Source organism: Octopus sinensis, linkage group LG3 (genome assembly GCF_006345805.1).
Source record: "Octopus sinensis linkage group LG3, ASM634580v1, whole genome shotgun sequence".
NCBI classification, from domain to species: domain Eukaryota; kingdom Metazoa; phylum Mollusca; class Cephalopoda; order Octopoda; family Octopodidae; genus Octopus; species Octopus sinensis.
Window position 1 is genome coordinate 141,298,914 of NC_042999.1, and position 72,089 is coordinate 141,371,002.

The window sequence follows — 72,089 nt, forward strand, 5'->3', positions numbered from 1 at the left end:
GGATACATTGTCCAATGTATACTAAGATGGAGGAATGTGATTTGAGGGTGATTTGTTCGCTATTTCGAACAGGTCGACGGACCGCATTGAGACATCCCCGTTGGCTCGTTAAGTAAGCAATCGTTCGCTAACAGTGTTTAGGTTGTTGTTTAGTGCCAGGTCTGCTCTCTTTAAGTTTGTTGAAAGAGAGCAAACTTATTGTCAAAAACTCTCTATTAATGACCAACTCATCCCAGTGTATATTACCCAGTGTACCAACCTGAAAAATAGGAGAGGGTGTGATATTAGGGAACTTGGCTGTTATTTCTAAAAGCCAAGAGACCACATGAAAACACTTTGAAAGGCGATTAATTTTACTATAGAAAGGGTCGACCCCACTCCTTTTGGGGGATAGTAGATTCAAGGCTACATGTCCCTTTTGAATATGAAAAATAAGTGGAATTAATAGTTAATTTTTACATAGAAAAACCGATGAAAGAAGAATGATGTTTTACCGAAAGACAAATGTCTGGTAGGGTCTGAAATCGTGAGCTACGTGTCACGTTCGATCATATTGTGTTGATAGCCGATGGTGCTGTCTTTGATTAAATAGGTACAAAATATGGGAGAATGGAATGTGATGTTTATAACTTTCAAAAGTGTCCTCTCGGAGCTTCTTTCTGCTCTATGGCATTTTGTAACTGCTAATATTTTCATTACATAATCGAATATCATGTCATTTGGGTGATTTAATTTAAGCTTCTGTACTGTTAAACTGTCCCTCTATTGCTGGTAACTTTTCCAGAATCAGTATTACTTTCTAACAGCCAAATAAAGGAATCACATGAAACGAGGTGTTTCTTCACTAAACATTTTGTGAATATTGTTAAGCTGCTCATAATCTGGTTACCTGATATGTTTTTGGTACTAAATCTTCTTCGAATCAAATCCTGTTTAATATTCAATAAAGGGATCATACATTTCTAGCCTTAATTCTTTAGTACACCATACTAAGTTTGGACATTATCATTTAAAGAGATATTGTTATAAGAAAACTGTTGATCTTAGCTTAACAATTCTTCACTTCTCTGGGATACATAAACTACCACCAATAATAACCCGAGATAAAATGATTAAAAATTAAATCCATCAGTTACAACGACAAGGGTTTCAGTTGATCTGATCAACAGAAAAGCCTGTTTGTGAAATTAACATACTGGGCACTCCCAAGACATGTGTACTCTTAACATAGTTCTCAGGGAGATTCAACATGACACAGAATGTGACAAGGCTGCTCTTTGAAATGCAGGTACTACCAATTTTGGCTAGATGAGTGAACAGTAGCAATATGCTCAGGGACATACCACACTGCTAAGAATAGAACTTGGGACCTTATGATTGCAAACCAAATACCTTAACCACTAACCCATGCACCTTCACACCAAATGACTAAAATTAGGTTATATGTGGCACATTGAGCATGTAGGTCACCACTGAACAATTGATTGAAATGTCTTTTTCCCTGGACTTGCTGGATCATCATCATTTAACATTTGCTTTCCATGCTGGCATGGGTTGGATGGTTTGATAGGAGCTGGTCAGATGGAGAGTGCCCCAAGCTCCATGTCTGTTTTGGGATGGTTTCTATGGTTGGATGCCCTTCCTGACACACCAGCCACTTTACAGAGTGTACTGGGTGCTTTTATGCAGCACCTGCACAAGTGCTTTTACGTGGTACCAACATCCATGAGCTCACAAGATTAGGAATGCTCAGCTGAAAAGGGATGCAGGGGACATACCTGTATGCAAAGACAATCATGTATTTACTTAATTTGACATGTCTTCTCAAGCACAGCAAACTGCCAGGAGTGAGGAGAAAGCTTGATACCATAAATGACTCTTGAAGTTGTTATAATTTCTTATTGAGAAATCCTAATTTATCATCATTTCATCTCCTTTTTCCATGCTGGAAGGGTTGATGGGATTCAGTGGTTTGGAGGACCACATCATGTTCCACTGTCTCAGTTTAGGTATGGTTTCAAGCATTGGGCCTCGTGGAGGCAATGATAAATGACCAAGACCTTTGGTAATATGTTGTACTTGAGAAGAAGACTCATCAAGCCAAGTGAAATCAAAGTTGTGGCAGATATTGGTGTCATACAAATTGATGTCCATGCCAGTGGCACATAAATGCACCCATTACACTCTTGGAGTGGTTGGCGTTAGGTGCAGCCCTCAGCTTACCAACCCTGGTCAAACTGTCCAACCCATACCAACATGGGCAATGGGTGCTAAATGATGAGGATGACGATGATATATATATATATATCTTGTTTCAGTCATTAGACTGTGGCCATACTGGGGCTACATCTTGGAAAATTATTTTTGTCAAATGAATCAACTCCAGTACTTCAGCTTTTTAAAGCCTGATACTTATTCTATCAGTCTCTTTTACCAAACTGCTAAGTTACAGGGATGTACACACCAGAGATATACACAAAGACACACACACACACACACGCACACACATATATATGACGGGCTTCTTTCAGTTTCCATCTAACAAATCCATTCACAAGGCTTTGGTTGGTCCAAGGTTGTAGTAGAAGACACTCACCTAAGGTGTCATGCAGTGGGACTAATGTGGAACCATATGGCTGGGAAGCAAGCTTCTTACCACACATATATATATTTTTATAGACGAATGCCCTTCCAGTTACTAACCTTCACCTGTTTTTCAAGTAACGGATCTCTTATATGTCTGTAAATGTGTGTGTGTGTTTGAGAGCAGCAGTAGGTAGCATATATATATAGCACGGAAAACGGACATTAAACGATGATGATGATACATATATATATATATATATATATATATATATACAGAGAAAGATGGGGAGAGAGAAAGAGAGAAAGGGTCATAGCTTAACTAATTAGGAAAAGAGCTAGCCTTGATGAGATGCAGTTTGGTTTTGTGCCAAGAGGAAGCATTACTGATGCTATCTTACTAGTGAGGCTACAGCAGGAGAAATATTTAGGAAAAAATAAACCTCTGTACTTGGCTTTTGTCAACATGTAGAAAGGCTTTGATTGGGCTCTCCACTTAATTATCTGGTGGGCAATATGGCAGCTAGGGATAAATGGGTGGTATAGTGGCTAGCAATCTATCAAAATCTTTTATTTAATAAGCAAAGTGAACAATTGAAATGTAATCGATAGGTAGGACTATGTACTTTAGTATTTATTTGACATTCTCTTCGCAGTTTTTAATTCAGAAACTCTTTTTGGCATTGAACTGAAGAGCTTTGTGATTGTCTCTTGTGAAATTTCTACCCACTTTTCACGCAACAATCAACAATTCATCTTTAGATTTATGTTTCTGTCAAGTTTTTCGTATAGCTCTATCTAGTATGCTCCAAAGATTTTCAATTGGGTTCATGTCAGGAGATTGGCTCATCCAAGGAAGCTTTTTGATCCCATTTTCAGTCAGCCATTGTTGATTCCTTTTCGCTGTGTGGCATGGACCCCATTTTCCATAAAGAAAAACTCATTTTTCATTATGTTATCATGTGAATACATTGGAAGTAGTCCTTACTTAAGTATTTTGATGTATTTTACAGAGTTTATGGTTCCAACACATTCAATCAGCTCAGAATGACCATTGCTGGTGACAGCTCCCCATACCATTACAGAGATACCACCATGTTTCACAGTTGGTTGGAGTCATTTCAAATCAAATTCTTGATTGAGAACCTCCAGACCCAAATATCGTCCACTGTCTGAAAATAATGCAAATCTAGATTCATCTAAGAAAATCACTCTATCCCAAAATGAACTGGATTTTTCTGACATCTCCTTAGCCCATTTCTTTCTTTTCATGATTTTAATTGATTGAAGGAGAGGCTTTCTTTTAGCTGCTCGTCCATAACACCCAAGCTAATGCAGATATGTAACACACGTTCTTGGACTAACTTCTAGCTGTTTTGCAATGTCAGAAGCCTTTGAACAGGGTTCATTTTCCACAATTTTCTTCAAACAACGAAGCTTCCTTTCTGAGGGCCCAGGTCGGCTGAGACGAGAATCTGTTGATTCTTTTCCTTGGCTTTTGAATTGATATATAATCAATTCTATATACAATAGAATTCTATTAACTATAATTCTATTAACAATAGCAAGAGGAATTTGAAGATTTTCGGCAATTTTTCACTGGCTAAGACCAGCCTCAGATTGCCCAACAATATGACTGCTTTGAAAATCTGACAGTTCTGCTGAATTTTTTGTGCATGGCATGGTTAATCTTCGCAAATGTTTAATATAATGGCACCTGGAATGAAAAAGAATAATTACATTGTAAATTCTATACTGCTGAAAAAACATATTAAGACGCTTAGATCAGAAATTTTGAAAATTAAAGGTGGCTATTTACTACCTGCATGTCTGTGTGTGTGTGTATGTATGTATATGTGTGTGTGTATATATATATATATATATAATGACAGATGTTAGGAAGAGCATCCAGCCATAGAAATCATGTCAAAACAAAAAATGGAGTATAATGCAGTTCTTGGACTTTCCTTGGATCCATTGGATCCTGTCAAACTGATTAATCCATACCTGCATGGAACATGGACTTTAAATAATGATGATTATATATATTTATATATGTGTGTGTGTATGTATGTATATAGTGTCCAAACAGTAGATGAGGAAGTCTGCTGAAGATCACAGTGTCCAAATATCAGGTTATCAATGTGAAATGATCAATGTTTTATGAAACTCACTGTGAGTGCATCTTTAGCACTTTTCTGTGCCTTTAATAAACAAAAACAAAAGTGTCAAACCACGTTTCTGCTTTCCCACCACCACCACCACCCCACATACATGATCCCTCAGAAATAGTTGATTCATTTGTATTGATAGAAGTATGGTAGTAAAATCAGCTTATTTCAACAGAAATATAGTAAGGAAAGAGAGGCTGGTGTAGCACTTAAGATCCACCAAGGATAGGGAAGAAACATTATCACCATCAGATGGACAGCAAAACTCTACCGCTTTTAAAGGGGCAGCAGTACCACCAATAGTAAAGTATCACCAACAAAGAGGCAAGCCCACCACCAAGGTAGTAACACCTGTCAATAAGTAGGCTCAGTGAGAATATTTGTTAGACAAAGGATCAATAATTAGTTGAATGTATAAATATTGAATTTTTTTGGTGGGGGGGGGGGATTCTACTGTTGTGGAAACTAGTATATCATAAGAGAGATAGAAGTGACATTTTAGAACTAGTATAGTTATTGTTTAGAGCAATATAGCGTTATGTTTAGCTTATAGTTTTGTTTAGTATAATATAGTGTAACATTGTTTGGTGTAATATGTTGTAGTGTTTAGTGTAATATACAGAAGAGTTGGATTGTTGAAAAGGATCTGACTAGCTTGAGGTCTGTGTTGGCCCCCAATATTTGCTTTGGAAAGGTTTCTTCAGCTGGATGCCCTCCTTAACACCATCCACTTTACAACACAAATGTGCATATACAGATATAAACAGGCCAATGTCATTTCCATAATGTCATAAACTGGTGACAGTCTCAGCCAGCTAACAGGCAAAACTAGATAATACATACATTACATCAAAAAGGGATACGTTGACAATTTAAATGCATGTGATGAAAGTATGTACACAATAATATACTTAACCTTAAGGTTGAGATATGATGAAAGAGTTGTTACATACAAGTTATATGCATGTGTGTGTGTATAGATTTATGTATGTGAGTGTTTGTATGTTGATGGATGGATGGATGGATGGATGGATAGATGGAAAAAGAGAAAAAGAAAGAGATATTTGTATATGTATGTGTGCATGTGATATATGCATGCTTTTCAACTTGTAAATGTTATAATAACTCAAATAATAGCACACAGGGATGCAGCTACAATGACAGATTATTAAAGTGGTGAGATGAATAGGAATGATAACTAAAAAAAAAATCCATGTGAATATACAGCTATGATGGCAGATTAAAATATTATGGATCAAACACAAAGTGGTAGAAGCTGAGTTGGAATATATATGCAAACAGATGCTTACATCCACACATAATTACATGCATATGTATGCACAAGCATTCCTATATACAAAGTAACATATAAACACTCACATGTTTTTCCTCACATCTTCATTTCAAAACATTAAAGCACTACCTGGATTTTATACATAGAAAAATATAGAGCAATATTAATTATAACATAGTAGTCTGTGAACTAACCTGAAAAATTGAAACAAATTATTAAGTAACTCTTTTGTTTATACTTTATTTCCAGCAAACGAACTGTGAACTAAAATATGTATTTAAACAAAGCATCTTGGCAAAGATACTTGACCCAAAAAATTCTTATGGAAAAATGTTTACAGCAAAAATATTTACCTCAGAAATTATTATGGCAACAGTATTTACTACAAAAATATATATGACAAATATTTCTATAGCTAAAATGTTTACTGAAAGATATTTCTGCCACAAAAGTTAACCAGTTTTGATTGGTTAACTTTTGATTTAAAAAAAAACAAAAAGATTTAGATGCTAGTTTATGTGAACTGATACAATCTGGCTCTGGTGCAGCCTTGTCTGTACTACAATAATATGATGATGGATTATTTCTAGGATGGAAATTATTCCATTGTGAGAGGACTGGTTTATTGGTAATACTGTCATAATAAGGAAAAAGTATGTACATAATAATACACTTAACCTTAAGGTTGAGATATGATAACTGAAGACAGGATTGTAGAGCGGAACCTATGACATCATCTTTTTTATAGTAATGCAAACAACCCCTTTTAGAGAGGTTATAGCTTGGTGGGTGGTCATGGCTCATGCACTACTGTAATTATTTTCAAAGGGGGGGGGCGATTGTCCGTCTTCAGGATAAAGAAGGTAGAAATTGGATTGGACACACACACACACACACACACACACACACACACATATACATACACACCTCTTTTAAAACAATACTGAAACCAATAACATGGAAAGTTATGAGTATGTATTGTGTTCTACAGGATATTGGAAGGACAGAATACAATGGGTAGTGGATCGATAGGATGTAAACAGAAAGGCAAAATAAAGTAATCACCTATTGGGATTTAAACGTACATTTGATAAACAGCACCTGCTTCTGTGAGTTCAAGTTCCATCTGATACTTGCCATTTTTTCTTTTACTTTTACTATGCTCACTATCTCATTTCTATGTTTACATCCAATATATTTAAGGGTATTTTTTTAAATAATAACATTGGTACAAAGTCACAGGTTTTTAGGAGATTAAATGACCAGTACAATTTCAAAGAGCAAAAAGACAGTGAAAGTCAAAGTCAACTTAGGTAAAATTTGAACTCAAAATGTAGAAACAGGAAACTGAATTCTGTCAGACATTTAATCTGTCACTTTATCATTTCCTGTGTTTTTCACTTCAGAAGTATGGGTGCAGGTATTTATTGTAGTAGTGTTAAGATGTTTACTTCACATTTTATGGTTTGGGATATAATCCATTATGAGGTGCCTTGGGCAAGTGTCTTCTAACATAACTTCAGGATGACCAAAGTCTTGAGTGAAATTACTCGATAGGAACTGTGTGGAAGATCATTAGAGGAATCATCTCTGATCTAATTCTTTGCCCAGTTAAACATCACCAAATGGCCCTTGGGTACTTTTAATGGTATTCTCTCTGCTGTATCATTTGATCACGATATTCAGTTTGGAGATAAGTTCCTCTATTTCTTTTATCACTTTAGGAAACTCTGACAAAATTAATGTAAATAATATAAAGAAAAATCAAATTTCTACAAATTTAGCACTATAATCATAGCTTAATAATAATAATAATAATAATAAAATAATAATGATGATGACGATGACGACGACGATAATAGTAATAATAATAATAATAATCCTTTCTACTGGAGGCACAAAGCCTCAAATTTGTGGGGAAGGGACTAGTCGATTACATTGACCCCAGTGTTTCACTGGTACTTAATTTATCAACCCTGAAAGGATGAAAGGCAAAGTCAACCTTGGTGGAATTTGAACTCAGAACATAGTGAAAAGCAAATTACTGCTAAACATTTTGTCCAGTTCACTAACGATTCTGCCAGCTCATCACCTTAATAATAATTATAATAATAATAATAATAATAATGATGATGATAATGATTCCAAATTTTGGCACAAGGCCATCAAGTCAGAGGATGGGGTAAGTTGATTACATCAACCCCAGTGCTTAATTGGTACTTATTTTATCAACCCTGAAACAATGAAAGGCAAAATTGACCTTGGCAGAATTTGAACTCAGAATGTAAGGACAGATGAAATGCTGCTAAGCATTTTGCCCAGGGTGCTAATGATTCTGCCAGCTCGCCGCCTTCAATAATAATAATGAGAAGAAGAAGAAGAAGAAGAAGAAGAATACTTGAAAGATTTGCTGAAAACTTGTGGATACCTAAGATTACAGATTGTAACATGCTATCCACATAATTCATACCTGAGTCAAATAATAATGATAATAGTTATAATAATATTGATGTTGATGATTTCAAATTTTAGCACAAGGGTAGGAGTTTTGAGGAGAAGGGCAAGTCAATTACATCAACCCTAGTGCTCAGCTGGTACTTTTTTCACTGACTACAAAAGGATGAAAGGCAAAGTTGACCCTATGTAAAGAAGTAGAAGAAATGCTACTACGCATCTTGCCCAGTATGCTAATGTTTCTATAAGCTCACCACTTTACTGAATAATAATTATATTAGCCAGACTGGTGTCACCATCATTGTTGATTTCACTACATTTCAGCTGTTGTACGCTCCAGCCCTCTTCTGTTGTCTTGTAGGTTATTTGCATAATTCAACTGAAGCAAAAAAAAAAATCATGAAACGCAGAGAGCAGAATGAGAACACTGTATGCCTGCAAATCAAATAGAGGTTAGGTTCAAAATTCCAATGCAATGACAAATTTGGCATAGGACACCTAAGATGGCTGGAGCATACAACAGCTGAAACATAGTGAAAGTAACAATCAAACAGTTCAGCTAATATAAATAGTATCATATAATATAAATTCCTCATCACAGCAATATAGAATTGTATTATTATTATTATTATTATTATTATTATACATTCTGAGTTCAAATTCCGTTGAGGTCAACTTTACCTTTTGGGGGTTGATAAAATAAGTACCCATTGAACATCTCCTCTCCCAAAATTGCTGCCCTTGTGGAAAAATTTGAAACCATTGTTATTATTATTATTATTATTATTAGATGAGCAAAATGCTTAGCAGTATTTCATCCGTCTTTATGTTCTGAGTTCAAATTCCTCTGAGGTCAACTTTGCCTTTCATCCTTTCAGGGTTGATAAAATAAGTACCAGTCAAACCCTGGGGTCAAGTCAAAACCCTTCACTAAACTTATTGGCCTTGTGCCGAAATTTGAAATCATCATCATCATTATAATTATTATTGTTTTATTTCTCAGAGAGCTTAGTCTTGTTTGCTTTGGTAGATTCTGTGAGAGCAGACAACAGCCTATTGTCAGAGGTCTCACAGAGTCTCTTTCCACACATTACAAGCTTTGATAATTGGTTGTTAATTATCATGGAAGACATTCAACATCCATGTACCAATCTCAAAATCATAGCTGTCCCTATTATTATTGTTAATAATATTATTTAAGGCAGTGAGCTGGCAGAATCATTAGCATGCCAGGCAGAATGTTTAGCAGCATTTTATTTGTCCTTGTGTTCTGAATTCAAATTTTGCCAAAGTTGACTTTGCCTTTCATCCTTTCAGGGTCTATGAAATAAGTACCAGTTGAGTACAGGGATCGATGTAATTGACTAGCCCCCTCACTCAAATTTCAGGCCTTGTGTCTATAGTAGAAAGATTATCATTATTATTCTGTAATCTTATTTTTATCATGTGCTTTCACTGTACTACCGAGTGCAGCTCTATGTACCTTCGGTATGTGCTGTGGTTTGTTTTGGTGTTGTTATTTTCATTGTATTGAAATTGCTTTACACAGGATGTGTGCAGTGCATAGAAGTGCTATTTTCTGTATGTTATATATATATATTTGTATGTCCTGGTGCTTTGGTTATGTATTTGTCTGTATGTTTTTTAAATCATACCTTATGCAACTATTATTATAGGAATTGTTTCTGTTTCTATGCTCCACATTTGGATTATCTCTTTTTCCAGATCTTTCTATTTTGTGAGTTTCTCTGTTTCTTTCAGAAATAGATTGTCATCTATTGGGATTGATACATCAATTAGAAGGCTTTTTTTTTCTTGATGATCTCTAACGACTAACCATGATCTCACTATCTGTGTATATTGGCGTATCTCAGAGTATGGTTGCTTTGTTGTTTTCTGAGACCTTTTCTGGGATATGCCTATCCCCTCTTTTTTCTGCTGTCATTCCATAGTGTTGGCGTAGTTTCCAGTGTATATAGGTCCTAACTCTGTCATGTCTGTGGATATATTCCTTCTTAGCCAAGATTGGACAGCCAGAGATAATGTGATTTATTGTTTCTCTCCTATTTCCACATATTCTGAAGTCACATATTGTATTTTCCTTTATTATGTGTTGCTGGTGGTTTCTGGTGAGGAGGCTTTGATCTCATGCTGAAATTAAATTCCTTCAGTCTCTGCTTCGAGTCCTGAGCTCAACCATTGTTATCATTTTACTTTGTCTATTTCTTTTTTGTTTAGCCTATTTCAGTGTTTACCATGCAAAGCTTTTCTTGCCATCATTTTATCATGGTATTTTGTTGTTCCAGTTTCAGTTTGGATTTCAGTTGCTTTACAGTTTGTTTTTGTTTGCTCTTTTTCTTCATTGTTATCAGGTACTATGATCTTTTTCTTGTATTTTTTAGCTTCCTTAAAAACAAAAAACAGTTTTTAGTGTCACTCATGTTCAGTGACTTTAGTACCAGTTTCCCTTGGTTTCAAGTTAGATATTTCTGTAATCCTATGGTGGTTATTTTATAGTAATTTTCTAGATGTATAAGACCTCTACCACCTTCCATTCATTGTACATATAACCTTTTGTCATATTTTGGCTGATGTATTCTAAATTCTGTCATTAGTTTTCTTGCTTTCCTGTCTAGTTTAGTTCGTTCATTATGTATCTGATTAAAAATATTGTAACTAATTTATAACTGGTATAGCTAGAGTATTGATACTTATTATCTTGTTTTTCACATTAAACTCTGTTTTAAGTATTAATCTAACTCATTTATAGTATTCCTTATCTTCTCTTTCATTTGTGTGTGTTGTACTGTATCCAATTCGTTGATTCCTAAGTACTTGTGTCTGGGCTTGGTCTAATTTTCATATTTCATTTTCTTTATCTAGTATAATATAGTTACTCTTGATGAGTTTTCATCATTTGCAACATACAGTTTTAGATCATCCATATACAAGAGATGATTGATTATCTTACCGTAGCATCCACATCCAGTTCTGTCTAGCATAACAGTTAAAAGCATCAGTGCCAGGTAGAAAAGGAATGGAGAGAGCAAGTCTCTTTGAAATATTCCTCTTCTAATGAGGATGGCTTTAGTCTTTATGATTCTCTCTTTTGTCTGGAGCTCCAGCACTGTTTGCCGTTTATTCATGGCATATTTTATATATTCTATTATTGTTGTTGCTACCCTGTTCATGGCTGGTATTTCAAGGATCAATGTGTGGGGATTACTGTCAAACTCCCTTGAATAATCGATCCAAGTCATGCTTAGACCCTTTTTTTTTCTTTTGGCTGCCTTCAGTTATGGATTTATTGATCAATAACTGATCTTTACAGTCATATGAGCTTTTGCAGCATCCCTTCTATCCTTCTAGAAACAAGTTGTTTTCTTCTAGATGTCTGCCCATTCCCTGCAATATTATTGCTGTTAAGGCTTTGTAAGTTGTAGGGAGACATGTTATAAGTTTGTAGATTTGGGAATTAGTATGGTTTTTCCTTCTGTGAGCCATTCAGATGTTGTCTCTGGCTCTGCTAGCATCTCATTGAATTTCTCACTCAATATCTTAAGTATCCCTGTTAAATATTTTGGCTAGAAATTGAGAATCTTGTTATACCCAGGTGCCTTTCAGTTGTTTAGTTTTGGCAATGCTGGGGTGACCTCATCTATTGTTATAGGTGTTTGTTGTTATATTAGATCTTTTCTGAGGTTGTTCCATATTCTTTCCAAAGTTCTCCAACTTCTGCTGTTGGTGCTGCTGTATTTTATTTTTACCAAGTTCTTGGTAAAATTGTTTTGGATTAGAGCTGAACTGCTTATTTTGTTTAAATAATTATTGGTGTTTGTCATACCAATGGATTCTTTGCACTTTGGCAAGGACATCTTGCTTTAGCTATTCTTTTACCTCAGGTATACCTTGCTTTGTTATTTTGTATTTCTGTAGTATTTTTCTTTCTTATTGTTTAGTAGTGTTGTTTGCCCACTAGTTTCAACAAGGATTGACTAATTCTTTCTTTTATTTTCTATTTTTTTCTGAATATTATTTTTCCATAATGTTTGTTTAGGTTGTGATACTCCTGTTTGGATGGATTTGCAGGAGTATCCAATTTCTTTTGTGGCCACAGAGGCTGCTGCATATATTATTTCATTTATTCTGGTCATATTGACATTTGTTTCTTTTGCAATTAGTTCTGTGACAGCCAGATTTATGTTTTTTATTAATGTTGCTATCTTATTATCAGCTTTAACAAACAGTCAGTGGTCCATACTGAGTTCTGTAACTTTTAATTCCTTGATTATACTCATTATTATTATTATTATTATTATTATTATTATTTGAAAAATAATATTTGTGGCAGAAGCAGTAATTATACTGAATGGCAATCTTATGTTCTACCAAATGTGAGTATATTATTACAACACTGAATACTGCAGTATTCACCTTGAGAAATCCTTTCATATAGACATATGGTTCTAAGAGCACAGACATATGTCATAGCTGATGAGAACCATCTGATATGGAGGCTGGAACTGTCAGATCACATGATTTCAGCATACTGCATTTTCTTAGTGGCAGGCATCCAGCCCCACAAACCAGCCAAATCTCGTTGCCAAAGATATATAGAATAACAATAACTTTCCAGTCACTGATGCTGAAATAGCCAGCAGGCTTATTAAAAATGAAATATTAAGAATAGAAGCAATATTAATACTAAATAGCAATCTTCATATCCTACTAAATGTGGATGTGTTATTAGAATGCTAAATACAAGCCTGCTGTGACTCAAAAGTCACTGTTATTTTATTTATCATTGGCAGTGTTATTTGGCTGGTGTATAGGACCAGACTCCTGCTACTGAGAATGCACAGTACCCTGAAATCATGCGATCAGGCAGTTCTGACATCCATACCAGACAATTCTTGTATACTGTGATAAATATATGCTCTTAGCACTGTAAATCTATATGAGAAAATCTCACAAGGAAAATACTGCAGTATTCAGCATTCTAATAACACATCCATATTTAGTAGAATAATTAGTTAATTTATTATTGCATTATAACAAAGAGCTAAGCTCTTGTATGCTGCTTGCTACAATACATTTATCCTAAAATGTAGTTTCTCTGTATCTAGTCAAAAAAGAAACTGTTTTTATCACCATCATCGACAATGTCAGAGACAGCAGTGGAAGCATCAGTGATGGCTGCAAACATCATCCACTTTCCTTACTGGTATTGGTTGAATGGGTCAACACAGTCGCCACAAATTTTTATTTGGCATTATTGCACTCCTAAGCTCAGTTCTCTGAATGTGCTTCACCTGAACATTCCATATTGATAGGGTTTCTAAGGTCGAATGAATATAAAGGAAAGTTTTTTTTTTAACAGTCATAGTTTAAAAATTGATTTAAAAACTCAGATATACATGTTTACATGTGTGTATGTGTGTTGGGTTTTATTAGAGAATAGCTCTAATTCTAGCAACTATCACTTAATGCAAAGTCATTGCAAAACTGGTTTTTCACCATTATCACAACTCTGTCTAATTTCAAATATGAAACAAATTCTTGCTTTTATTTCTTCTTTTTCTTTTTTCTTTCATATACTTCAATTAACGCAACATTTCATTAACCAAGTGCCTCACCAAAATAATTAGTCTTTTCTTTATTTCATGACTAAAGTAAATATGTTTTGTGTGTGTGTGTTTATATTTCCAATTCACTTTATGCCAATGCAAACTCTCTACTGCTGAACCAATTCTAGTGAAAATGTTTACCTTGGGTAAAAGTATCTGACATTAATAAAATAGAGAAATAAGTGAGTATCATGGCAAGTTCTAATTTCAGCAGTATCTTTCAGTATAAATGTTTCTGAATGTCACTTCTTCTCAAGAGACATGTTTTATAAAGCAAGGTGTGTTATTTATGTATATGTAACATACCTAGCCTTCTTGTGAATGTCATTTTTAATTAAAACCCAAACTGGCAAGCTAATGAGAACACCTTATATATATATATACACAATAGTATTACAATTGTAAGCCTTCTTAGACTCTCCATAGATCCTAAATTATAAACATCCTCTTACAGATTAGTTTCAAGTCTTAGTTTTAGTAGATTTGCATCACTGAAAGTCTGTTCTTTTCTAATGAGATTCACCACTTATTGCAGAATTTCGTTTAGATAAGTGAAATTTATGTACTTCATACTTTCAGTTAATAAAACATTTCATCAGTTTATATAGTTTTCCCTCACTAATTACAAACCTTATTGATGACTGGACTAGTTCGTTTTGCACTAATAGGTATCTAGACTGTCTTTAAATCAGAGACATAACAGCACAGTATCACAAAGGGGACTGAAGTGTAGACCCTTCAGTTGTCAAACCAATGCCTTAATGAGTCAGCTAGTTGGTGATTATGGTGATTTCTATAACTCATAAGGCCATGTGAACATCCTGAATCCATTGTCTTCATGTAGAATATCTTAGGAAAGTTACCTTAGCAGAGTGTCTTTCTTCAAGCTATACTCATAGAAGTTGCACTCAGTACTGAAAGTAACAAATAACTTGCAATTTTATTCTTGCTTCTTCCAGCTGTGCTCATTAACTAGATGGTTGAGTGACAGTCATTAGTGTTGGACAAAATAATTTGTAAGGCTTGTTCCAGCACTTTGAGCTCTGATTCCAAATGCCAGTGCAGGGAAATATTCCTCATATCTTTTTGAGGCCAATAAATAAAATACCAAGTATTAGGGTCTGTTTTTCTTTCTCTCTCTCCCTCTTCCTCTCACACACATACTTTCTTCCTTGAAAATATTACATGTGTTTAGAGCCAGAAAGGGTTGCACTCTACTAGGTTTAAAGTTAAAACACAATGAATGTCACATCAGCACCTTTACATCTCTATCAGGCACTAAGAACCCTACCCACCCACTTTAAAGTGATCCCAAGTGTAGATACAGTTCACTTATTATCAGTATCTATAGTAGATATAACATTCCAGAGTTAGAAATCTTCAACATGAGCATTGCACAGCATTTGTTATGTGCTAAAAATCATTCAGTCTCCAATTAATACCCCAATATTCTACTAATTCGAAGTGTGGCAAGAGATAAAAATGAGCCACAAAACACATTGAAACACTTCTGAAGAATTTTATCATTTTGTTGTGTAGCAAGAGCAAGAAATGCTTGCTAAACCCCATCTCTCTTCAAACCATACTTACAGGTAGATTTCAAGTCATCCCCTTAATCAAAAAAATTCTCATTATTATTACAGTGTTACAGTTACTGCTTGCATCAATGTTGCACCTAATTAATACAGTGGAATCTCAGTTTACAAATTCAATTCATTCCTGAAGGCTGTTCATCTCTTGAAATGTTTGTAAACCAAAACTATTCTTCTGATTGGAAATTCAAGCAAGAATGTACACTGAGCAAAAGCTAGACAGCAACTGATGCTCTCCTGCTGATACTCCCAGCTTGCACCCCAACCGTTGTTGCCAGCTGGCATGTTCATTACTTGAGACTGTTCGTCACCTGAGACATTTTATGTTCGAAAAATTGTTCATAAACCAATTTGTTCATGATGAGAGATGTTCATAAACCAAAGTTCCACTGTATTTTGTGGACTGGGGTATTTAAGAGTTAAATGTCTTGACCGTTGACATTGTGCTGTATCAGTAATAGATTATGCATCTCTCACCTTTTACCTAGTACCTAGCAGTTCAACACCCAATCAAATCAACCATCTTTACCGACCAGTTAGTTGGATATGTCCATTATGATAATAATGTAAAGCTTAGTTTCAATCACAAAATGAGTTCAGGCTTCATAAGAAGTTTATCAATAATTTTTCATGTTGGGATCACATAAAAACTTCATATAGTAGTGCTTGGAGGAGAACTAGCCTGCTACAGAGTCAGGGAGTGTAAGGGGAGGACTATCTATACATAACTATTTATGTATATGCAGAGAGAGAGGGGGGGATAGAGTGAGAGAGGCTGACAGATACACAGATAGAAAGAAAATACATGGAGGAGGCTATAAGTGTAAATATGTGTTTATATATGCATTTACACATGTGTATGTATACAGACACACTCATACACTCTCTCTTTCTCCCTCTCTCTCTCTCACACACACACAAATACATATATGGGGAATGTATGGTTGAGAGATAGATTAATATACTCAGTCCTACAAAAGTTTAGCTATTTATCCTGAAAAAGAATTTATGACAATAACCATAGCATTAAAAAACTAACAGTCCCATAAAAACCTAAACCTACATTTATTACTTAGGTTCAAATACACGTTAGAACTTGTATGTAAAATATTCAAATAAGATTAAAAATCAATGTCAATGTGAAGTCATTATAACATTTTTTTACTATATCAGCAGAATTGCTGTTGTTAAAATAATCTGGAATGCGAAACTATTGTTGTTAAACCCAGTGCAAGAATTCTGGTTTCTTTAGCTTCCTTCCACCTTACTCACAGAAAAAGACAGATGTCTGAGACATGGGGCATAACTCTTGAATGCCTTAGTTTGCCGAGTTGCCAACAAGTTTTATTTCATTCATAGAACTGGCGTGTTACCAGTTGGAATAACAAATAACAATAAAATAACGGCTTCATCATCACCATATCTATTTCCTTCCATGATGGTATTAAGATAAACTATACCTTAATACCATCCTCCATTTTTTTTCTTTCGTGAGTCGTGATTAAACCGTCTCAAACTTTACTTTACATGTCTTGATTTTTCTCGGCCTTCGGTATCTTACACCGTCAATATTCAAAAGCATGTTTAACTAAATGAACGTTGCATATTTACATGCCAGCAAAGATGTCTTCCATACAGATATTGTCTATTATTTTTAAGGTCATGTCATATTGACGAATTCTTTGTTCTCTATCTTTTATGTAAGTCAACGTAAATTCATCTATGATTATAACAGTTCCGATTTTTTAGATTGAACAAATTTTTAGGAAACATCTTCTGGAATGAAATCATTGTACTTGATTGGATTTATTTTCTTAAGGACAAAAGGCCAAGTAAACTACAACAAAATTTGAACTTATACAAGTAAATTAGCAAATGGCCATATGACAGTTTTTATTGCATATTAACCAATAATAAATATACAAAATGACTAGTGGAAGATAATTCAGGTTCCACTACTTCAGGGTTTTGTTCCATTCAGCTATGAAAGCAGTGACCTTCCCATTTACTGCAGCATCAAGGATGTGGGAAGCAAGAGTCTGTCTGAGACCTCCCAGATGGGGCACACTCTCACATATCTATCATACCCAACTGTCAGCTATTCAAATTTCTCTCACCATCACTTGCTCGTCACCCCTTCCCCATTTCTAAACATCTCTCTTCACTCTTATGGAACATCCTCCCTCTATCCCTTTTGTACTACTTTTACTCACCCCACTACTGCTATCTCCAATACTACCTATTTCTCTCTCACTGTCTATCTTTCTAGCTCTAGTTCTTTGTCCCACTGGGGTAGCTAAATATCTCCTCTATAGTAAGACACATATTTCTCCCTCAATTATACGTTACCCTTTCACCTGACACAAAGCCACTTCCCATGGTTCCACTCCAACTGAGGGGTCTTTGGCTCTCAAGTTACTTGGCAACCTTGCTGCTGCTAGTGCCACATACAAAGCATAGTACACTCTGTAAAGTGACTGGCATTAAAAAGGACATCCAGCTATAGAAACCATGCCAAAGCATCTCCAGTTCCTGTCAAACTATCCAATCCATTCTGACATGGAAGACAGACATTAAATGATGATCTCTTTGCAGGGAAAGTAAACAAAGATAAACCACAAACATCAGCATAAAAGACAATCTGAACTTGTTTTTTTTATTTTTTACTTACTGAAGATTTATTTCAAAGGTTTACTGCAGAATGCTAATGGCTTCAAATTTTGGCACAAGGCCAGCAATTTCGGAGGAGGGGGAAAGTTGATTACATCAACCCGAGTTTAACTGGTACTTATTTTAGCAAACTCAAAAGAATGCAAGGCAAAGTTGATGTGAGTAGAGCTTAAAGTATTGAGATATTAAGCATATAGCTATAAGTTCAAATCTAACAACAGCCACTGTGTTGTCTTTCTGAGCAAGGTACACAACTTGTTTGTGTCTAGTTTGAGCAGTTGGCTGTAGGAAAGACATCCAGTTATATAAATAATTGTTCTAATAAAAAAAAAATCCTCTCACTCATTTAAACAGGAAAATGGATGTAAATCATTAAAGGTCTAAAAACTTATTTCAAGTTAATTTGAACTAGGAACTTAATGACGGACGAAATACCACTGAGCATTTTACTTGACATGCTAATAATTCTGCCAGTTCACCACCTTAATAATAATAATAATAATCCTTTCTATTATAGGTACAAGGTCTGAAATTTGGGGGGAGGGGGCTAAGTTGATTATATTAACCCTGGTATTCAACTGGTACTTAATTTATCAACCTCAAAAGAATTGAAAGGCAGAGTCGAACTTTACAGAATTTGAACTCAGAACATAAAGATGGTTCAAATGCTGCAAAGCATTTTGCTTGGTATGGTAACAATTCTGCCAGCTCATCAGCTTAACAATAATAATCCTTTCTACTATAGTAGTATTAAAGTATACTACTATAGTAGAAAGGATTATTATTAGCATGTTGGGCGAAATTCTTAGTGGTATTTTGTCTGTCTACATGTTCTGGGTTCAAATTCCACCAAGGTCAACTTTGCCTTTCATCCTCTCGGGGTTGATAAAATAAGTACCAGTCAAGTACTAGGTCGATGTAATTGACTATCCACTTCCCCAAAATTTCAGGCCCAGGATGCTAATGATTCTGCCAGCTCACCACCTTAACAACAATAAATAATAATAAGGGTTTCAAATTTATTGCTTCCAGATTTTGGCACAAGGTCAGTAATTTCAGAGAAGTTGATTACATTGGTTTTACAATTCAATTGATACTTATTCTATTGACCCTGGAATGATGAAAGCCAGAGTCAACCATGGCAGAATTTGAACTCAGAATGTAAAGCCAGATGAAATGCTACTAAGCATTTCGATAGGCATGCTAATTATTCTGCCAGCACACCACCTTAATAATAACAACATCAACAACAGCAATAACAACAATACTTTCTAGGTAAAAAAAACCCACAGATCTTTATTTTATCAACACAATACCTCAGATCTTAATTTGTCAGATCGTAATTCCTCAGAGATTTATAAGAAGCAAATGTTTGGTAAATTGTGATGCTCATGGCTTTCCTAAAGGCATTAGGGGTTGCAGAGGCATGAAAATAGTTTCTGCTGGGAATCAAAATCAAGTGATAAAATTAGTTCACTAAACTGTATCTGGCACCTATCATAATAACAATAATATATTTTACATAATTGAATTGGTAAGGAACAGGAAAATAGGAAGCTATGATGCTGCAAGAAAATTAGCTATAAAAGTTAATGTGGTTCAGTTGGAAGTATGAAATGAGGCAGTTGAATCCACTGTGGATTCATTACCATAGCACCATGGCATTTACCACAATAATGTTTAAAACATAAAGCCTCAAATTTATAGGAAGAAGGAATGAGTTTATGTGGCAATAATGCTTCAGTCAGGAATGAAAATATTAATTGAAAAAACAACTTGCCATCACAACAATAGCACTCATCACAATAATAATAATCTCTAAGGTTGGCAAAAGGCCAGGAATTTGTAGAAATGAAGTGTAATCAACAGATTCAAACTTAGACATTACTGTTTTTTTTTTTTCATTTTATCAATCCCAGTGAGATGAACAGTAAAGTTGATCTTCATGGGATTTGAATTCAAAAACATAAAAGGACTTAATTAATGCCAATCAATGTACTTAATCTGGCATTCCAGTATTTCAGGTGAATTAGTCCTTTTATGATTAAAATAATAATTAGGAAATGGTGAAGTTTCCACATGGAAATCTTCTGAGATTCATCCTCCAATTATTTTTGATCCAGATTTTTTTTTTTTTTAATTCTCATATTGTTCAAATTGGGCTTACAACTATTTTTTTTTTATATAGCTTATTTAGATTTTCATATATATTTTAAATTTTATTTTTAAAATACTGTTCCAGCATGACCGCAGCCACATGGCTGGAATGTATAAAAGAATATATGTTTTTTGAGATTTAAAGCTCAATTATAGATTCAGTAAGAGCTTGATATGTGAATAATTTTCCAAGACTGAGAATCTGTTTTGATTAATTTTAAAAGATTTCAACTGCAAGGAAATAGCACATAATTTGGTGCACATCTCTTTATAAACACATACAAATCTGTGCATGTGTAAATGTGTGTATGTATAAATGTTAGTGTATGTCTGTAACATGTAGCTAATACCGAAGTGGTGAGAGAGAAGAAACTGGTGGGGAAAAAAAGAGAAAGAAAGAAAGAGACAGAATATTCTAGAAAAAAGTTAATATAACAGTACAATTTGTGAATAATAATAGTATAATTTAACAGCTTAGTGAGAGAAAGAGATGGAGGAGAGAAGAGGGATTAAGACTATATTGGGAAAGAAACTCAATGATAGATGGGATAAAGAATAATATGTTAGAGGCAGGCAATGAGTAAGCCCAGTCACAACAGGGGCTATACATTAGTCTAGCCACAGCAAGGGCCTTAAGTGAGTTTGATAAAGACAAAAGAACCATTTAAGAAATTGGAAGAAATGAGAAAAATTCCAACACCAGCAGCATTAGCAACAATAAGAGTGTTTGTTTGTTTTATACTTTTTAACTGATAACTTTGAGTTCTCTGCCAATATTTATGAATGCAGACACAGCACGATCAATATCTTCCTCAGAATGAGCACCTGAGATTTGAACCCTGATCCGAGCTTTACCTGAAAAATAAACAAATGCAAAATGAAGCTAAATTGGTGAAAATATAAGAATCAAGAAGAGAGGGAGTAACAAAGAGAGGCATGGTAGTCATTAGGCTTGATAATGATTGAGATTATTTTGAAGTTATTTAAATATTTTTTCGTTATCTGTTTTGTACCTTCATAAAAATCAGGACTTTCTTTTCTTATACAGTAGCAGTAAAATAGCCCAGTAATGAGATTGGATTATTAATGCAGATTAGATAGTCAAATTCTCTGCAGTTATTTGTGATGTCTTAAAGTATGCTTTCCACTTCTATATTGCTTCAATTACCATGTTGTACAATAAATACATATTGCACAACTGGTATCTTAGTTAGGAGAGGGCATGTCTGTTATTTGCTCAACAGTATCAAAACTGAAATTGAACAAAATCTTATACTGAATCTTAAAGTGGCAAAGTTATTTTTTTCAATTCCAGTCCATGGTTCCAGGTTCAGTCTCATAGCTTTGTACTAAGGGCAAACATCTTCAACTATAGCCCTGATCTGACCAAAGCAGACAGGATAGCTGTGCTAGCATGGAAAACAAACATTAAACGATGATCTTGATGATTGATGAAGCAGCCCTTGGATGACATTTACCTGTTTTTTTTATATGGAACACCAGCAGTTATCAATGCAGCAAGTCTTCCTTCACAGTAGCTTTGATGTTGTCCAAGGGTAAGGCAAAAGCTGATACAGCTTGGCACTAGTGCCATCACTGACAAACTAAGTATATCAATTATATACTGCCATCTTGTGCCATTTTATCCAGCTGGTTTCATTAATTCAATACTTGGTAATAACTACAAAGATTAGTATGTTTTTCTATATGTCTCACTCACTCAGTCTCTCTCTCTTTCATTACAGATACTGGAAAAATGAAAAGAAACCAACCTATTGGCACAACTGGATAACTGAAACCAATTACATAGATGCCTTGCTCTGTAGAAATAATGAAACAGAAAAATCATAAACATATTCAAATGTGAAAAAAAACAAATTTTACTTGGCCTAGTAAAACAGAAGTACAGAAATTATGAGGATTCCTCATCATTATCATTGATTCAATGTTTTATCTGTAGCAGTCATGCTGGTATGTGCTGGATGTGAGAATCTCATACATTAGAATCTCCTTGTACAATTTCTAGGTGGTCTAAATGTGATATTAAATTTAGCATTGAGTCACTTTGCCTGCATTTTTCTAGTCTGGCAAGAGAGAAGCCCACTCAGGCTGACTTCATCTACAAACACTGCATGAGGATAACATGATGGCTCAATGACTAATTAAAGCTTATCAAACCAGTTTCATTCCAAATGTCATACAATGCAATACTGATTTCTCACATAGGCATCTTTTCTATACCTTTACAAATGCTATATCCATTGCAGACATGACAAGGAGAATGTCAAAGAAAACTACTGTAATGCCCTTCATTCTGAAACTATAACAGTGTCATACATGCCCACAAGTTATATTCAGATGAAATTTTTGGAGAAAAAAGAAAAATGTTCCATATTGACAATGAAGGACATTTTTGGAAAGATGTCTAACCACACCTGTCATCCCAGAACATTTTCTCTTTGGAATTCTCACCCTACAGTTGTTGACTTGCAACATTTTAGGTAGAATAATAATAGTGTCAATCTTACATGGCTTGTGAGAGCCTTTCCCTGAACCAAGCTAGTAATAAAAAAGGGAGACTCATTGAATTGGGAATGGTTTAAACCTAGTACCTTAAAATTCTAATATAAGTATTTATTACTAAACTGTTGCCTTCTCTAATGACAGCCATAATCAAAGCAAACATTTAAATAAAATGCTGTATTTAGGAAATTTCAATATCAAAAAATGGCTTAAAATAAAGACCATCTCTTTTTAAATCTACAAAAGTTTGATTACTTACGCAGCATTTTATCAGCAAAATTTGAAGCAAGTCGAGCATCTCCCAGCATCACAGGACAAATTGGATGGTCAGGATCACCCTAAAGAGTAAAATGCAAAAAAATATTAAACCTTATTAAGAAAAGTAGATTAATAATATCATGAGTGTCTTGTTCATCTCTTCTCATTTTTTAAGAGGGAGGAGGGCAGGCAGGCAGATATAGATATATGGTTTTATTTTTAAATTGGCAGAGAATGAAAATTTATAGAGGTATAGAGGATTGAATCCAGGACACAACACTTCTCTTATTAAGTTTAATGAAATGAATGGCAAAGTCAATCTGCAGAATTCTAATTCATAACATTAGTGATGAATTGGGGTAGTCATTAGAGCGCTGTATAGAATACCTCATGGTTTTGTACCAACTTAATGTATCCTGAATTCAAATGCCACTGAGATCAACTTTGCCTTTCATCATCAATAAAATATCAACCCAGAGTGATGGATTAGTAAACACATAAGAAAATCATGTCAGATGCTTTATGGTATTTGTTCTACCCCTTTGTTTTGAGTTCAAATTCTGCCATTGCCTACTTGGGGGGTAAACTTAATCTAATGCCTGGTTTAATACCTCTATCTTGCACTTTTGGGGCAGACCCTGACCTACTGCAAATATTTGGGCCAGCTTTCATGTTTGAGAATAACTTTCTTCTTCCCTCTAGTTTTGGATACCATGTAATGGGTCATGACTTCCTTACTGACTAAAAGATGAGAAAAAACAGAGTCATTCTATTGTTATATATTCTACATTTTATATATATACATTTACAAGTATATATAAGGCCTCCATCTATCAGGATTGATCATGAATCAACTCTTGCAATGTTCCTTTTTATGGTGCAGGTCTGGGCATGTTTTTTTTGTTTTTTTTATGGAAGACCAGCCGTTATCAATGCAGCAAGTCTTCCTTCACAATGGCTTTGATGTTATCCAAGGGGAAGGCAAAAGCTGATACAGCTTGGCACCAGTGTCATCACTGACAAACTCAGAATATGAAGGGCTGAAGCAAAAAACTGCAAGGTATTTTTGCCCCAAGTTCCAACAACTTTGCCAATCTAGAATTCTCAAGAACTGCTGAAAGCTTAATATTCAGGTTTTCCAAAGATATTAATAGAAATATCAGGCTACTAATAGAAGTCCTTGTTGGTCAATTTCCACAGCAAAGCTAAATATGGATATGAGTTCTTATATTTATCTACAGTATTTTTCTGTCAACATAATTGTTGTAGTTTTAAGGAAGATAACTCAAACTTTATGAGTTAAAGAGGAATCATAATGGCTGTTTATTTTTCACCCTTGTCAGGAAAGAAACAATTTCTACCAGACCCAAAAGAACAATAAGACTGTATACCTATTTGAAATTTCAAAGCTGTTGTTCATGAATATTCTCTTTTTATACTTATATGTATCAGTAAAGTATATAAGTATTAGCAAGAAAACCATACAATCAGTGCATTTTGAACAAAATTCTTTGTGATAATTGTTGTACATTAAGTTATTCTTGCTGTCAGAAATGCAGTGAACCAGTGATTGACCCATTAGAAACTTGTAACCAATATTATTGTTCACCCAGGACTGATTCTGGAGACTAGATTCCAGACACAGAACAGATTCAGGGGAAAGGTTGTGAGTCTAAAATAAGCAAGCATGAGCAACAATGGCAATGACCTAGTAGGGCCACAGGCTCCAACTGAAACATAATAAATTAATAGAAGGACACAGGCATACATGTGAGGCTAAGTCCCACTGCATGGCACCTTGGGCAAGTGTCTTCTACTATAGCCCTAAGCTAAACAAAGCTTTGTGAGTAGACTTGGTAGACAGAAACTGAAAGAAGCCCATTGAGTGTGTGTGTGTGTGTACATGCATACCTCCTTATCTTGATATTATGTGGTAGCTATAAATGTCATTTCCAATCTTCTGTAAAAACCTGTCAGACCATGGGAAATATTACCTAGCTTGGAAACAGGTGAAGGTTAGTGAAAGGAAGTGCACCCTACTGTAGAAAATTTACTTCAATAAAATGACCATGCAAGCATGGAAAAGTGGACATTAGAAAATGATAATGATGATGAATGCAGTTAATGAGATAGATAAAAAGAAGTAAAACTTACAGACATAGTAAAGCCAGCATTGACCATCTGAGTTCGAAAACGTTTTGTATTTGACAGAACCTTACCAGTCAGGCTGTCATCTTGCATGATAAGATCTAATGCCTAAAAAAAGAGAAAAACCAATCAATAAAAGCTATCACATTACATTAGGTACATTATGAACGTATACCTTGTCTATTGTAAACAGTATACAGCTAGAAGTATATATTGAAGGTGTGATTTTACAGCTACACTTTTTATAAATATTGTAAATCCTCAAGTATAATCCGCATTTTTTTCCCCAAAAATTTAAAGGTCAAAATCCCTAGTGCATACTATATACGAGGTTAAAAATGAAAAATATTTTCTAAGCAATGTCCGAGTCTCTATTTGCTGTCCGGCAATGTTTATTCAGATGCATTTTGTGATGTCGGGCACGAAAATACCTTAAGCTAAGCCTGAAAGCAATGAAGTCATAAAAGAATCCTCCATAACTTGCAGTAAGCAACATTAATTAAAATAAAAGTATTCAGAACACAGAATAACATGTGACAAAAACAATTTGCAAACATATTTACATTCCCATATAACAGTTAAGAACATCACCATTATTGTATTACACATGCATGGAAGTGTTTGTTCGACTAGGTGCTGCTGGCTTAATTATGCACAACTCAAGTAGAGAAGAGGTACGTTTTATACACAAAGCTTAGGTTTATCAGAGGTAGAGCCCCCTAAAAATCCCCTGCGTATTATACTCGAGGATTTATGGTAGTGTATTTATAAATAGGAGTAGGTGTGACTGTGTGGTTAAGAAGCTAGCTTCCAAACCATATGATCCTGGGTTCAGGCCTGCTGCACAGCACCTTGGGTAATTGTATTCTAGTCTTGAGCTGATTAAAGCCTTGTGATTGGATTTCTAAGACAAAAACTGAAAGAAACCCATTGTGTGAATATGTATGTGTGTCCTTGTTTTCAGACCACATGCATGTTGTTCATTTTTAGTCTTCATGAAAAACATGTTTGGCCAGGGAAAATATTACCTTACTTGGAAACACATGAAGGCTGGCAACAGAAAGGGTGTCTGGCTAAAGAATATCAGCCTTAACAAAAAAATCCCATCCTAACCATGTAAGCATGGAAAATTGAACATTAAAACAATGATGATGATGATATATATAATTCCTTCCCACTAATCACCCCTTTCTATGCCTCCAGTTATCACTCGTTATCCTCTGAGTTACATTTTATGACTGCTATACCTTATCTTTAACACCTTTTATCTCTTATCCCCATCATATCTGCCATCAATGACCCCCACCTCCTTGTCCATCACTCAGTATAGCTACTCCTAAGTACTGCCGACATCCATCTCTGTCACAGTACACCTTCCCCACCCCCACCACCTACTCTCCCATACCAAACATCATATTTCTATTTTCTGAGCTATCTACAGGTTATTACACAGCAGTTCTCCACTCTTACTGAACAACATTTAACACCTTTCTAAACCACTCCTATTCTTTCACGTTCCCCTCCCATCATAATGATATTCACCCACAACCACACCTCCCTCCTTGTTCATTATACTACATTCACCTCTTCACTCATCTAAAACCATTATCATCAGCATCATCATTGTCTTCTTTCAAGCTACTCCCACCCAACCTTACATAATGCATGGTAGTCATTTATCTCCTCTATCATACTCTAGCCTACTACAATCCCACCCACTCAAAGGGTCATTTCTTTCTTTTTTTGTGTGTGTGTTTTGAGAGTTAATTAGTGACATCAAAAGTGCTGGCTTCATGAAAAGCATCCACTACAGTCTGTAAAATGGTTAGTATTACAAAAGACATCCAGCTATAGAAACCATGCCTAATCAGCTATTGGAGCACAATGCAGTCCTTCAGCTTGTTGGATCTTGCCAAAACATCCAATTCATGCTAGCATAGATGGATGTGAAATGATGATGATGTGTGAGTGTGTGTGTGTATTACCATAATCTTCACTTGTATTTGCTGGTTGTAAGCAGTAGCTCACAGCACAGTATCATTTATCATTTTGCTGCAAAAGCAAATCTGGGCTTCTTGATATGACTTGACATGCTGCATAATCTTTGTAAATAAAATCTCATTCAATGTTGTTTGTTTCCAGTTTTCCTTATAAAAATGTCCAGACTGTTTGCTGTTTGGTAGATTATTACCTCGTTTGGAAACAGATGGACATTAACAACAGAACACCTAGCTGTAGAAAGCTCTGCTTCAACATACTTTCATCCGACACATAAACATGGAAAAGTAGACATTAAAATGATGATGATGATATAGCATTCATTTTCATAATGATGTTCAAATTCCCCTTGTTACAATACTTATATATTGTTTCATGTTTTACACCTTACAACTTCTCACATTGTCAATGATTATCACGACAATGTAGGACAGTTAATTAGTACACAAATATTCCAGAGATGTTAGATGTTACTAACCTTGCTAGCACTGGCCACAACTGGAGGTGGAAGTGTGTTGGAGAATAAGTATGGGCGAGACCTCTGTCGTAACAAATCAATCAAAGCCTTGGGTCCAGTAGTATATCCACCTGAAATTCAGGAATTAGAAATAGAAAACAAAGAAATATATATATCATTATCACTTAACATCCATTGTCTACACTGGCATGGATTGGACGGTTTGACTAGGCTGGCATGCTGGAAGGCTGCACCAGACTCCAGTCTGATTTAGTATGGTTTTCTATGGCTGGATACCTTTCCTAACGCCAACCACGCTGAAAGTGTAATGGGTGCTTTTACATGTCACCGGCATGGAGGCCAATTTGCGTGACACCGGGGTGCTTTTACATACCACTGGCACAGGTGCTAATTTACTTGACACCAATATCTGTAACGGCTGTGATTTTGCTCGGCTTGATGGGTATTTTTGACAAGCACAACATAATGCCAAAGGTCTCAGTCATTGCCTCCATGAGGTCCAACATTCCTCCAGGGGAATGATAGGTATATATGTTTGCTATATGCAATATAGGAAACAAATATCAAACTCCTGATAACTTATAAAAGTTGTTAAAAACTAGATGAGAGTAATGATTATGAAGGGGATGAGCAAAGTAATGAAAGAAGAGCTGTTGCTCATGATATTAATGATGTTGATGGTATTTTTGCTGTTGCTGCTAATAATGATGATGGTATTATTAGGTGCTGCTGCTGATGAAGGTAATGGTGATAAAAAAAGATAACAGTTTTTTATAGTGAAACAAATGATAGCAATGATGACGATAATATAGCAATCATATAGCAATAACAATAACCATAACATTATAATATTGAAGCAGACAAAAATATGATTAAAAAAGATCTCATTGGTGTGATAATGACATCAGGCTTACCTGCAGCACCACCCAATGCTTTTCCAAGGGTAGAATTGATGATATCAACACGGCCTTCAATGCCATAATATTCTTCAGTTCCTCTAGAAAAAGGAAAGATATAAAAATATAACTGTAAATTTTCAGTCACATTTAGACAAGTAGTAACTAACTGAAAAACTTATTAAATAAAGGACTACCAAAAGATAAATAGTATAAGGAAAATTAATTATAACATAGAATAGAAATTTAACTCCTGAAAATTCTCTACTTAAAAAATAGGAGTGTATAAAATTACAGGTTAAAGAATAGATACAGGCATGACTGTGTGATTAAGAAGCTTGTTTTGCAACCATACAGTTTAAGAGTTCAATCCCATTGTAGGCAAGGGTCTTCTATTATAGCCACGAGCTGACCAATGCTTTGAGTGAATTTGGTTGACAAAATCGTGTCAAAGGTCATTGTGTGTGTGTGTATGTATGCATGCATGCACGCATACATACATATACAGGGCACGATGAATAAGATGTCATCTAAATTACGTAAAAATGAAAATAACACTGACCTCTCATTTTAACAGATATATTTACTAAAATTACATAAAAATATCTTGAAATACTAAAGAGTAAATTTATTCCCTAAAATCACCATTGGCTTCAACTACAGCCTCCAGATGACTTCAGAATCTCCTGCAACTCTTCTGCTTGGTCTCCGTGTTTAAGTTGGTGAATGTTGCCATAATCCTTGCCTTCAATTCATCTTTAGTCTTACAAGGAGTTTTGTTAGTTTCTTGCTCAACTGCACCCCACACATAATAATCAAAGGGGTTGCAGTCTGGGGTGATGTGATCGCAGAAATTGTCTGACAGCCATGACTGGGTTCTCATGCTTGTGTGGCATGGTGTAGAGTCCTGTTATCAAACATAGGGTCTTCCAGCAGCCACCTTCTTGACCCAGGGCAGCACTATTTCCTCCAGGCACTTGATATAGGCCTCCATGTTGAGTCTGAGGCCACCTGGGAAGATGACTGGAAGCATAACGTTGCTATCACTAGTGATCACTCCAAATACCATGATGTTGACTGGATGTTTGATTTTTATCACTCTTGGTACATGTCCTCAGATTGACACCCAGACCCTTTGAAATTCTCATATTGGTGCTTCTAGCACGAATGCCAAGCAATACAGCATGTCATTTTCAAATTTCTAGCAGAGTGAATTGCATCATGGTGCTGTTTTTTTCATAGATGGTGTCCAACTGACCCTACTATACTGTGTAGTCGACAAAATCAAAAACAAGCAATGTGCATGCACGAAATTAAAAATATAAAATGGTGACAATTTACACATTGCACCCTGTAAATATATGTGTATGTGAGTTTGTCTGTCCTCCCACCACTTGACAACGGGTGTTTACATCCTCGTAACTTAGTAGATCGGCAAAAGAGACTGATAGTAAAGGTGTCAGACTTTCAAAAATAAGTACTGGGGCCACTTCATTTGAATAAACCCTTCAAAGTGGTGCCTCAACGTGGCCACAATCCAATGACTGAAACAAGGTAAATAGAATTATATAACAGCATTTGTTCATATTGAAAAGCAAACAAGGAAAGAAAGGAAATTTGAATTACCTGCCAGTCTTACCAAAGAATCCAGTAGCATGACATTCATCAATAAACACAATAGCATTGTATTTGTCAGCTAAGTCACAGATTTCTCTGAAAAGAAGAAAAATTAAGAAGTTTAGTTTCAAATGTTCAGAAGTTACCAAGGTGGGAAAAATACCTTGAAAGTTACAAAGGATTAGGAATGATGATAGCAACTTATTTTATACTGTTTTAAGTTGAATGAAAAATGAAAAGATAATTGTTTATATAATATATGATGAGGTGCTGAAAAGTTACTGGCTTTGGTTAAAAGAAAACACAGGAGGATAAGTTAATTATGATTTTATTCAACATATCCCCCTCTTAGGTTCCCACACTTATTGCAGCAGGCTTTCAGTTATTCTAAGCCCTGTAAAAGAACTAGGAAGGTTGGGCCTCCAGCCAGGCCTTTCACAATACTCTTAAAGCCAGGAACTTTTCAGCACCTCCTCGTACTTAATGGTTGAGAGTGGCATTTGGCTGGATTACTATAAAAAGAGAACATGACTGGTAAAAACTAGTAAATCTGCAAAAAACCAATTTACTCATGGAAAATCCAAAATGGCTATAAAAGAGAGTGTAACTTAATATATAAAAACAGTGAAGCCAGGTCAACATGAAAAGAAAATATAACTATTTTGAATTATTTGCTGAGGGTAACAAACAAGGTCATTACAATTATCATAATTTTAACATCCGTTTATCCATATTGGCATGGGTAGGACATACGAGGGGCGTTCAATAAGTAATGTCTCTGACCCACTTGCAGTTGTTTGATCTAGCTGAAATTTTGCATGTGCAATTATTCATATCTCCATAGATGAAGTGGTAAATTACAGCTCTGAACTAATTGTGGTTTCTGATTTACAGGTGTTTGAACTGAGTCAAGTGTGAAATGGAGCCTGTTGAGTGTCGGGCAGTGATCCGCTTTTTATATTTGAAAGGACGCACACCACGGGAGACTTTTGATGAAATGAAAGTAACTTATGGTGATGATGCCCCATCATATGACCTTGTAAAACGCTGGCATTGTGAATTCAAACATGGTCGGAACTCTGTGGAAACAGCTCCCAGATGTGGTCGCCCCCTACTGCTATTGATGAGGCATCTGTCCATCAAGTTCAGGCTGCCATTTTGGAAGATCGATGCATAACTATTCGCCAAATAGCCCATGAGGTCAAGATTAGTACTGGGTCTGTGGAAACCAATCATTCATGACCATTTGCGTATGCAAAAGGTGTCTGCCATATGGATTCCCAGGTTGCTCACACCTTTCCGGAAGCAAGAACGCGTCGAGTGCTCGAGGACGAATTTGGAGATGTGCCAAGATGAGTCAAAATTTTTCAAAAGACTGATTACACAGGATGAAACCTGGGTCCATCACTATGATCCAGAGACAAAAGCCCAGTCAATGCAGTGGAAGCACCGTGACTCACCTCCTCCAAAGAAGACAAGGGTGCAGCCCTCAGCTAGCAAGGTCATGCTCACAGTCTTCTGGGACCAGGATGGAGTAGTGATGACAGATTTCCTGGCAAAGGGTACCACAATTACAGGAGCCTATTATGCTTCACTTTTGATGAAATTAAGAGAAGCTATCAAAATCAAGAGGCGGGGCAAGATCAGCAAAGGCATCCTCCTCCTGCAGGACAACGCTCCGGTCCACAACTCGATGGTCGCCAGATCAGAAGCATAGGCGTGCGGCTATGAACTCCTCCCCCATGCCCCTACTCTCTTGACCTTGCACCCTCGGATTTTCACCTCTTCCCAGCCATGAAGTTGTTTTTGAAAGGAAAGCGTTTCCCAGATGATGCAGCCTTGATTTCTGAAGTCACGTCGTGGTTGGAGGACCAAGCTGGGGTCTTCTACAAAAACGGTCTCCAGAGCTGCATCAAACAATGGGAGAAATGCGTAACTCTGGGTGGTTTCTAGGTAGAAAAAGACTAATAACTGTGCTCTACTGCTATGGGAAGTGGGTCAGGGGCATTACTTATTGAACGCCCCTCGTATCTACTATATTGTCATGCATCTAGATCTTTTGCCAGCTTAGATGTGAGGCCTAGCATCTTAAGATTTGAGCTCATCAGTTCTTTCCATGTCTCTGTCACTGGTTCTGTCAATCGTCAGTATGTAGTACTTTATCATCTTACACTCATTGCCAATATCAGTGCAATCATGTTTTCTACATTCCTCGGCTGATGCCCTTAATGCCCAGCTATTTACTTCACTCCTTTACACTCCACTTATTAAATTTAACATCAAACACCCAACAGATAATACCAGGTTAATTTCTTTCTAACCTGTATTCAATATACTTATTCCACTACTATCCAATTCTAATATGTTTCTTAACCATTTATATATAGAAAAAGGAAATCTTTGTTGATAACAAAGTTAATAACTGACTAAATTTCTACCATTCCTACTTATTCTGGTTACTATATATTCAGTGTACTCCAAATGCTAATTACATCATGTAGATAATAAACTACCTGAACAGTTCATCGACTTCATTTCATAGATGCCCCTACGGACAACTATATATATCTAGCACATTTGAAATCCTTGTTCTCTGTCAATCTGCCAGAGATTTCCACTCCATCTTTTATATAACCATTTTCCTACTGAATACACAATGCTGAGATCATACTGGCACTTGAACAAAATACCAATACCAAAATGTCAAATAATATAAATTTTTCTTTCTATTTATACAAGATCATCATCATCGCCATCATCATTTAATAGCCACTTTTCAACATATGCATGCATATATATATATATATATATATATATAATATTGGAGATGTGAGAATTGTTCTGAGTGCTAAGCTTCAATTGCAACTTTTGCTGATGTTATCCAAACATTCCTTCCTCATAGCCATTGTCATCCTTTCTACTATAGGCACAAGGCCTGAAATTTGTGCAGAGGGGATAAGTTGATTTCATCCGAAAGGATGAAAGGCAAAGTTGACTTCGGCAGAATTCGAACTCAGAACATAGTGGCAAACGAAATACCACCACTCATTTCACCCAACATGCTAATGATTCTGCCAGCTCATTGCCTTTGACATCCACCACATCTGAACCATATTTGTGCTTTAAAAGCAATCGAATATATAAAGCAACATGTCTTGCAATCAAATTAAGTGACATTTGCAATTATATGAGTGAATTATCTTCAAGTATATGTGATACAATGCTGCATAAAGATTAATTAGTGCACAGTTTATGCTGAATAATATGACAAAGTAATGCTCTAAAGACAAGAAGTGATATATATTTGTAATGGAGAAAATGAGGGTGTTTGTGTTTATTCAATAGTGAAAAACTTAATGTTAGCAATGAAAATGAGGGCTAATGATGGAATGTTTCTGTGCTTTGGGTTACTAATTTTCAGTGTATGATTCCAAATTTAACATAAATAGATTACTATTTCACTCCAGAAAATGCTTTGTTGATAGCAAAGTTAATAACTGACTAAATTTCTACCATTCCTACATATTCTGGTTACTATATATTGGAAGGTTTAGCATTAGTTCCACTGTAAGATATGTGCAATGAATAGAATGAATCCCTGGATTTTGTAGATGAAGAATTGGATACAGTGCAATGCAAGATTTTTTTTTTTTTTGAATACTGAAAGAACATGACTTTGCAATATTAAAGTGCAGTGGTTTAAGGTGCATACTCTTTAAAATCAGACTATAAAATGAATCAACCAAATCTCTGGAAGGATGGCACAAAGCTTTCTGTAGGAGAGTTTTGACACCCCATGTGACCATGCTTAAACTAATCAATAAAATTCAGCTACCACAAGCAAACACTGAATTAATTCTAAAACAAATATCTCTTGGGATTAATGCAACATGATTAATATATGAATGTTAATGATTGTATTAAAAAGGTACTTGCAATTTAAAATTTGACCAGCCTTTTGTTTTTCTTAAAGACAATGGCTAAAAATTTAGTTTTGTTTTAATAAATTGTTTTAATTTCCAAATGATTTATTTTTGATAACCATTATGAAATTTATAAGAAAAAAATTGATTAGATTTAAAAGTAAAAAAAGTATTTGAATGAAATATCTCTCTATATAAAATTCTTTGTCTCTCTGTCTCCTATGCATTCTCAAACAGCTCGACCAAAAAAACAAAATTTTACAAGGTAAATAGTATTAGACCCCCATGAGTGTCAACATGTAATTTTTGTTTTTATTTGGATTAAAACAATATTACATTTTATCTAAAATAATCTTTCTATAGTCAACTATAGTAAAGATATTTTATACTACCACCACCACAATGACATTACATTTTGTATATGAGTGTGTATGTGTCTGTGAGTGTGTTTGTGTATTCGTTATGTGTTACGCCTCAGAGAATTAAACACACACACACATCTACACATACATGTGTATATGAGTATGTGTCTGTTTATGCATTTGTTACGTATGTTAGGCCTCAGAGAATTAAACACACACACACATCTACACATACATATACACGAGATGACTGACAAGTATATGTGTGTGAGTGTATGTGTGATAATTTTTATTTTCATTTGGATTAAAACAATATAACACTTTATCTACACACATCTACACATACACATACATATGTAATGACTGACAAGTATATAATGAATATTGTTTACCCTGAGGTGTGCGTCAATGTATGTCTGTCTTAGTATATGTATGTGAGTGTATGTGCATGTGTGTGAGTGTGTGAGTGATTGTCAATTACACTGATGTAAACTGGCTATGTGAAAGAGCTATACTGGCTCCAGCTAATGAAATGGTTGATAAACTCAATCATGAACTTCTTTAAAAGTTAACAGATACATCAGAAATGACTTCAATCAATTCAAACAGTCGATCAAGATCAGGTTGTTAAATACCGTTGAATTTCTGAACACACTTAAACCCATGGGATGCCAGTACATAACTTGACAATAAAGTTGGGTGCTCTCATTATGTTGCTAAGGAATTTTGACCCACCTCGCCTGTGTAATGGAACTTAATTGTTACTTCCATGAAGCCCCATGTCATAGAGGCAACAATCATAACAGGTAATCACAAAAGAGAAAATGCTCTTATTCCAAAAATTCCTCTCATACCCACAGATGTTCCATTTCAATTTAAGAGGTTTCAGTTTCCAGTCAAACTAAGTTTTGGTATTTCAATTAACAAATCTCAGGGTCAATCCCTCAAAGTAGTTGGGCTTCATTTCTTTACTACATGCTTCTCCTATGGCCAACTCTATGTTGGTTGCTCACAAGTTGGAAGCAGCAACAATTTATTCATTTGGACACCAACAAAAAATTACACAATGAATATTGTTTACCCTGAGGTGCTTCAAGATTGACAGCTTTTCAGTTCTAAATTCTATTATCATTACAATTTGGATATTTTTTAATAAAATATAAATATTTTGAAATGATTATGAGAAAAAAAAATATATCTTCATATTTATTGTTTACTAATCTGAAGAAGAACAGCAGCAACCCAGACAACACTGGGTCATTCAGCTTGTCTTCCACAAAATTACTCACATTAGTGGAGCCACATTGCCATCCATACTGAAAGCACCATCTGTAACAATGAGGCGTTGTCGAGCACCAGATGTTTCTTGAAGTTTTTTCTCCAAATCTAACAAAGAGAAAGATTCCATATGCTGCTCTTTTAGTGAATAATTTATGTGAATAATTATGTGAATAATTTATGTGAATAATTTATGTGAATAATTTAACAATAACAATAACAGCCAAAGCAACAATAAGCTTAAGTTTTAGTCACTTTAAATGGAAGAGGAATAAATCTTCATGATGACATTAAAATGTTAATGTCATCATGACACACACACATACATGGAGGGGTACTCAAAAGTAACCAGAAATGTTCTCAGTGGGACAAGCCCGTTGTTGTTCAGGTTTCCACCACTAGAAGCCACTTCATGTAACCCTCAGGCATCAGTCTGCCAACCAGTGGCATCAAGTGAAGTTATACTGCAATGTGTATTTTGCAGTGCTTCTCATCTGTTTGTTGATTTTTGTGATGGTTGAAATGAAGGAACATGCTTCCATGAAATTCTGGACAACATTAAAAGTGTAAAACTAAGTGAATAAAATAATATTGCAAAATTCTGGTTTCTTTTGGGTACCCCCTCATATATATATAATACATCAAAGAAATAACTAACATCTGGAGAAAAGCTTCTCTTATCAAAACTCTATGACAACCACTGCTTTACAGTTGTGTCATCATCATCAAACATTTGTTTTCTATGCTGGCATAGGATGGACAGTTTGACAAGAGCCAGCAAGCCAGAGGACTATGTCAAGCTCTAGTTTACTTTGGCAAGGCTTCTATGGCTGGATGCACTTCCTAATGCCAACCACTTTACAGAGTATACTGGGTACTTTTTTCTTTCCATAGGACCAGCATATAGCAGGGTCACCAAGTAACTTACATGGCAAAGTTCCCTCCACCTCGACTGGGAGGTGAGTTTAGTATTAAATGAAGTAACTTTGTACCACTTGATTTCGGTTAGAAAGACTAACAGAGGATAGAGATGTCTTACTGTAGAAGAGATACAAGGATACTCTATGTCATGTCGAATAGTAATGATGGTGATGGATGTGGTGGTGGTAGTGGTGGCAGCAGTGTCCTACCTAATGAAGGTGATAGCAGTGTCACAATTTTCATCTAGTCTATCTGCCAGGAATAACAGAATGTAAGTAATTTCAAATACCCAACTCAAAAATGAACCTGTATGTAGATACATTTCATTAAAAATGCATGCCTTAGGGGTTTTTAAAACAAAGTTTTACTCATTAATATATATATATAATTAGCAGACTTTTAGTTATAAAATACTATGGCTATGAAAAATACGGTGTCATATGAATTATGTACCTTATGAAAAATTACATTCTATGTCTTGATATAATTGTATGTATCTTTGCAATTAATGTTTTATGGAAATATGTGAGTGGATCTACTTAGTTAATACCACGGCCTTGGTGTCGTTTTGGGGGGGCTTGATGTCTGCATGCATGTATGTGCAATCGGTTGGGTTTCTCTGTTTTTCCATGTGTATAGTTACGATTATACCTCTTATATTATTTATTTATTTATTTATGATTTGGCTGTGTATGTGGCTATGTATGTGTGTATGTGTGTGTGTATATATATAATTATGTATGTATGTGTGCTGGATCTGTGGATGTGCGTGTGCGTATGTGCGTTTCTTGACTAACTAACCGTAAAATTTCCATTGTGATTCAAATTTAAAACTATAAGCCAATCAAATCTATCTAGGAAAATCAATATCAAGCGGACAGTTGAATTAGACTTATTGATATGTAGATGTCCGCTTGCTTTACATGGTACAATCATGGTTGTTATTATTATTATTATTATTATTAATATTAATATTAATTTTTATTGACTTTTTGTATGGTTATACATTTTAATGAACTGGATTGTTTTATATATATATATATATGTCTGCTTTAAATTTAAATGTGAGTGTACATGTATTTCTTTGATGTTAGTTATGGAACTAGGAGTCCAATATGGAAAATAACTGTGTTTGTTAATGTATACTGATATATTTTGTTTATATTGTATTATTGTATTAATGTGTATATATATATATGTGTAGAATTATGAGTGTCTATGCACACATTTTTATATTTTATATTTTTATATTTATATGTAAATTTTTTTCACACTTATATTAAATTCTCTGAAGAGGCCGTGAGACTTCCTCGTTAATGTCTCATTTATACCTGCTTTATACGGCTAATAGGTTAAATGAGACATACTTGTCTTCACGGCCGAAACAACTGTCAGATATGATGTAATTGTATTTTATATTTCTATTTCTATGTCTAGTTATATTTGCAATATTTTATGTATAATGTTATTGCTGTTATGTAATGGTGTAATAAAGTATTGATTGGGTATTATCTGATGGTTGATTGATTTAAGTATGTTTCTCCATTTTCTCATTTTGTATATATATATAAGAAATAGATGTTTTTCACCTTCCATATTCTTGTGAAGATAACGGTGGCGCTGAGCTTTACACAGTCGAATTCCATCAATAATGGATGCATGGTTGAGTTCATCAGAAATAACAGCATCTTCAGGACTAAGTAGAACTTCAAAAATACCAGCATTTGCATCAAAACAGCTAGCATAGAGAATAGCATCCTCTCTTCCATGAAATGAAGCCAATTTCTCTTCAAGTTCTCGATGAATATTCTGCATAAACAGAAATTTACTAATATTATTGTTATTAAGTCAATGAGCTGACAGAATTGTTTGCATGCTGGACAAAATGCTTAGTGGTAATTCATCCATCTTTATGTTCTGAGTTCAAATTCCACTGAAGTTAACTGTGCCTTTAGTCCTTTTGGAGGTCAATGAAATAAGTACCAGTCAAGTACTGGGGTAGATGTAACCAACTAGCTCCTTCCCAAAAATTTCAGGCCTTGTGCCTATAGTAGTAAGGATTATTATTATTATTATTATTATTATAGGTGACAAGCTGGTAGAATTGTTAGAGCATAAGAAAAAACGCCTTGTGCTATTTTCCCAGCTGTTTACATTCTGAATTCAAATTTTATCAAGGTCAGCTTTGCCTTTTATCCTTACAGGGTTGATAACAGGAAGTACCAGTCAAGTATTAAACCCACCACCACCTACCCACATCCCCACAAAACTGCTGGTCTTGTATCTAAATTAGAAACCACTATTGTTGTTGTTATCACTATTATTTCCATTATTTAAAAACTGCTACAACAACATCAGTAACATGAACAGAAACAACAACAAAACACAGGCAAAATCCCCAAATACAGATCTCTGAAAGGGAACAAGGAGCTGAAACTTGCACAAACAAAGACTAAAACATATGCAACATGTAAAGCTTTGATGTATTCAATCTTAAATACACCAAAAGAGCGTATTTAGGTGAGGACCACATCAGAAGTCCAGTGCATTTTGATAGACTGCTTCTTACATGACACAGAAGATTAAAAAAATCCCAACATGGTTTTATAGGGGCCATTTAATGATCCCCCAAAAGATTAACTCTAAAGTAAGTGATCCTGCCCCCAATATCTTAAATGCTAAGAATGGTTGAACATACCTGTGTTCCACATATGAAGCGTACTGAGCTTAGCCCAGCACCATGAGTGTCTAAAGCTTTTTTGCTAGCTTCTATGACTTCTGGATGTGCCTAAAAGAGAAAACAAATTAATAAAATTTCAGATATAAAAATCAATAGAAGCATAAAGAAGTCTAAATAGCATGAGTATTGTTTTACACAACCAAATAAAAAGATTCAGGGTTTTTTCAGAAGTTAACACACAGTACAAAGGTAGGTGATAGTGGCCAGTGGTGGTGGTGGTGCTGCTGCTGCTGATAGTGGTGCAACAAGAATAAATGTGATTGTGTCACTGGCATCTTTGACATCACAAACCTTGTCAAGTTCTTTCTTGAGAAGCACACTAGTCATAATCATCATTAAGTTCGTTTTACTATGCCAGCATGGGTTGGATAGATTTAAAACAGCAAGTTATGTCTTAGCACATTTATCTTAAGTGCACTACTAATATATTTTTACTTTATTGTCCTCTATTTCACATTTTCTGCAACGAACATAGCCATAAAACTTTTTTCTTCATATTTGGATTGTTTTAATAGTGGATGTGTATATGTGAGTGCACATATCACCTCAACGAGATTTTCTTAAATGTTCCTTTTCTCATAAATAAAATCGGATCTTTACCTTTTGACCTACAGATTTAAAAAATATTTTTTTGTAACTAAACACTTTCAAACTTCGGACACTGGTAGAATGTGTCATATAAAATATCTTTTACTCTTAGCATTTTTGAGAAAAACTTATATTTACAAAGTTACTTCATGCCAAAGTTCTCGTATTTTGGTAATTTCAACCAATCAATGACATGTATTCAGCTGAATAAAATTACTACTGTTGTTTGTCAACAAGAATTTCCGGTGGTGTATATTTCGTTTGTCATTGTTATTTATGACAACCTTAACCCTAACCCTAAAACCTTAAAACCAGTACAAATGCACGAACGATGTCATAAATAACAGTGACAAACGAAAAATACCTCGCCGATAGTTGTTGTTGACAAACAATGGCAATAATTTTATTCAGCTGAATACATGTCATTGATTGGTTGAAATTACTGAAATACGAGAACTTTGATGTGAAATAACTTCATAAATATAAGTTTTTCTCAAAAATGCTAAGAGTCGAAGATATTTTATATGACACATTCTACTAGTGTCTGAAGTTTGAAAGTGTTTAGTTACAAAAAATTATTTTTTAAATCTGTATGTCAAAAAGAAGAAAAAAGGGTGGGGAGAGATAAATCAATACATACACAGCAGCTTTTAAAATTTAGGGAATTTACTTACTGATAGGCCTAAATAGTTGTTGGCACAAAAGTTGAGGATTGAGCTAGTTTGACCTTCCACACCGATTTGAGCACCTTGTTTGGAGACAATAATTCTTTCATTTTTCCAAGTTCCAGCGTTTTTTATTTCTGACAGAGATTCTTCTAAAATTTTCTTGGTAGAAGCTAAACTGACTGAATTAGCTCGAGGTTGCAGCTGGTATAATGGTGGTGCTGGAAAGACAGAAATTATGTATAAAAACATCACTACCAAACATTTTAACTTCCTTTTCTCTTGACTAACACCATTTAGCTTGATCAGATTTTTGTTGCTTGTATAAAAACAGTTGATAAAATGCCAGCATGGGCTTATAGTAAAGTACAGTTTTATTTTATAAAATAATATCCATATATTTAAATGACCATATACGTGTTCTTTTAATAGATTCAGTTACTGAACTGCAAACATGTTGAGGTACCACCTTCACGGATTCAACTCCAGTATTTATTTCAGTTTGGCCTTTATTTTATGAATATCTACTTGCCAAACCACTAAGTTATGAGATATAAAAGACCACAACATAAATACAACACTGGTGTCAACATAAGCACAAACATGCATGACAGGCTTCAAGACAGTTTCCAACAGTCAAATTCCATTCACAAGGTAGTAGTCAACTCAAGACAACAGTAGAAGACACTTGTCCAATGTACCATACAATGAGATTGAACCCAGAACTACTTGGTTGAGAAAGAAATGTTTTAACTACATGGTTAAATAACTGTACATAAAATGTGAACTTTATATACCAAGAAATGCATTCTCACTGTAAAAAGAATTCAGAACAATTTCAAGCAACACCATCTAGATAAGAGCTACATGCCATTGTTAGTGTTCCCCAACCTTTTATGCTCAACACTAAACTAAAAACATCTGGATACTTATTACATCCCACACCACACTATTACTGACTTTTATACCCTTATGTAATACAAGTCGTGGCTATATTATAAAATTATATTTTAAATTAATCAATTGCACATTTCTCCGCTTCATGGATCTTAACATCCCCTTAGGGATGCAGGGAGAATTTAAATTTTATTTTCATTATTTTCAATAGAGTAGAGTTCATCTTTTCTCAAATAACTAACTCACTGGTAGTGTGTATCGATGCCTACTATTGAGATACATGAGCTGTCAGGACTATTGTACAGGGTGAGGCAAAAGTCATGCACCATAGGAGTTAATTAATTAATAATATTTTAAATGTCTAATTTGTTCTAATATTTTCTTATTTGCAGAAATAATTTTGAAATAAGATAGGTGAAAAACTAATGAAGGACGAACAAGTCACCTTAGTGTTCATGTATGGGAAAGCAAGTGCTACTCACACAGATCTGTTGCAGAAGAATTCAACAGGCAGAATCTACACCGTCTCCAATTGATAAGTCAACTGTTGGACATCTAATTAATCATTTTAAAGAAACAGGTAGTGCTACTGATTGCCCTCGAAATGACAGACCGAAAAGTGCAACTGATCCAACATCAATGGTGGTTGTTTTAAAAACAGCCAAAAGCAGAATCAACAACAAAGTTAAGTCAAGAGACAGGCAATAGCCAAAAGTCAGTTTTATGTATTCTCCACAGACATTACTTCCATCCTCATAAAGTTCATCTGGTGCAGGAATTGCATGGGGGTCGACCTCAATTGCTGAAAAGAGTTTTGCGAGTGGTATTTGCAAAACAGCAATCATTCATATACTTCAATGATGAGGCCATGTTTTATCTAAGTGGACATGTCAAGAGACATAATTGTCGCTACTGGTCTGATAATAACCCTAGATGGATGCAAGATAACCATGTGCAAAACGATCCTGGTATGGTCTGGAATATGGGAAGGTCAGTTAATCGGTCCTTGCTTCTTTGAATATCATGGGTGAAACATACCTTCACATGCTATTGACATTTTTACTATATTGCATCTATAATATTCCATTAGAAGAAAGATTGAACAGGTTCTTTCAACAATGATGGAGCACCACCACATTTTGCTTTGATTGTGCATGACTTTCTAAATGAACAGTTCCCTAACAAATAGATAGGTTGAAGAGGTCCTGTTGAGTGGCCACTGAGGTCAGACTTCACACCCTTGGATTTTTATCTGTGGGACAATTTGAAGGTGGGCATATGACAATTAAATAACTAGCAAATAAAATTTTTATGCATAATTATATTTTTAATAAATTATCCATATGGTGCGCAACTTATACCTCACCCTGTACTTGATTTGTAAGGTCCTTCTACTGCAAGAAATCTCCCAATGAATGTTCAGACTGGTTTCAATTTATATTCATTTTCCTGGAAATGTAATTATAAATATGCATGCTTGTATATGTCTACATTTGTATATGACCATGTTATAAACAATAAAATACTCCAGTAATTATAGTAATATAATCCATATCAGTCTAACCTTTAAAAACAGAGCAGTTTAAAATTTCATAAAAGAAAACTAATACCAACATTAAATTTGACCTCTCTCTAACTTGTGTTCTGTGACAAAGTGAATCGGAATTGTCTATTAACATTCTTTTAAGAACCATCCTATATGCAAAGATATCTTGATTAGTCATAAAAACTTCAACAAATACAAATTGCGAGCTGAATATGGCACAACTGCCACATGAACCCCTATAAAAGTCTACTCCTTCACACACATGTCCTGTTAAATTCAACCAATAGTAAACCATAAAAACTTATACTTTTCTCCTGTCCTTCTCAATATCCCCTTCTTATACAACCACTCCTCCTGTATGCCTGCACCACACCTCACTGTCATTCTACACATACCAAAGGAACTCCCTACTAAAAACACTCTGCAAAAGCTTGAGTGACTAAAACCAGTCTGATGATAAGTAATAAGCTGAAACTTCAAAGTTACTGTCAACCTCTTCCCTGTAAAAATTAATATGTACTCTACTAAAAAGTAGAGTGACCATTCACTTTAATGTTAAATCGTTTTTATATATAACTCTGGATGAAAAATAAAATTAATATATCATTATTATCATTTAATGTCCATATTCCATGCAAGCATGGGTTGGATGGTTTGACAGGATCTGGCAAACCATAAGGCCTTGCCAAGCTACAATGTTAGCTTTGGCATGATCTCTACTGTTGGATGTCCTTCCTAACAGCAACTACTTTACAGAGTGTACTTGGTGCTTTTTTCATGCCACTACCACTAGTGAAGTTACTAAGTAACTTGCAAGGCAAGAAAAGAACAGGAAAGGGGGGGGGGCTACTTGCATAAATGGAGGAAGTAGAGTTTGAGAATAGTAGGGGTGATGGTTCTCTGCTGGCTGTTTAGTGGTTAAAATGTGAAGGAAGGATGAACCCAAGATGTAATAGAGATTCAAGGTTACACCATATTATATAAGAGCGAGTGGGAGTAGCTGGAAAGCTGGAAGACAGAAGTGGTGGTGGGATGCTGGGGCATCTAAGGATATAGTGGATCACAGAGGGAGATAGAGGGGAAAAGATGGAGGAAGATGTGCATGTAGTGGCTAATGGCAAGTGATATAGGAATGGCTTGTGGGGGAGCTATAATGGTAAACATGAGAAGGCATTGAGAATGATAGCAGGTAAGAAAGGTTTAAAGAATGGAGTATAGTAGAGGACAGCAATGACTCACTACCGCATGTTTGTCAGCCCAATTCTTTAATGGTTAGAGTATTAGGTTCAAAATCATGAGGTAGTGGGGTTCAATTCCCAGATCAGGCTGTGTGTTGTAATTTTGAGCAAGACACTATTTCATGTTGTTCCAGTTCATTCAGCTGTAGAAGTTGCAGCATCAGCCTTTGCCTTTCTCTTGGATAACATTGGTGGCATAGTGAGGGGAGGCTGGTATGCATGGGTGACTGTTGATCTTCCACAAACACCTTTGCCTGGATTTGTGTCTCGAGGGGAACTTTCTAGGTGCAATCTCATGACCAAATGGGGGTCTTTACTAGTAGAGAACAGCAATGACTGAAGGCACAAAAAAGAGGTGACTGGTGAGAATAACATGGGATGGGATGATATTGAGAAATGGAAATGGTTGCAGACTGGGGTGGATGTGGGGGCAGCTGGAAGGGAGGGGATGTAATACATGCCTATTCCGATCTGAGGTGGTTACAGCAGCCAATTAGGGGATGAAATATGGAGGAAATGCTTGACAGAGCAAAGAGAGGAGGGAGTTGGGCCCCACATGTACAAGCACAACCAAGATGGTTTTAGGATATCATTTCTCTATGAGGGCTGGGTCTTCTCAAGCACAACAAATCACCAGTTTCCTCAGTCCTGTGTCATCTTAAGGAGTGGTTCTACCAAATAGATAGATATGAGAGTAGTGGCAGCAGCAGTAATAGCAACGAAAGTAGTAAAAATAGTACTAATAAATTCTAAAGACGTAAATTATCAGGCTTTCAATCATGTATATGCTTTATGTATGATATGCAGATTGTTATATTGAATTTATATTGCTTCTGTTGCACTCTCTCTCTCTATATATATATATACACATATATATACAAACTGGGACAAGAACGGAAAACATTTAGGAGACGATACAAAAAACAAGGACGGGACATTCGAAGCCTTCAATCTTCAGTCAAGAACCGGATCATCCTCGCAATTTCGGCTGATTAATCTTATATATATATATATACTCTTTACTCTTTTACTTGTTTCAGTCATTTTGACTGCGGCCATGCTGGAGCACCACCTTTTAGTACTTATTCTATCGGTCTCTTTTTGCCGAACCGCTAAGTGACGGGGACCTAAACACACCAGCATCGGTTGTCAAGCAATGCTAGGGGGACAAACACAGACACACAAACACACGCATACATATATTTATACATATATACGACAGGCTTCTTTCAGTTTCCGTCTACCAAATCCACTCACAAGGCATTGGTCGGCCCGGGGCTATAGCAGAAGACACTTGCCCAAGATGCCACGCAGTGGGACTGAACCCGCAACCGTGTGGTTGGTTAGCAAGCTACTTACCACTCCTGCGCCTATATATATATATATATATATATATATATATATATATATAGTATTTTATAAGTTTAAAGCTTATAAGCAATTACCGTGCAAATGACTAAAGAAAATAGTCTAATAATGGATATATAAAACTTCGATCCTTTCTTTTAGTTATTAGCCTTTCCTTTGTCACAATAGTCTATGCAGAGTTTCGTGAGTACAAACAAGCTGAAATATATCAAACTAAATAACATAGAAATTGTAAAATCTTTTAAAATACATCCTTGTTTTGAAAATTAACTTTTTGCTCCGTGACAAGAGTTCTTAATCAGGTACTGGAACACATTAAAAGTATGAGGGAGGTGAAATTTGTAAACGAACATGTATAAACAGTTTTGTACATTTTATTTAATAGAAACTGTTCTTTCAGGAGACGCAGTTAAAGTTTCTTTTCAGTCTGAAGACGATTTTTGCATTGTCTCTCGGACAAAATCTCTGTTGACATAGTAATTTTAAATAGTAAATATTCTTTTCTACTATAGGCATAAGGCCCGAAATTTGGGGGGAGGCGACCAGTCGATTCGACTACCACCAGTACGCAACTGGTATTTAATTTATCGACCCTGAAAGGATGAAAGGTAAAGTCGACCTCGGCGGAATTTCAACTCAAAACGTAGACCAGTGGTTTTCAACCAGGGTTCCGCCAGTACAGTCCAGGGGTTCCGCAAGAAGTTACAAAACTGCTAAAATCGGCAGTAATTTTTAATTCTCCTGTGCAGATATGTGTGCATAAGACCATTAAATTATTACACAGGGGTTCCTCGAGCCAGTGGAATGTTTCCTTGGGGTTCCGCTCCAGCAAAAAGTTTGAAAAGCACTGACGTAGACAGATGAAATACCGCTATGCATTCCGCCCGGCGTGCTAACGTTTCTGCCAGCTCGGCGCCTTTTAAGAAGCAATTATTAATATAATAACTTGACCCCAAAATTAGTTTCAGCGACTTAAGCATCTTAATTACTAATAAAATTATGGGTATACGTACATTGGGGACTAGTAAATAATGTATTGTTGCACACATTTGATAAATGAAATAAGGTATTAATGGAATTTATTAATGTAATAAGTACAGAAAACAAAAACTGCTGAATGCGCTGTTTTCAGGAGGCTGAGTTGTTTCAATCTCCCACCGTACTAAGGTGAATACATTTTCTATAAATAAATACTAAAATCCGATATTTTTAAGAAGTCAATGTGTTCATAACTTCATTCAAGGCCATTGACTACAAACGTATATATATAGTAAATAAATGTATCCAAAAAGCACCGACAAGTTAAATTAAATTTTCATCACGTTTACACACAAGTGCTAGCCTACGAGAGAGCCTTTTCGTGATCGAATTTGAAATAAAGTCAGATCTTCTTCAAATTTACACCCTACTAGCTTAAAAAACGTAAATTAAGTAATATAGTTTAAATGATAAAACTCGGTAAATGTCAGGAACTACGAGGAAATTTCGACGAAATCTCTTAGCATAGGATATTCATGTCTTTGAGCACGAGTCTGCTCGATTACAGATGATATGCACAAAACAATAACAACCAGATCAAAAATGATTTGGGGCCTTTATTTCTTGAAGGTGTGTATAGTTGATAATACAATCGTTTTATCAGAGAATGTCAAGAGATTTTAGAATATTGTCTTTTCTACATGCATTGGGAATACCGAAGAAAGAGTTAGTATTATGTGTGTGTCCACTTACGGATATACATGAAGGAACGAATTATGTACAAAACGATGCCGTGAAACCTAGCCTACATACATACAACAAATAAAAACAAACTATCTAACCTATTATAAAACTATAAGCTTATATGAGGATATTAACTAAACATAAGGCCTATTTACCAATTCTATAGGTACATGAAAGGTCAAGTTTGCCTTGATGTGATTTGAACTCAAGAAATGCATTTTATTTTTAAATGACGCAGTTAATACTTCAAAAATATTGGTTAAACTAAAGCGGTCTTGTTTTTTTGACCGGGTTTAACGCTTTAGTTTAACCAAAATATTTACATTGAATTATTTTAATCTAGTGTCTTAGTTTTCAATGCAACGCGAAAAGACAAGGGGAGAAATAACAGCGAAAATAATTATATTGAAAAGGCTCAGATAGGTTTAAGTTGCTATGTTTAGCACAAGGTCAGCACTGATTCATCGAACCTGTGATCAAAGCTGTTCCCATCATGACGATCCAGCTTCTCTGTCGGGGTGGGATGGTCATGATAGAACACGATGCATATTTAAATCATTCAATGTGTCCCTTCCTTTTCGAGATATAAAGCAGTGATTCTCTCATGCTGCGCTGCAAGAGGTGCCTAGATACCACGGATTTCGTAATAATAATTCCAGGTGTTAAGACCATCTGTACTAATACTTGAACATCTCGAAAAGTATGTCATTCATAATTTTGTAAAACATTAAATTTGGCCAAGCAATACTTTTCTAAATTTTTAGCGTTAAAAGTTGTTTTATGTTCCTCCAGTGTGCTACGCAATATATATATATATATATATATATATATATATAAGATTGAGAAACCCTATGGTAATTTTGCTGCTGTTTCTAGCTGTCCGAGAACACCTGTCTCGCAATCACCTGCGGCATTGCCACTGCTTTGACTTCAATTTTCTCTTTTTAAGATTAATTTGTGTCTCTTGGTGCGAGCTATAAGCGAAGGAGTGTTTGTTTACAGATATCTTTGTTTCACTAATTTTTTTTCCAGTTTACCTTTATAAATTGTACTCTTTTTCGATAAATTTATAATGTGATGATGGTAAATATTATAGTCATCAGATCACGACACCCGCCTCCCATAGTTTCTAAAACAGGTGAATATATATATAATTATATAAGATATATTTTACATCATTTGATATATTCTAAATGTTTGCTGTTGTTCTCGACTGTGGATTAACATGATAAACATATCTTTATATAAACAAAAATTCGTATCCTGAAGGTCAGGAAAGAAATGAACAATATGTTATTGTTATACATTAGAGAAAGATATAAAAATCACAAGTTTTCGATAAAAACAATTACTACGAACCTAAAGTTGGTTCTGACAACTTGATAACATTTCGAAACATCTGGCGGCAAGCAAACTGTCGTTTAATCATTCTGAATGAAGCCATGTGCAAGCCTGTGTGCAAGTGAGAGATGTGTGGAAGTTAATAAAACTGTGCTTGTATTTGAGTGTGTATGTGTGTGTGAGGTTAGCGTGTTCGACCAATCAGACATTAAACAAACACATCAATTAGTTTGTCCAGATGTAACAACATAGCAGTATGTCAGTAAGTGTCACTACGACTGGGTTGTAATTGGGAACAATACAGACGGAGGGATAAGTGTATAACCCTTAAGTGAACTCTTTAAGCAGGTTGTCGGACGAACCGTGCAACCTCCTGTTAAACTTCTGCCTCCTCTCTCAGCCAATTATAATCTCCTTCAAATTTCACCCTATTGTCTTAAACATGGGAAGGGCATGTACAAACTCTTGAAGTACGAAAGTACGAGCGAAAATTAACTCTTTTGTGTACGAATATGAGGTGCATGGCACCATCATGAAAAATGGTTAAATAAAGTTGATGGTGGGAGGGCATGCCTACGCAAATGGGCTAACATCTAGTTTAACACCCGGCCACCTAAACAAAAAAAAAACTAACAGGTGTAAAAAATGTGTAATAAACGAATCTGAAAACCAAAATTTGCGCAAGCCAACTGGGGGGGGGGGCAGGACATTCGGAAAATTCACACGATTTGATTTTTTCCCTCGTAGCTTTCAGGAAAAATGGATATCTTTCGATGAAATTTTACATAAATACCTTTCTAACTGCATAGATTACAATTATTAAAAAAATTGTGGGGAAAACTTTTTTCCGAAATGGTGGGAGAGGGGAGTTTCAAATCAAGAAGACTACATAAGTTTTGGCGGGGTATTTTTCCAGTTGTTTTTCAGCAAAGCCTTCGAAATGATGGGGAGCATCTTTTTAAGAAAAATGGTTTAGAAAATTTATGATCCAAAACTCCATTTTTTCGAAACTCCTCTCCCTAGACCCCAGGAAAATCTTCCTCACAAATTTCTTTATAATCGTAATCTATGCCGTTTGAAAGATATTTATATAAAATTTCATTAAAAAATATCTATTCTCCTGAAAGTTATGAGGGAAAAATCGGATCGTGGGAATTTTCCGAAAGTCCTCTCCCCACACCCCTAGTTCGCTTGCGCAAACTTTGGTTTTCAGAATTGTTTACTTCATATTTTTTTACACCTATTACACTTGTATTTTTTTTTTTTTTGTAGTCATGTGTTAAATTAGATATTAACTAACAAATATGTCCCGTCTGACTTGGTTTTCTCATAACATCCGGAAAACTGGATATTTTTAAAATGAAATTTTCTACAAATACACTTCACTTGGTGTAGATTCCGATTATATAAGCATTTGCTGTGAAAATGTTCATAACTTCCAACAAAAAAAAACGGGTATTTTTTAATGAAATTTTCCACAGATGGGTGCAGGAGTCTGGTAGGAAGCTTGCTTCCCAACCACATGGTTCTGGGTTCGGTCCTACTGTGTAACACCTTGGGCAAGTGTCTTCTACCATAACCTCGAGCCGACCAAAGCCTTATGAGTGGATTTGGTAGACGGAAACTGAAAGAAGCCTGTCATGTGTTTGTGTGTGTGTGTATATATATATATACATATATATATGTATGTATATATGTATGTATGTATTTATGTGTTTATGTTTGTCCCCCCCCCCCCACCATCGCTTGACAACTGATGTTTGCATGTTTACGTCCCTATAACTTATACGGTTCAGCAAATGAGACCAATATAATAAGTTTGAGGTTTACAAAGAATAAGTCCTGGGGTCAATTTCTTTAACTAAAGGCGGTGCTCCAGCATGGCTGCAGTCAAATGATTGAAACAAGTAAAAGAAATATTTTTTTTAAATACCTTTCAGAATGTGTAAATTACAATCATATCAGAATTTGGTGTGAAAAGGAAAATGGTGAGCATGCACATATATATACTGACACATCACATAGATATATGTGATACATGCCAGTAGGAATATGTCCAAGCCCACCATTTTTTAAAAATATTTTTCCATACTGAATTCCAATATAATCACAATCTACACACTCTGAAAGGTATTTGTAGAAAATTTCATTAAAAAATATCTTTCTGGGAGTTGATATGATAATGAAATTATTGTGTATAGTACTCAAGTGCACTACAACTCATCAAAGGTGCATGTATAGTACATAAAATTATGTACAAAAGTCAGGAAAGTGAACAGTGTATGAGTCATGATATACATGTGTGCATCCATATAGAGAGGAGGATATCAGGTGTAGTGTTGGTGAATTTCAGGAAGCATGGAGATTTTAAAGAATGCAATGTCTCAGCAACTAACAACTGATGCTGGTAGTTTGTTCCCTGCTTCACCAACTCTGAGTGTGAAAAAATGTTTCCAAATGTCATGAGAGCTGTGCTGTTTTCTGACTTTGTAGGCATGCCCATGTGTGTTAGACACATGGAGTTCAAAAAGGTTTCCGAGGTGGTTGTTGGCACACTGGTCAATAATTTTGTGGGTGTTTACCAAGTCAGTTGTTAGACGTCAGAGTTTCAATGTATCCATGCCCAGAGAAGCAAGGCATTCAGAGTATGGTAGATGCCTGATGGGGGGTATTCACTTGGTTGCACGTCTCTGAACAGGTTCCAGGAGGTCAATGTCCTGAGCAAGATAGAGATTCCAGACTGGTAATGCAAATTCCAGGTGTGGCCACACTATATCCATATACAGCCTTAAATAGATAGCTGGAGAGCAGCTGACAAAGTGATGCCGAGACACCCTCATTATAAGGAAACAAAGCTGACTATTGTGAATGTTTTGAAACTCGCCTCCCATAGAAATGTTTTTCAGAACAAATTCGATATAATCGGAATCTACACCTTCTGAAGCGTATTTGAAGAAAATTTCATTAAAAAATATCCATTTTCTTGGAAGTTGAGGAAACAAATTAGAGGGTCACACTTGTGTAGGTATGCAGTTGATGGTGTTAGTATTTAAAAGGGGGAAAAAATCTCTATTTGCAATTCATTGTAATTAGTTGCATGCCTCGACACAAAGTTAACTTTGCTTTCAGTTTGTTAATGAATGTACTGAGCAGAGGACGAGTGCAGCAGTTAACGCATCACTTGGTAGCAGGTGTTGTATATACAAGTAGTATAGTATTGGTCTACTTATTTAGGAGGAATTTTACAATTCAGTCTACAAAAGCACTGAAGTAAAAAATATGACATAGTGAATGCTAATTGCTTTGCGGGGTTGGTGTAGGCTTGATTGAGCCAAAAGACATGCATAACTAGTAAATCTATATATAAAACTGAGAAAGTGTGTCTATCTGTGTCTGTATGTGTGCATCACTAAAACTTATGAACTACCCAACATATTTTATTCAAATTTTACACATACACTACATAGGGTCCATGGAGTATCATGAGCCAAAAAATTTTCAACTTCTTGCTCCACCTCCATTATTGACTTGGTCACCTAGGTAATGGAAGTTATCAACTACTTTTAGCTTTTTCCCCTGGCATGTGATGGAAGCTGTTCTCTGCATATTTTCAGTGTTTATTGCCCCTGTGCATCTACCACACACAAAAACTATCTTTCCAGTTAACCTTCCTTTGATATTGCTGTACCTCTTATATAGCTTACACCGAGTACATTTTATGGGGTTTCTAAGTACACCTTTCTTACCGATCAAACAGGGTCGTCTACCTAAAGGGCTTTGTGATTTGTCTGCCTTCCTACTTACTAAGACTTTGGCTTTTGCTAGATTGACTCTAAGGCCCTTTGATTCTAGACCTTGCTTCCACACCTGAAACTTCTCTACTTCTGGTAGGGACTCAGCTATTAGAGCGAGGTCATCAGCATATTTATTCTATATCCTTTCAAAATTTTTCCCAGGCGTTACCCATTACAATTTATCTTGGCCTAATGGCCCTTAATGTTTGTCTTCGTTGAGTGTTTACTCTGTTGCTGTTTGTTCATTTGAAGCCCTAACTCTCCATAGATTTTATATTTTAAAAATTTCTGGATGCTACTGTCTCATGCCATATATAGATCTATCTATCTATCTATCTAGGGTAGGTAAAATTCCCAAGATCCATGGACGAGTTCTCTCCAGCAGTCTTTATCCCTCATCATCACTGCCATGTCCTGTGTCTCCCAGAGACCTGTGTTTGTCCTTAGGACATCAACATATATCTTCCAGGGTCTCCCTCTTCTAGTGTGTCCATGTAGGGGCCCCTACAGGAGCACCAAGTGCAGTATTGATTCTGAATGACTGAGCATGTCCAGCTAACCTCAGTCTCCTCTGTTATTTTTGAGCTAACTACTGGGAGGCTCTCATACAGCTCTGAGTTCTTCATCCTCAGTGTGTGTGTGTATATATATATATATATATATCTATATATAAAACTGAAATGCGTTTTTACCGCTTGGATCGCTTTCAATGCCGCTACGTCCCGTCTGATTCGCTCCAAAATTTACAGGGACATGTAGAATGAGGTGACGATGCTCGTGGGCTACCTTAGAAATCTCTATCTTAAAAGGTGTGGTTGCTAGGGGCCATCTTCCTCAATCACGCTATTTCCTCCTTTCCCTCTCTTACACCCCTTCATTTATAACTTTGAGAAGTCCACTACCATTATTTAAAGTATCTGTCACTCTTGCTATTTCTTTTCTTTTTCACTGACTCTGTTTCCTAGCTTCCCATCACTTTGGCGGCGTTCTTTTAAGTATCTGTCTGTCACCAACAAACAACACACGAGCATGAGAACAAATATTATGAATCAGATATTCTTGTGTTCATTTATATGTGTGTGTGTGTGTGTGTGTTCTATATATAAATATGTATATATAATGTATGTGTGTGTGTGTTCTATATATAAATATGTATATATAATGTATGTGTGTGTGTGTGTTCTATATATAAATATGTATATATAATGTATATATACAAAGTGTATATATCTGTATTTATGTATATTAAACTTTTTCATACTTTTTCATAGTTATATATATTTTTAAACAAATTATAAATATAATTTGATAATTTTTATTTTCAATTTAAATAATTTAAATTTTTCAATTTTATATTTTATATTTTTTCTATATTATATTTTTTTTTATGTTTTTGTTTTTGGTTTTTCACTGTTTGATTTGCCTATTAGTGGTTTTATCTCTAATTTAATTTATACAGATATATATCTCATTTGTATACATTTGTATATATAATGCGTGCACACACACACACACACACACACACACACACACATATATATACACATATATATATAATGTGTGCATTACGTAGTCGGTCGATTCAGCTGAAAATATGCACACCTATGTTAAAAGTGCTGGCAAGTTTGCATGATAACTATTTTTTTTCCTCAAATGAAAGGCGTCACCTCTAGGACAAAATTCCTCATCTTATAAAATGTGGCCCCAGTAGACCCGAATGAAATCGGGTTATATTAACCAAAATGTGAAAAGGGGTCTAAATGGGGCTGGAAGGGGATTAAAATTTCAAGGAGCGGGTTTTAGGAATTCTCTGTTACATCAAGCTAAAAAATTTGCGCCAGCCTTTTAATCGTCAATGTGTTGCTGTCCATGATAAAGAAGTTTTGAATGCTTGCCATGGTGAGTCTACTGTCGTGAGAAAGAATCACTTCAAAACTTGGTGTTTACGAATTTTCTTTTACATCAAGTTCAAAATTTTACGCCAGCCGTTAAACTGTCAATACGTTGTTGTCCGTCGTTAAGAAATGCCAGCCATGGTGACTCTACTATCCTCAGATTCTATCCCTTCAAACTTTGGTTTCCAATATTTTATTATTTTTATTCAGCTCGCAAGTTCGTCTGTCCCTTTTAAATGTTAACGTTTTGCTGTCTGCCTTGAAGCAGACCTTTCCGTTGCCACTGCCTGATATTTATGATTGATCTTTCTAAATATTTTATTTCTCAACTTACTCAAGATCTGTTGTTTATGAATGGGAGAGAGATAGATAAAGATAGAGAGTAAGAGAAAGTGAGGGAGAGTCCGAGAGAAAAGAAAAGTAAGAGAGTGGGAAAGTGAGAGAGAAAGGAGAGAGAAACAAAGACGGAGAATCATCATCATCATCATCGTTTAACGTCCGTTTTCCGTGCTAGCACGGGTTGGACAATGTGACCGGGGTCTGGGAAGCCAGGAGGCTGCACCAGGCTCCAGTCTGATCTGGCAGTGTTTCTACAGGTGGATGACCTTCCTTACGCCAACCACTCCGTGAGTGTAGTGGGTGCTTTTTTCGTGCCGCCGGCACAGGTGCCAGGGGGGCTCGCAGCGGCAACGATCGGTTGGTGCTTTTTATGTGCCACCGGCACAGAAGCAAGTCAAGGCGGCGCTGCAATCAGCCACGTTTGGATGGTGCTTTTTACATGCTGAAAGGAAGCAACAGAAAGTAACAACCACACTCTTACCCGCGCGTCACCTTCAGCTAGTATATATATATATATGTATATGTATATATATATATATATATATATATATATATATAATATATATATATATATGTATATATATATATATATCATCATAGTTGTTTAACATCTGCTTTCCATACTGGTATGGGCTGGATGGTTTGACTGAGGGCTGGCAAGCCTGAAGGCTGCACCAGGCTCCAATCTGATCTGGCAAAGTTCCTGCAGTTGAATGCTCTTCCTAACGCCAACCACTCCGAGAGTGTAGTGGGTGCTTTTTACATGCCGCCGGCATGAGGACCAGTTGGGCAGTAGTGGCATCAACCATGCTTAAATGGTGCTTTTTATGTGTCACTGGCAAGGGAGCCAGCCAGGTGACACTGGCAACAACCACACTCAAATGGTGCTTTTGACGTGTCACCAGCATGAGTGCCAGTCAGACGGTACTGGCATTGGCAATGATAATGACTTCACTTGACTTAACAGGTTTTTCCAAGCACAGTTTATTGCCCAATAATTGAAGAGTACTCTTCAATGGGCTGGTTATGCTGCACTGGCATAAGCCACACTTACAGTCTCACTTGGCTTGCCAGGTATTCTCAAGTAATTTACCATCAGGACTCAAAGAGCATAGATGTGAGAGTCTCACATCTACACTCTTTGAGCCCTGATGATAAATAACTATGTGTACTTAACATATTGGGCTTCTAGACATTTTGTCTAAACCATGTTTTCTTCCACTTTGCTTATATTGTATGCTCTTGGTCTTCACTCTGATGAGTATTTGTTGCCTTAATTTGAATGCTCAATGAAGATGAAGAATTTTATTCTCGCATTTATGTATAGACTGCATTCTGGTATTTTGATCAGAAACAGCTGTTAGATTTGTAATGTGTTGCATTGTATCAATAAATATGCTTTAAAATGTGGTCCTACCGATGCACTGGTTAATCTATGTTTTTCTCCATTTTCTAATTGTGTGCACATTTTGCTACGTCAGAGGTTGGCAGCCAGACAAGTGGTCGAATCGAGCTGAAAATTGACACTGGCATAGAAGGTGCGATGAGGCAGAGAGTTGAGTAGGTTAAAACTCGCCATCTAGAAAGACGTGGTTGCTATTGTGAGAAGAGTGATTTTTCTATCTATTCAAAGGGCTCTAAGACCCTCCAGATTGGCGCAATTGGCATCTAGTCTAATCTATAAAATGAAGAAGGCGAACGTTGATACAAATTGGATTTTTATGTAAAAGTGGTTGCTTTGGTGTGAAAACGGGGGTTTTATTGATTTTCGAGGACACTTGGAGGACTAGATTAGACAACTTTTGCTCGATTTCAATCAAATTTTCAACATGGTAAAGTGGAAGCAGATTTGTAATTTAAGCATGGAAAATGGGTTCAAAATTTTGAAAATTAAGGCAAGATTTTTGAAGTTGAAAAAATTTCTCATTTTTACATATTTTTGCCTTCTATTTTTTATTGTTTACAGTTTCCATTTTTTCTAAAAGAAATTTACCGCTGCATGTAGCCCATGTTTACAGCTTTCATGCATGGTCAATCATCAAAAAATTCCCAAAATAAGTTCTAAATTTAACAAAGAAATCTTTTTTTTCCTTATTTTTAATTGCTCAAATAGTGGCACATACAAAAGGCAAGTGTGCTTCTGTTGTCACTGCCTGATATTTATGATTGATCTTTCAAAATATTTTCTTTCTCAACTTACTCAAGATCTTTTGTTTTTTATAAATGGGAGAGAGATAGATAGAGAAAGATAGAAAGAGAAAGCGAGGGAGAGTACGAGAAAGGAAGAGTAAGAAAGTGGGAAAGTGAGAGAGAAAGGAGAGAGAAACAAAGAGGGAAAATGTGACGATAAGAAACAAAAAGAAAGCAACAGAAAGTAACAGCCACACCCTCATCCACGCGTAGAGTGGGTCACCTTAAGCTAGTCTTATATATTAAAAGACAAGTTGTCTGTCTGTGTGTGTTGTGTGAACCACTTCTACTCCTACAATTTTCAACCGAATTTCACCAAATTTGACAGGAGTGCTCTCTTTGACTTAGGACGCTTTTTCTTATAATTTTTTCCTCAAAATTCCATGCCTCCAACATAAATAGACTGCTCTCAATTCACCTAGGATTTGGCTTGAGCCAGAGAAAAAAACGTGACACACACCTAGCTGGAAAAAATCAATACTTTACTTTGTCAGCCGTGGCGAGCTCTTATCAATTGCTTGCACAGTACTGCCAGCAGTATTCATTTGCAAGTTACGATTTGCTTCTGTTTTCACATGAGCGCTTTTTTACATATAATTATTCCAACTTAAACTAAGCACTTCAAAACTCTTATGCGAAATTAAAAATCCTTAATTCGGTCTCTTTGATTAACATTTTTGCCAACTACATTTTACTAATTTCTGGGTGCTACACATTCACTGCTTTTTCCTTAGGACTTTTTCTATTAAGTTGGAATAATTATATGTAAACTGATAATTTTCCACCATGCCATGACACAAAAGATCCAATATAGGTTGGCAAACAAATGCTGCAAAGAAAAGGAAACATACGCATGCTAATGAATCTACAGAGGATGCTGTCAGGAGGAACTCTCACAATGCACTTACGACGGCTTCAGTGCGAAGAAGGGAAAGTGAAGAGCAGCATTGTGATCGGTTAGCACATATTGCTGCGCAATGAGCCACCCAGAGCAATGAGCAATATTCAGCACGCCGAACAAAAAATGCTTCCTCTACTGCTGCTGCATGAGCTTCAGAGACTGCAGCACAATGTGCAGATCAACTTACAAGAGATGCTTCCTTAACTGCTGTTGCACGAGCTGCAGAAACTGCAGCACAATATGCTGATCAACTTATAAGAGATGCTGTAGAAACTGCTGCTGCGCATGCTACAGAGACTACAGGAGAAAGACAACAATGGATGTTGCTCTATGCAGCGAACAGGAAAACATCAGGTAGCCATACCCTTGTCACCTTATTTATTTCATTAGTGTAATCTTCACAGTATGCTTTCCGTTAAGTGCCCCCAGTTGTGAGGTAGGCAACAGATACTACACTTTTCATCTTTTTTTGTACAGGCCACACATCAAATTTTTTGTTCAGATAATGTTGTATGTGCAACCCAGCGAAACTGCAGGTAAATATACTATTTCTCTTTATTTCATATCTTTATGCTCAACCTTTCCATCTGCTAAACAGCAGTTATGTGGTAAGGAAATAAAACTCAATTACTGCTGGTTTTTACAGATCGACCTACTGTCCCAATAGAAAACAATGACAATGGTGTGGATATATGACTCTGCATGTTCATTATCATTCTGAAAGATTGCGTTTCCCTCCAGACACAGTTCCGCAATCATAGGATGAATTTGATCAGATAAAATGTTTAAACAGTCTTGACCATTAATTCTGCCAAGGGAAACCATTGGGCTGGTGGATTTCCAAGATATAGCACCCCAACCCCCAGATCATCCTACATGTTTAACAGTTGGAAGAAGGCAGTCTGGGTCAAATGATTCTTTTGGCTGTCTCCACACGCATACTCGGCCGTTTTGGTTTTCTTCCAGAGTTTTGTTTTGATGAGGAGGTTTTTCCCTCTCTCAAAGGCTGTGCTTCTTGATACACCAAACATTTCGGCTGTTTTTGTCACGCTAGTGCCTGCCATATGAGCACCATCAATTTGACCTCTTTGAAAGTTTGATAGATCTGTCATTTTAATAACCTTTTTCTGGTGATATCTGAAACGAAACAGCAATTTTAGCAAAATGTATTAAGCAACACTAATAATAAATAAAAAAGCATAAAAATAAACAATCTTTTGAAGGTTTTATTGATATTTCAAAATTATGATGATAGGTGTTTCCATTATTTTGTCCAACCCCTGTATATATACATATATATACACACTCATATATATATACAACAAGCTTCTTTCAGTTTCCATGTACCAAATTCACTCACAAGGCTTTGGTCGGCCCGAGGTTACAGTAGAAGACACCTACCCAAGGTGCCACGCAGTGGGACTGAACCCATATACATATATATATATATACATACATATATATATATTCATACATATATACACATATATGTACATACACACACATATATACAAATATTCTATAATTATAATCAAGGGTCAGCTAATTGCTTCACCACACACCAAATGTAGAAATAGGAGTTAAAATGTCTTTTCAACTACCATAAAGATCTCCCAGATAGTAACACGCTTTTTTTTTTTGTTGCTGTCTGGGAGATCTTTATGGTAGTAGAAAAGGCATTTTAATTCCTATTTCTTAATTCAGTGCATGGCAAAGCATTTAGCTGACCCCTGATTATAATTATAGAATATTTGTATAATTTTACCTAAAAAGGTTATTTTAACGTACCGAACTACTTGGTAAAATTATTAATTAATTAATTAATTTTACCCTTTTATTATTATTGAAATATAAGTTACTCCCTGATTGAAAACTGCAATTTCTGCGGGATTACTTGTAACATGCACATACGTGTTCACATTCGGCTGTATATTTTTGTAAGTGTTGGTTGAATATCGGTTATGAAATGATGCTTGATCATGTACATACTTAGTCCTGACACATTCAAATTTACATTTCGAAATGCTACACTGAAGATGAGAAATAATTAAATAAATATAATTTTACTTTAGTCTCAAAATGCATATGTAGCTAATCTGAGTCATTATTTTTTTCTTTTTGCCTAAGTAAGAAAGTGTGTTACTGTCTGGGAGATCTTTATGGTAGTAGAAAAAGCATTTGAACTCTCATTTCTAAATTCGGTGCGTGGTGAAGCAATTAGCTGACCCCAGATTATAATTATGTTTATAATTATAGAATATTTGCATAATTTTACCTAAAAAGGTTATTTTAATATATCGAACTACTTAGTAAAATTATTAATTAATTTTACCCTTTTATTATTATTGAAATACACACACACACACATATATATAGGCACAGGCGTTGCTGTATGGTATGTAGCTTGCTTACCAACCACATGGTTCCGGTTCAGTCCCATTGCATGGCTACCCTTGGGCAAGTGTCTTCTACTATAGCCTCAGGCCGACCAAAGCCCTGTGAGTGAATTTGGCAAACAGAAACTGAAAGAAGCCCATCGTATATATATATGTGTGTATGCTAGTGTTGTCCCCTCACCATCGCCTGACAACTAATGGTGTGTATACGTCCCCATAACTTACCGGTTCGGTAAAAGGAACTGATAGAATAAGTATTAGGCTTACAAGAAATAAGTCCTGGGATCGATTTGTTTGACCAAAACCGGTGCTTCAGCATGGCCGCAGTCAAATGACTGAAACAAATAAGACTATATCAATCTATATAATAAAAATGGATGTCCGTGTGTGTATATCTGTGTCCACCTATAAAAAAAAAACTACTGCGTCAATATAAAAACTAAAATGGTAGTGGTCCTGAGTCTCTAACGGCCCTCCGAAGTGAGCTACCGGTCGTTTTCCAGCACGTACAAATTTGCATTTCAAAAATAAATGAAGGGTCTAAGGGAGATAATTATTATAGCATTAACATACACTACTTCCAAATTAATATTAAAGAAATGGTCTAAGGGACATAATCATTATAGGATTTCAAAATACGGTGTGACACTTTTCTGTAGGTATGCTGTGTGTGTAATATAACGCCACAGATAACACGTGTGTGGGAGTGTAGAACTGTAATAAGCTCCATTACCTCGTATCGCTATAAGTATTATTTTATTTTCGTTCTGTATTTATATTTGTTGAAGATCAGTTTTCTTTTTTCGCTGCTTACCTTCACAATAGAAACCGTAGATCACTTTTATTTTATTCCCTGCTACTTTCAGAACAGAAACTGTAACTTTAGATTTAACTCCAACATTTTCCCTTTGTTTTACACATTCCACATCAGAATTTATGAAGTCAGCTGTCATTCTCCTATCCTACTTTAGCATATTTGTACAACTTTTTATTTGAAACTATCCATTTTTCCTACACATAAGAAAAAATTCAGTGGGGCACTCTTCTGTAGGTATGCCATATGTGTAATGTAATGACACACACATAACGTGTCATGTGTGTGCATAACTGTAATAACCTCTATTACTTTATAATGCTATAAGAAAAAGAGGAGCCGACGTTGAGGGTCGTCCAAGTATAAAATTATTTGACTCAACAATCGGAAAAGTTTCCTCTGTGCATCCCAGTCACTATGAATGTTTCTTTTTGAGGCTGCTTCTTCATGAAATAAGAGTACTGACTTCCTTCTTCCTAATTGATGGTCAAACTGTTCATAATTATACAGAAGCATGTTTAGCCTTAAATTTCTTAGATGGCAATCAGTGGGATAGAACAATGGATTCAGTGTCATGCACACCTATTTCTTTCAGAGATCTTTTTGTAATTCTTCTCCTGAATTGTGAAGTAAGTAATCCTTTAGTGTTGTGGCACAAATATAAGAATAATTTATCAGAAGACTACAAATGTCTAGCACAATTAAGATTCCCTGAGAGGAAAATAGCATTCAATGATGACATATATCTCGCTACATTGGTTGATATTGAAGATTGCATTGTATTGACGAGAGGGAAGGAGCTCGGCAAGTTTGGCTTACCTGAAACTCATCGAAATGAGCTGAATAATTTGATCGGAGAGGTTTTGTGAGAAACTTCATATGATATTGATTCATTAACAAGATTCCTTGAAGAAAAAGACCTGAAACTTTCACCAGACCAACAACTTGCATATACAACAATCATTGAACAAGTGACACATAAAAGAAGATTATATTTTTTAGATGTGGAGGCACATGGCCTAGTGGTTAGAGCAGCTGACTCACAGTCAAGGGATTGCAGGTTCAAATCTCAGACTGGGCGATGTGTGTTTATGAACAAATTTGTCCTGATCAAAAGGCCTGACGGGGGAAGGCATGGTCTGATATCGAATAAACAAAAATTTATATAAGACATTCTATTGTAAAAATTGCCCAGCAACGACAGGCTATTCATCTATGAAAGACGTTATAGTTTTATTGTTTCAGTATATTGGTAAAATTTTGATAAATCGTAATATGGTGACTTGAAAGCAAATATAAAAAACACTACCTTTCACTTGTTAGTTTTACATTTGCTGTTGGACATATTGTAAAAGTTTTGACTGAGCATACGATCGTTAATTAAGTCATAGGTAAAGTTAAAGAACAAAGTATTAAAAAAAAACAAACCGATGTTCCCTTCAGTAAACACATTCTTTCCCTCCTGCTGTCTCTCACATTCAGTTGAAAAAAACCGCATTATTTATGGGATGACCCAATATGCACACACAAACATACACAAACACAGCACAAGCTCAAATGTTTAATCATTGTACTTTTACAATTGTAAGTACATTCTGTTAAAGAATAGATTTGAGTAAAATTATGTACAATGATTAGTAAAGAAAAATAATAACTTCTTAAAGTCATTTCTATAACAGAAAAACTTTTCACCTTTGTCAAATAAGAGTAAAAACCAATAAAAATGAAAAGTTCTAAACATAAAAACTATCAGTTCTAAATGAAGAGAACAAATAAACAAAGTAGAACTGGAAATAGAATAATTTCAACTGAGAATCAAAACCAAGTGTTGAGCAATATTAATTTTAAATAATAGTTTTAAATTTTGGCAGAAGGCCTGAATTTATTTTAAATATTGAATGCCAAAATTACCATAATAAGCTTTGTTCTCAAACACAAAAATCAGTTTAAAAATGAGCATATTTAAATAGTCAGATTTCCGGAAGTGCCAGAAACTTTAAAGGATGGGAAAAAAAAAAATGGACATAACTAAGCAGGGAAATAACAAAGGAAATATTAAACATTTTTATTTAAATAATATGAGACCATAACCCTTGGCCTATACCAGTGGTGTAACCAGCCCACTAATGCGTACCTTTCCTTCATTGGACACTTCAGCTTAAATCTTGGACTTTTCAGTGTCAGGCCTGCGTGCCTCCACAACCGACAATTGTGTCTCCCCCTGCCACTGCCGTGGAGGAGGCGGAACAGCAACAGCAGCAACAACAACAGTAGCAACAACAAAATCAACCACAACTAGAGCAGCAGCAACAACAAAATCAACCACAACCAGCAGCAGCGGCGGCGGCGGCGACGACGACGGCGACGGCGACGACGACGACGACAACGACGATTGACCAGTGCGGTTCTTGCAGAACTGCAACAATCGATCTGTGCTTTAAGAGGGGAAGTTGCAGGAATAAAAGCAAGCATTCAGGTTGGACTCCACAATGAAGGGTCTTATCGGAATGCTCTGCTAAAGAACCTCCCTGTACCTCTTGCCGCATCTAAGACCACGGATTCTGCTACCCGTGAAGTTATTGTCATTGGGGTGCCAGAAGACATGGCTGATCTTCAGGCATTTGCTGCCAACTCAGCCAAAGACCTAGGCTGCGTTCCCCCAACAGGTGCTCTCCGCCTTGGACGACCTGGCCCAAAACCCAGGCTCATCAAGCTGTCTTTTCCAGACCACGCTGAGGCAACCGCATACCATCTGGCCTCAGTTAAAGCTGGGCGTGAAAATCGGACGACCCTCCAAACACGCCCAGGCTTACCATCCGATGTATGTCCGAAGCTACGTGTAGCGGCTTCCCTGAACCGGAACTCAGCTCTACAGGAAAGCTTCAGTCTTCGTGAAGATGGACAAATCTGGAGATTTGTTAAGACGGGTGAAACGTGGAAGAGAGATAACAGCTGGTCTGAGTGCTCTCTACCCACAATGACTGACACTGAAAAAAAAACTAAAAAAACTACAGCAACTCAGGGAAACTAAATCTGAACAACCTGCCATCCTCTACACACCATCATAAACTGCAAGCAGGGTACAAATTGTTGTCCTTAAATGCTCGCAGTTTGTGCAACAAAATTCATTTGTCCAACGCCTACGTTGGAAGTATTGACCCTGACTTCATCACTGTCACGGAAACATGGGCGCATTCCTTACTCTGTGATGGGGTTTTCAACATCACTGGGTACAACCTCTTCCGCAAGGACCACATTAACCGCCGTGGTGGTGGTGTGATGGTCTACGTTCGTTCAAATTTTTCAGTAATTCCTTGTGCCGATTTGAACGAATCACAAGAAGAAGTTTTTTTCTGTGATGTACGTATGACCATGTCAACACTCCTGCTTGGTGTTGTTTATCGTCCCCCAAATTACCATCGGGACACACAGCTTTGCGATATCCTCCGAGTTGCTGCCAGGAAAACAGCCACTTATGTTTTCATTGCAGGCAATTTCAATCATCCTGAGATCAATTGGGAAACCTTCCATTGGCCACAGAGTGCAAACGATTTTGTTGAGCTTGTACTGGACTCAAACTGGTCACAAGTAGTCACCTCTCCAACAAGAGGCGACAACACCTTGGACCTGCTCTTCACCACAACTCCTGAAGCGGTTATCAATTGCACTACGGAGGAACCTCTAGGTGACTCTGATCATGCTATGATCATCACCAATCTGGCTCTTGCGGGCAACAAAAACCTGAACCATCTCCAAACTGCTTCCTTCGATTGGAAGAGAGCAGATTGGAACCTGTACCACACTGAACTACAGCACCCAAACTGGCGTGAATTCTACAACTCTGGAGATGTGAATACTATACTCCAGAGTATCCTGGACTCAATATGGGCAGCATGTGCAGCATCAGTGCCATGTAAACAGAAAAAGAAGAACCGCCCCAAAAGTGCAATTTGGGAAACTTCAGCGGTCCGACTTGCCAGGAAGGAACGTCGAACAGCTGAACGGGATTACAAGTTGCATAAATCAGACACCAACAGGAAGAAGCGGAATAAATCTTCCAACCATCTCAAGCAAGTGACAAAAAAAGCAGTGCTTGAATTTGAACAGTGCATAGCAGCCAATCCTGACAGCAAGGTTTTCTGGAAATATGTGCATTCGAAGCAGAGACCTCCCTCTCCAGTGGGCCCTCTTCGCAAACCTCACACAAACCAGATCACTGACGACCCCAAGGAATGCGCAGAACTCATTGCCGAGTGCTATGCAAACATATTCACTGTTGAAAGTCAAAATGTACCATCTTCACCATCTCTAACAGCAAATTCCATAACAACTATGGAATTTACACCTGCAATGCTGCGACGTCACCTTCAAAATAAGCGCAACTATGCCTCCCCTGGTCTTGATGGAGTTACATACCTGCTTCTCAAACGTGGCAGGTACTTCCTTTTACACCAGCTCTCTACTTTCTTCCAGTACTGTCTCAACAATGGTGCTACTCCGGAACAGTGGAAAACTGCCAGTGTCATTCCTCTGTTCAAGAAGGGCGACCGCACATCACCTGTCAACTATCGCCCAGTCAGTCTCACTAGCTGTATTGCAAAACTGATGGAATCGTGTGTCAGAGAAACACTTTGGAACTTCTGGAGCTCACACAGTCTCATCCGACCCTCACAATATGGATTTGTCCCTAACTCCAGCTGCAGTGATCAGCTTGTCGAGTTCCTTGAGGACATTACTCAGATCACTGATAGTGGCTCATGGGTGGATGTTGTCTACCTTGACTTTGCTAAGGCTTTCAACTCTGTGCCACACAAAAGGCTTATGGTGAAACTCTCTGCAATGGGTGTGAGGGATGACCTTTTTAACTGATTGAAGTCCTTCATTCTCAACCGAAAGGAGGTAGTCACAGTTCTAGGACAGCATTCTACACCACATGAGATGTCATCAGGTGTACCACAGGGATCTGTCCTTGGTCCCCTCTTGTTTGTGGCATACATTAATGACATAGATGCAAATTTAAAGAATGCCACAGTATTAAAATACGCAGATGACATCAAGCTGTACCTTGAAATCAAGAGGACAGATCCTGTTGTCTACAGCTCTTTCCTGCAATCAGACCTGGACACAATGCAGCAATGGATCACAGACTGGCAACTGAAACTGGCTGTGGACAAGTGTACCACCATGCATTTTGGGAGAAAAAACCCTGCGTCCACATACTCCCTCCACAACATTGATATCAAGAAATCCTCTTGCGAGCGTGACCTAGGCATCACTGTCAGCAGTGATTTGCGTTGGACAAAGCATATCTCTAAAATTGTCAAGAAGGCCGAGGGTGTCTTGGCATCACTCAGCAAGACTTTTGTTAGCCGCTCTCCAGCCATCTATTTAAAACTGTATACAGCTATGGTACGACCACACTTGGAATTCGCATCATCAGTTTGGAACCCCTATCTTGCTCAGAACATTGACCTCCTGGAATCTGTTCAGAGACGTGCAACCAAACGCATACCCTCCATCAGACACCTACCATATTCTGAGCGCCTTGTTTCCCTGGGCATGGATTCACTGAAGCTCCGGCGTCTGGCGACGGACTTGGTAAACGCCCACAAAGTTGTCAACCACCTCACCAATAACAACACTGAACACCTTTTTGATCTCCATGTGTCTAACACACGTGGACATGCCTACAAAGTCAGAAAACAACACAGCTCCCATGACTTTCGGAAACATTTCTTCACACTCAGATTTGCTGAAGCATGGAATAAACTGCCTGCATCAGTTGTTGACTGCCATGACACTGCATCCTTTAAGGCCCTCATGCTTTCCAAAATCCGTCGAAACTACACCTGATTATATATACACTTTCGATGAGTTGTAGTGCACCTGAGCACTGTACACAATGTTTATTATTATTATTATTTAAACTCTGCTTGCAAAGACCTGTTGAGGCAAGTGAAATCAAAATCAAATTCGATGACTGGCATCCGTGCTAGTGGAGCGCTAAGAGCACCATTCGAGCGTGATTGTTGCCAGAGCAGCTGACTGGCTTCCATACCAGTGGAACATAAAAGGCACCATTCAAGTGTGATTGTTACCAGCATCACCCAACAGGCACTTGAAAAAATGTATTCGAGCAAGGTCGTTGCCAGTGCCACTGGACTGGCTTCTGTGCAGGTGGCACATAAAAAGCACCTTTTGAGCATAGTCATTGCCAGTACCACCTGACTGGCACATAAAAACACCCACTACACTCTCAGAGTGGTTGGCATTAAGAAGGGCTGTAGAAACTCTGCCAGATCAGATCGGAGCCTGGTGTAGCCATCTGGTTCGCCAGTCCTCAGTCAAATCATCCAACCCATGCCAGCATGGAAAACAGACGTTAAACGATGATATTGATGATGAATTGTAATATTTAAATTAGTAACATACCAAAATTTAGGCACAAAATCAACAAATTTTGAGAGGAGGGAATTAATTGATTACATTGACCACAGTATTTTACTGGTATTTTATCAATCCTGGAGGAAATGATGATGATGGAGGAAAGGAAGATAAAAGTGCCTTCAGCAGAATTTGAACTTAGAATATGAAGTGTTATACCTAAATACTGCAAAGAATTATGTCCACAGCCCAAAAGATAATCTCACATATACAAATTTTAAAATTTAAAGCTAATTACACATCACCTGTCTTTTACTACCCAAACATTCAAGAACTGATGGTTCAGAAAGAGTATAACTGATGATTTGAAGAAAAAAAGAAAAAAGCTGTATCATTTCATAAGATAAAATGTTTATTAAATTCTCCACATTTTGAATAATAAACCGATATTACATTAAAGTATTGATTTCTTTTAACTAGACATAAAATCTAATTTTCTTAAGAGAATGAAAATGAGATATCACAATTACTTTTTCCAAAGTTTAAGCAGCAGAAGAGAAATAATTTCAACTCAGAGTCAAAATCAAGTATCAATGCCCCAGTATCTTAGCTTATACTTTTACAACACTAACTACATTTTGTGACAAAATAATGTCCGAAAATTAAATTTCTTAATGTAAACCATTATATAAAAATTGCCAGGTTCTAGAATCATTAAAAAACTGAAAACAATCTTAATACTGGTATAATCAAAATACACAAATTTAGACAATAGCAGCATTTTATCTTAACTTTTCATGTTAGTAGATTTGGACAAGCTGTCATGATCTGAGCCAGTTCTTATTCAGAGTTTCTGCTTTCCTAGTTGAGTTGGAGAACATTTCACACTTTTAGCATGGTAACTAAAGCTTTCCTAACACCAACCACTTAAATAGGTGCATTTTATTGTGGTACTAACACTAGAGTGGTTGTCATGACTATGAGTAGACAAGACTAAAGACTCTTCTCAATCCTAAGTTTCTTCCACTTACTCATCAATCACCTTACAGAGTGTACTGGGTGCACATTATTGGCTCAAATAAAATTCCCTTGTACCTTGAGTTCTCCATTCGTAGACGGCAATGTAATTAAGATAGTGAATAGGATAGAGGGTAATTAAAGAAGATGAACTAGGGTGAGAGGGAGAAAGAAGCAAAAGTATGATAGAAGGAGTAACAGAGTGATTAGTGTGACAGTGTGTTAGAAAAGGGAGAAATGAAAATGAAAGAGCAAGAAAGAGTAAGGTGAAGATAGAGACAGTAAAACTAAGGTGTAATGCAACAGAAGGTGAGCGAGAGAAATTAATGGCAGTTGCATGTTTGCTGGTAAGCAAGAGAGTAAGTTATTTTTAATCATAGAAATGATCATGGTAGGAATGTGATAGACGAATGAGTGACTTAAAAGTGAAGGAAAGGTGGCTGGCAGAACAGAAGGTTAAATGGAGGAATATATCAGATACCTATAGATCCAGTGCAATCCCTTGTTCCTCAAGCACTGTGATAGAGAGATAAGATGATGGTAATTGGGATTGATTAAGGGCAAATCTAATGCTATCCTTCATTGTGTAGGTAAGTAACTGATAGAGAGACAAGAGGATATTGAATAGGCAGAAGTAGCAAATGGAAACTTAGCAGGTACAAAAATGGGCAACTTCTATTTTAATGTACGTTTGCATAGGCAATTGGGGCTTTTCCAGTATTGTATGCTGTCATTTGTCATAGTTCTTTATCATTACCTTCATGATGTGCAATATAAATCTGTCATCCTCTATATACATCACATGAATTTATTCTCTTTACCCTACAGCTGATTCCTCCTATATTCAGTTTTCTCAACTTATTGCATTGTCATTCATGGACACTAACATTACACATCCAAGCAGAGTGTGCTTGCTTTGTTTCTTCCAAGTCTTCACAAATTCTCTTCATTCAAGACTTACAACTCATTACTATGCAGCATCACAGTTTGAATAAAAACATTCACTAGCGTAGCTAAAGCAGGGTGGTCTGCCCCAGGCAGCATTTTTAAAGGGGCACCACTTTTAGGTCTGCTGTAAATAATGTGTTTTTTGTGGGGTCTGGGGGCATCATACAGAAGGGCCGCCCTGGGCAGTACACAATCTAGCTATGCTAGTGCCAACATCATAAAATCATACATAACCATCATAATAATGGAAACAAATTCTTGCAACAGAACAAGTTCACAAATTTAAGAGAGAGTACAAATGGTTGCATTGGATCCAGTACAAAACTGTTCCTTACTGGTTGCTAAAATAAATATCAAAGTCATTACTAGTAGAATCTGAACTTGGAATGTAATAGGACAAAATAAAATACTGAAAATCATTTTGTTCAACACTGTATTGATTTGCTCATACACTTAGTAAAAACCCCAAAACAATTTCATTGTTCTTGGTTTGATGTTTATTTAAATGAAATTTTGTTATTCAATAACATACTAAATAACTCGTTAGAAATAATTTCAATAACATACTAAATAACTCGTAAGAAATAATGATTCAATAGAAAAATGTTTAGAAAAATACATTTAAAAAAAATAAGATGAAATATTTACATATTTAGTTATATAAATATAAGATATTTTTAAAAACTGTACAATTTATAAACAACTATCATACAAATGAATATGAAAATATGAAACAAATCTCATTAAAACCGTAATAAAATGGATTATTTCCAAAGATGATATTTAAAATGTTTTTTGATTAAAGTGCCTGAGAGAGATCATCATGAGCTTTTTTAAGAATTTCAGCAGCAGTTTCACCTGAAAATAAAACAGAATTTTATTTAACCCATATATATAAAATGAATTTCGTTTTTGGATTTGGTTTGCAAGATTCTTTATGTGAGTTCATGTGTTGAGGCATATTCTGTTGTGTCTGGGTAGACAGTCAACAACTATTAAAAAGGTTGCAAGATGCAATGAAAATTTTAGAAAAATAAATGAGTAAATGAGAGGAAACTTTACCAGTGAGTGTGTTAAATTATAAGGCACTAAAAGAGAATGACTCTCCCCAGACACAACAGAATACAAAACTAATGTTACAAAAATGCATCTCTCTCACATCTGAAACATTTTTCCAACAGAAAAAGAACATTTACTTGTCATTAACAATGCTGTAGATTAAAATTATATAACTATGGTTCTTAGGTTTGTAGTTTACCCAAGAGGATAACACTAAATACTCTCATAGTTAAAAAGTTATGTTTGTCAATGATTTTCAGAATTTTTCTAAAAAGCTTCAAATCTCTTAGCATTCATAATAACTTAGTCTCATATATGCTGATATATTTATACAAAAATTACAAAACTAAAAAAAAAATGTACTTTCTGTGTGATATACAGATAGACATATTGTGATCTAATTTAACTTTGTTTTTCTGTTAATGCACAATATAAACTGAAGGACAATTTCATTTGACCATATGTAAAAATAACTAAGATAACTGGCTAAACGGTCATCTCCATACTTGTATGTGACAGCAGATAGATCTTGCTATTAAATAATAGTTCGACAGTGGATTATCTTAGACCCTGTCAAAAAAATGAAAAAGAAAAACAACACTGAACGAAGCTTACTAATATAAAACCAGAGATTTCACAATTAACCTAATTACAGCAATAGAACACTAAAAATGTTTTACAAGAATAGTTTACTTACTTGCAGGTTTGAAAAGAGTCTTGTGTGTTGGAGTTGAAGCTCCAATAGGATGCCATTGGAAATTTGAAGCTTCATAAGAAGCTGTATTTTTAAAAAGAGTTTCAAGATGCTGTTTGTCACTTTGTGGTATGCTAGGTGTTAAATTTAGCATCTTGTGAGCTCGCTCAACTACATCTGCATAATCAAGATTAGATTTGTCTGCAATAGTCTTTTCTACATGTAGTCTGCTCCTAATTAGTGAAGTGTGATTAGGTTTACAATGAGAAGACTGATCTATAATATACTTATCTGTATCTGCATTGTCTTGTAGTGATGATGTGCCCATGAAGCCTGATTTAGAAGTTTGAGACATTTCTGAACGTGAGCCAACATTGTATGACATGTATCCTGTATCTTGTTGAGATGTTGACACACTCTGCAAGCTATCTACATTAGTCACTTCAAACTTGGAAGGCATCATGCTAAAATTATTGGAGGTAGATAAGACACTGGTCATTTCAGAAAAATTCATTGAAATGTTACATTTTGGTTGAGCTTCTGGCATTTTCTTGATGCAAAATAATTGAGCTTCGTTTGATGGAATTCCGACTGTCTCTTTGG

The 72,089-nt window shown here is 36.0% G+C and overlaps 2 protein-coding genes across 3 annotated transcripts in view; both read right to left on the bottom strand.

Annotated features, from left to right (window-relative positions):
* Window positions 1–19,656: 19,656 nt before the first annotated feature.
* On the bottom strand, window positions 19,657–49,512 carry LOC115209329 (2-amino-3-ketobutyrate coenzyme A ligase, mitochondrial). Its single transcript, XM_029777689.2, has 12 exons — window positions 49,074–49,512; window positions 40,953–41,164; window positions 39,649–39,738; window positions 38,540–38,759; window positions 36,041–36,137; window positions 30,476–30,562; window positions 28,868–28,950; window positions 27,954–28,063; window positions 25,484–25,585; window positions 23,331–23,409; window positions 22,321–22,368; window positions 19,657–21,403 (listed from the first exon to the last, which is right to left on the bottom strand). Exons 1-12 carry the CDS (start codon window positions 49,156–49,158, stop codon window positions 21,294–21,296), a joined length of 1,323 nt encoding a protein of 440 aa, XP_029633549.1. The 5' UTR covers window positions 49,159–49,512; the 3' UTR covers window positions 19,657–21,293.
* Window positions 49,513–68,157: 18,645 nt separating this feature from the next.
* LOC115209640 overlaps window positions 68,158–72,089 on the bottom strand; it is a 21,212-nt gene continuing 17,280 nt past the window's right edge. For both annotated transcript variants that reach the window (XM_029778096.2, XM_036501432.1), the window contains exons 10-11: window positions 71,490–72,089; window positions 68,158–70,591 (exon numbers count right to left, since the gene is read on the bottom strand). The exon at window positions 71,490–72,089 is cut by the window's right edge and continues 276 nt beyond it. In XM_029778096.2, coding sequence (XP_029633956.1) covers window positions 70,533–70,591; window positions 71,490–72,089 — 659 coding nt within the window. In that variant the 3' untranslated portion in view covers window positions 68,158–70,532. The remainder of the gene's footprint in view (window positions 70,592–71,489) is intronic.

Bases quoted from the DNA above. Each gene is read 5' to 3' on its own strand.
- LOC115209329 (XM_029777689.2), bottom strand. From the start codon at position 49,158: ATGGCTTCATTCAGAATGATTAAACGACAGTTTGCTTGCCGCCAGATG. The intron at 38,760-39,648 runs GTATGTTCAACC...CTGTTTATGCAG, and splicing joins GCTTCATATGTGGAACACAG to AATATTCATCGAGAACTTGA. The intron at 22,369-23,330 runs GTAAGTAATCAA...TTATTTCTACAG, and splicing joins TTTTGCTGATAAAATGCTGC to AGCAAGGCATCTATGTAATT.